Source organism: Phoenix dactylifera, unplaced genomic scaffold (assembly GCF_009389715.1).
Source record: "Phoenix dactylifera cultivar Barhee BC4 unplaced genomic scaffold, palm_55x_up_171113_PBpolish2nd_filt_p 000528F, whole genome shotgun sequence".
Taxonomy (NCBI): Eukaryota; Viridiplantae; Streptophyta; class Magnoliopsida; order Arecales; family Arecaceae; genus Phoenix; species Phoenix dactylifera.
Genome location: NW_024067938.1, coordinates 274,487 through 345,598, shown reverse-complemented (window position 1 = coordinate 345,598; position 71,112 = coordinate 274,487). Strand labels below are relative to the sequence as shown.

The 71,112-nt window shown below is 39.2% G+C and overlaps 5 protein-coding genes across 7 annotated transcripts; 2 read left to right on the top strand and 3 right to left on the bottom strand.

The window, feature by feature from the left end:
- The first annotated feature begins 2,253 nt into the window (after positions 1-2,253).
- LOC103702661 (bifunctional aspartate aminotransferase and glutamate/aspartate-prephenate aminotransferase-like) lies at positions 2,254-7,245 on the top strand. Its single transcript, XM_008785179.4, has 9 exons — positions 2,254-2,799; positions 2,886-2,979; positions 3,062-3,165; positions 3,733-3,981; positions 4,098-4,211; positions 4,518-4,601; positions 6,393-6,563; positions 6,656-6,769; positions 6,853-7,245. Exons 1-9 carry the CDS (start codon positions 2,398-2,400, stop codon positions 6,994-6,996), a joined length of 1,476 nt encoding a protein of 491 aa, XP_008783401.2. The 5' UTR covers positions 2,254-2,397; the 3' UTR covers positions 6,997-7,245.
- Positions 7,246-9,278: 2,033 nt separating this feature from the next.
- On the bottom strand, positions 9,279-9,899 carry LOC103702660. The gene has a single exon (XM_008785178.1). The coding sequence runs from the start codon at positions 9,867-9,869 to the stop codon at positions 9,570-9,572; it is 300 nt and encodes a 99-aa protein (XP_008783400.1). The 5' UTR covers positions 9,870-9,899; the 3' UTR covers positions 9,279-9,569.
- Positions 9,900-18,112: 8,213 nt separating this feature from the next.
- LOC103702659 (probable alkaline/neutral invertase D) lies at positions 18,113-25,922 on the bottom strand. The gene is made up of 5 exons (XM_008785176.3): positions 25,794-25,922; positions 25,030-25,435; positions 23,746-24,177; positions 19,209-19,767; positions 18,113-18,780 (listed from the first exon to the last, which is right to left on the bottom strand). Exons 2-5 carry the CDS (start codon positions 25,408-25,410, stop codon positions 18,485-18,487), a joined length of 1,668 nt encoding a protein of 555 aa, XP_008783398.2. The 5' UTR covers positions 25,411-25,435; positions 25,794-25,922; the 3' UTR covers positions 18,113-18,484.
- Positions 25,923-39,585: 13,663 nt separating this feature from the next.
- On the top strand, positions 39,586-45,589 carry LOC103702658 (protein NRT1/ PTR FAMILY 5.10-like). Of its 2 annotated transcripts, XR_003384794.2 has the most exons (5): positions 39,586-39,759; positions 39,855-40,072; positions 43,690-44,210; positions 44,319-45,343; positions 45,450-45,589. XR_003384794.2 is itself a non-coding variant. In XM_008785173.4 (4 exons), exons 1-4 carry the CDS (start codon positions 39,642-39,644, stop codon positions 45,136-45,138), a joined length of 1,677 nt encoding a protein of 558 aa, XP_008783395.2. In that variant the 5' UTR covers positions 39,586-39,641; the 3' UTR covers positions 45,139-45,571. The 2 variants fall into 2 exon arrangements, 1 of the variants encoding a protein (XP_008783395.2); XM_008785173.4 differs by having other exon boundaries at positions 44,319-45,571.
- Positions 45,590-49,522: 3,933 nt separating this feature from the next.
- On the bottom strand, positions 49,523-60,847 carry LOC103702739 (3-phosphoinositide-dependent protein kinase 2-like). Of its 2 annotated transcripts, XM_039119321.1 has the most exons (12): positions 60,191-60,343; positions 56,965-57,193; positions 55,510-55,690; positions 55,305-55,357; positions 55,127-55,228; positions 54,897-55,002; positions 54,736-54,814; positions 53,089-53,254; positions 51,149-51,283; positions 50,879-51,051; positions 50,118-50,340; positions 49,523-50,033 (listed from the first exon to the last, which is right to left on the bottom strand). In XM_039119321.1, exons 2-12 carry the CDS (start codon positions 56,992-56,994, stop codon positions 49,950-49,952), a joined length of 1,332 nt encoding a protein of 443 aa, XP_038975249.1. In that variant the 5' UTR covers positions 56,995-57,193; positions 60,191-60,343; the 3' UTR covers positions 49,523-49,949. The 2 variants fall into 2 exon arrangements, with proteins under 2 accessions (XP_038975249.1, XP_038975248.1); XM_039119320.1 differs by lacking the exon at positions 56,965-57,193 and having other exon boundaries at positions 60,191-60,847.
- Positions 60,848-71,112: the final 10,265 nt, after the last annotated feature.

Below are 71,112 nucleotides of genomic sequence, written 5' to 3'. Positions count from 1 at the left end.
TAAGCTGTTAGAGCTTCTATTTTATTCAGCTTATTAGTTCTTGCAGTTAGCATTACCAGATCACGGCGGCATGCTTCGCCAATGTACTCGCCAGGAGTTTGCTGTCTACTCTGAGAACCTTGGAAAGGCAATGCTTCAGCAGTGTACTCACCATGGAGTTGGCTTGGATGGTAGACTAGATAATTGTCTGCTGTATTACTGTCTTGTAATGCCTATATGCTACTTGAGAACCTCTGTGATGGCCACAGATAACCATGATCATTTTCCCTGACTGATTATCTCGAGAACTTATGGTGATAATCATCTAGAGTATTATAAGCCATATTGGTCAGTATGTAATGCAAACTTTGGAGGTAGAGCTTTGTTGTCCTCCCCATTTTCCTTTTTAACTCCACCCTGTTCATTTATACCAAAAAGAAGAAACAGAAAAGGGAAAAAAATCTTGCCTTCTTGTGGAACACACTATTGATAAAGCAAACAAACAATTCATTCCACCAACTTCGAACCTTTTCGCCTATCAACTGACGATCGGGCAGGCTATTCATTTAATAATACAATTAGCCTAATTTGTGAATGTCGGTGAAGTAAAGAAATGCAGGATGACCGAAAAGGAGCTTATGGAAATTTTATCATATATAAATCAAAATGAACTTTTGATCAACCATGTCAGATATAACAAAACTAGCATCATTTCTTGCTTTTTTTTCTTATAAGTAAGGCTAAAGTCAAGCAAAAATAATTGAATGAAAAAAAAAAAGAAGAACACCCCTCTTCCGGACTAGCACTCCTATCTTTCCTCTTTTTGAAGTAGATTTATCAGCTCCATGAGTCATTAGAAAGAAGGTGAAAGGCCCACCACTTCCACTTTTTCATTCATGGCCTATTTATTTGATTGATCTCCCTTCGTATTCATTTGATCTGAGGCTGAAAAGAAAGCATTCATAAAAAGAAAGGTTCTTTTATGCAATGCATAACGGGCGGGCCTTCTGTGGATTCTTGTGGCATTTGTCTTCTTTTATATATTTCATTTTTTTTTTTAATAAATGCATCTCTATGGGTTTGTTTGGTTAGGGTAGGAAATCATTAGAAAAATGATTGTGAAAGAAAAAAAAAATAATCATGTTTAGTTGGTGGAAAAATTATTTAAAAAAATGGCATCAAAAAAAGATAATTATGATTGATTACAGGTAATCTTATATGGAAATACTGCTAAATTTTTAACATGTCTTTAAATAAATAATTTAGATAATAACACTTTATTCAGTCCATTCGGTAGTCATTTATGGTCCATTTATATAAATACTATCAATATCAGTCATTTTGAATATTGAAATATATTTAGATAAGCTAATAAATATTTTTAAATTAATTAAACATATATTAGAAAATATGTTTCTTCTTACAAATAAATATATTAATTATTAATAAATCACATGTTAGATTTATTGATAATCAATAAATATTTGTCAAATTTTGTTAATAATTAATATTTTTAATAAATATCAATATATTTTTATTTATAAATATTATTAATCAATATTAATATATTTATAATATATTAATATTATATTAATATAGATATTAATATGATTAATATAATATAGATGAGTGTATTTTTGTCAAGATATGAGATTGTTAGATTACCACCACTTAATAATCCAGCGAATCTATTTATTTTTTAGATTTTTTTGCATGAATACCCTTCCAAATATCAAATTTTGCATTAATACCCTCTCGAGATTAATATTTATATGAATACTCGTAAAACATTTGTTTTGCTATTTTATCCTTTTTTTATATATGTTTTTGCACATGTATCCACGTCATCTAATGCAGTTAAAAAATTAAAGATTTCAAATTAAAATAACTAAAATAGTCTTAATAGGTAGATGTGTAAAATATATATATATATATAAGGCGATCGCAATGGAGGACAAAAAAGTAATTTCAAAATTTTATTTTATTAAAATAAATATAGTTTTTATTAATGGTGTTAGAAGAATCGTTATATTATGAGCATTTGTGCAAAAACAGTATTTTATGAGAATAGATAAATAAATATAAATTTTGAGAAAGTATTCAAATTTTTAGAAAGAATGTTTTTTTTTTCTTTTTCTTTTTCTTTTTTTTGTGTGAGAGACTCAGTTCATGCAAAGATTTGGTACAGCTAACGGCGGGGGATTGTCGGCTCCTCCGGACTCCCAACTTCTCTTCCAAATCACAATGGGGTTTGGTTTGGACTTTGGCGGACTCGCGAGACGTGCCTTCCCTTTCTAAACAATTTCGCGGGGTTGGTGGGGTTTGGTGGCTTCAGGGTTGGTGGGAGAGAATAAGAACTCGGACATTGGGAAGAATTCGGCAGAACTCGCGTGTTCCCCCATACTCAGCTACCCCCACATGGAGGCCTCTCACTCCTTGCTCTCCTCCTCTTCTTCTTGCCTTCCCCTCCCCTCTCGATCCCGAATTCCCCTCCGATCCCTTCCGGGCTCCAATCTTTCGAAAGCCCTGTCCTTCTCCAGATCCGTCGAGTTCTCCTCCTCTGCTTCCATTCGCTTCGGAGACTCCTGGGACCGGAGGGGGGGACGCCTTCCATCGGTCAAAGCTAGCGCAAGATCGGCGCTTTCCGCGGATCCGATGGCGTCCGTTGATCCCACGGTGAGCCCGAGGGTGAGCTCCGTGAAACCCTCGAAGACCATGGCCATCACCGACCAGGCGACCGCCCTCGTCCAGTCCGGCGTGCCCGTCATTGGGCTGGCGGCCGGGGAGCCGGATTTCGATACCCCCGCCGCCATTTCTGAGGTGAATCTCTTGGAACTGTTTGGTGATCTTGATCTGGATTGAGGAAGGTTTGGATCTTTTTGAATCGGTCTTGTTGGGTCGTTCAGGCTGGAATCAATGCTATTCGACAAGGTTACACGAGGTACACGCCGAATGCCGGAACTTTGGAGCTGAGGAAGGCGATTTGCCACAAATTCCAGGGTTGGTGGATTTGAGCTTAACTTAAAAGCTGGTTATTTGAAAGTTTGGATACTTATTGATGCTTCTTTTTGGGTGGTGGCAGAGGAGAATGGTTTATCATACACGCCCGATCAGATTTTGGTGAGCAATGGAGCCAAGCAGTCTATCATGCAAGCCGTGCTTGCAGTTTGTTCGCCAGGGGATGAGGTGAAGTCTTGGTTTCATTTCAGTTGTGTGAATGATGTGTTTCGGTGCTTCATTGTTACTCATGTTGTTGGGGGATTTTTAAGCTTTTGCCTTGCTTTCTCCTTTGGTTCTATTAACTGAGTATTAGTGAGACTAATGAAAATTGAAACCTTTTCTATTATTTTAGAATTATGAAAATGAGTTGTTTCCCTTTCAAAAGTTCCTTGTTTGCTTGTTTGGCCATGATTGGGAACAAACAAGCAACCTCTTTGTCCTTATGTTCAACTTACAGCAATATATGATATCAGTTGAAAGGATAAAGTTGTACATAATCGGCATTGACTTGACAATATGATTAGACTACTTGCAAATGTTACTTGTAGTTCTCATGCTGATGGAGTTCTCTGGAGGAAGAATATGTTGAAGTTTGTCTACTGTTTAATTTTATATTTATAGTGTGCATCATGTCATATGAAACAACATAACCTTAATCTGAACCTTATTCTTAAATGTTATAGATGCTTCATAGAAATGTTTGTTGCTTTTTGCCTGTTCTCTCACATCATTTTCCACTATTTTCTTATCCAGGTCATAATTCCGGCTCCATATTGGGTCAGCTATCCTGAGATGGCTAGGTTGGCTGATGCAGCACCAGTAATTATTTCCACAAACATATCAGATAATTTTCTTCTTAAACCAGAGGCCCTTGCTTCAAAGCTCAATGAGAAATCAAGGTTGCTGATTCTGTGTTCTCCATCTAATCCTACCGGCTCTGTTTATCCAAAGGAGCTGCTTGAGGAGATAGCTGATATAGTAAGGAAGCATCCAAGGCTCCTGGTAAGCTTTTCAGAGAGGGCTTGCACATATGTATATACTAGAACAACAAAGTTCACAAGAAATCCGTATCATATTATAGATACTGAGCTTAGTGTTTACTACAATTTGCCTTTCAGGTATTATCTGATGAGATATATGAGCATATTATTTACCCACCAGCAAAACACACAAGCTTTGCTTCATTGCCTGGAATGTGGGAAAGAACTTTGACTGTGAACGGATTTTCTAAGGTAATCAATTGTTTATGTGGATTTCTTCGATTGGTTTAGCACAGTCAAAATGTATGGAGTACCAAGCCAAGGGTTCATTCCTTCAAGCTCTTGGCTGTGACATTTTAATGAAACCATAGCTTCATACACCTTATAGTCCATGTGGGATTTTAACATGCTTTCATTCTTAGCTTAATTTCTACCCAGCAGGCACTAAATCCAATCATACACAGCTTTTACTATAGCACAAACATATGCTTCTTCAGGCTTGAAAGTTTATAATATTTGTACAAATTGTCAGCTGAAGTCTGATGTGCATGTCTGTAGGCTTTTGCGATGACTGGTTGGCGACTTGGATACCTTGCTTGTCCTAAACACTTTGTAGCTGCATGTGGAAAGATCCAAAGCCAGGTAAATTGTTTCCCCACTCACCTGTTATCGTTCTTCTTATAAAGTCCTGCTAAATAGGCTATTCATAAGTTAGTCAATATCTCTGAATGTTCCTGATAACTCACATGCTACGTTTCTGTCGTAGATCTAATTTAAAAATGGCATAGCTAACAAGCCTTGTCACGACCACATGGGTTGGCTTGGCAAGTGTCATGTTGCTGTGCTTTTCTATTAATAATCACCAACCATGATGATGAACAGCAAACCTTGTTTGGCGGTGGTATTTTTGTGGAGGGTTTTGGCAGGAGGGGAATAGAAGTTGTGTAAAGGTGAAGCAGTTTAGTATGCAACAGAGTGTAAAGTTTGACAAAACTAATTTGTAAATATCTTGTTTCTCTATTATAAAATATGCGTTCCTTAATTATATTTCTAGCACAAGCAAAGGACCCGAGAGATGCATGGGAATAATTTATCATGTATCGGAATTATAAAAGTTTAATAGGGGTGCACATGAGGTTGAATTTGGAAGTTAAGTCAGGTAAAAGCTTTTGTTTCACATGCAAGCGAATGAAAATTAACATATGCATTTTGATTGGGATGTAGAACTGTGAGAGTCAAACCAAACCATCTAAAAGATAATGTAATTAATGGTGGTACAAAAAATGTTGTTCAAACAGTTTATTGGGACAATATAAATTAGATTTCTATAGTAGCTCAATTGGCTGACTTGTAGAGGAATTTAAAAAACATTGAGGGATAGTCTCAAATGTTTGTCGATTGCTATAGAGGAGAAAGCATACTTCCAAACTTCTCTATTTCTTCAGTAAAGTTGCATTTTGAATTTTCCAGTGTTGGTGTACAAAAGATTGAAGAAAGTATGAATATGTTGTAGAAGGCATAATTGTTGAAGCAATTTTCTCATGATGAAAATTACCTGAAGAGTCCGAGTCTAGCTAGATCACAGTCTAAATTAAATTTCAAGGTATGGGTTGAATACTAAATGAAAGACAAAATAACAAAAGAAAGTTCTAATCCTTACTTGACATGACTTGAACCCAAGGGCATATGTTTTATAACCGAGTATAAATAAAGATTTGGCCTCAAATTTGCTCCAAGATAGATCTCATCTAATCAAATCCCATCAATTGGTTTTAAATGGACGAAATTTTGTGTGATTAAAGTTTGCTCAAGAGTTCGAGTCTAGCTAGCTCATACCGCCTAATTGAAACCTCAAAGTAGAACAGGAACCATCTAAATCCACTAAATGATGGGTCAAATATAATTCTAAATTTTACTTGGTCCAACATGACTCGACCAACCTAATCAAATTTGAAATTTTGAATTAGGATTGGGTTAACAATTTAGTTGCATAGGTTAATTAATGGGTTGGATCGAGTTAAAGGTTAGGGATTTTGTTGGTTGGGCTGGGCTTGGTTGGTCTTTAGCTTAAACCAACTGCAGATTGCATCCCAGTAGGAAGAGATGCAGGTTTGAGTCTGAGGAACAGACGAACAGTGGATTTTTCCCCTTTAGCTTTTCTCCGAGATTTGAGAGGGGGTGTTTTCTCACTCTTATCCGTTTTATATGTATGTGGAGATCTACCCTGCTAAATAAAACCTTGTCAAGTTCAAATATACTTGCTTACTCGCACCATCTTTTTATTGTAGCAACTAATAAGTTCATATATCTTAAGTCTGATTTTTATGACGGGTTTATAGTGATCGCAAAGGTCGAAATTTGTTTATATATCTGTTCTACTTTCACTATCTATACATCAGTGGCTAATACCAAAGACGTGTGGGATTATTGCAGTCTACCTCAGGTGCTAGTAGCATTTCTCAGAAAGCAGGCCTTGCTGCTTTAGGCTTGGGTTATGCTGGTGGTGAAGCAGTCTCCACCATGGTGAGAGCATTCCAAGAGCGCCGAGACTTCCTTGTTAAAAGCTTTAGAGAACTGGAGGGCGTCAAGATATCAGAGCCCCAGGTAAACCAGCATAATTCTGGTTAACATAGTTCAATTAAAGCTCCTGCTTTAAGAAATTAATTTAAGCTTCAATAACAATTAATTTATTGCAGGGTGCTTTTTATTTGTTCGTGGACTTCAGCTCCTACTACGGAGCTGAAGTTGAAGGGTTTGGCATTATCAAGGACTCTGAATCCCTTTGCCGGTTCCTCTTGGACAAGGCACAAGTATGTTCAGTTAGAATTAGTGTAGTTTCTGAGCTGAGTAATAGTAGAATGTCCTATGACATAATTGTGGTTTGTATTGGCAGGTTGCACTCGTCCCGGGTGATGCATTTGGAGATGATAAGTGCATCCGAATATCCTATGCTGCATCCCTATCGACGCTACAAGCAGCAGTGGGAAAAATAAAAGAAGCCATGATTCTTCTCAAGCCCCCTATCCCTGTTTCGTAATCAGAATGGTTAAAGGGCATGCTCTTCGTTGTTGTAGCTTTATGATAAAATGTCTGAAATTATTAATTTAATTTCTGACTTTAGCTTCAGGAAATTACATGGCAAGAATGCATAATAAATTGTTTGTGTTACAAATTTGATGCATTATTATTCTTATATTTTGAAAATCTGTAACCATTTCGAGGTTTCAGTGGACAAAGGAATTCTCCAGTTTGTTTCTCAATATGAACTTATCATTCATCATGAAAATTATTTGCAAAATAATTTTCTTTCTTTTAATATATGATATGTTTATGAGGTTTAGATTAAAGATCTAAATTATTGATCCTACAGTTAAAATGTTTGTGCTGCCTTTCATAAATCTACCTTTGTTGTTTTTACCATCTTCCACGAGAGATGTATTTATTTATTTATTACTCTCGGTAAACAAGCAATGCCATGCCACACCATTAAATTCTAGCTCCATTCTTGTCCTTTGTGGTAGTGGCAGTGGAAATTGGAACAAAAATTTTCTGGTGCGTGCACCAAAGATCGTATGGAATGGCCTGCCTTTTTTTTTTTCTATGTATCCTATTACGTCCATTTTAAAGTGAAAATTGAAAAATCAAAGTGGGATGGGACTCCTACTTTAATGGGGTTCATCTGTCTTGTGGCTTAATATATATATATATATATATATATATATATATATATATATATATATATATATATATATATATATATATATATATATATATATATGCGAAGCGACATCCGCAAGGCCATCCATATGTTTCGTTCTTTTTTTTTTGTTTGTTTGTCAAGCTGTCCTTTTTTAGATATGGGTGGACAGTCTCATACTTTAAGATATACGGACTCTATCAATAGGAGAAATTTTATTCTATTTTGACCTTTTGGTTTTTACTTTAAGATGGATGCTATAGAATACGTGGCAAAAATGAAAAATCGCTCTACATGTCTCCTCTGATGCATGCACGGGAGAAATTTTATTGGATGCCATGTCAATTATATAACATAGGATGGAGGCAATGGAGGAATTTGGTGTAGAGCATAGTATTTTTTTTAATCTACATTCGTTCCATCCCAAATGTCAATAAATTTGAGCAACAAAAAGGATAGTTCTACATTTTATAAAGATTGTTTAACAAGAAGAATATGAAGCAGGTATTATTGACTGTTGTAGCTATCATGAAACATTGTGGAGTTCTAGCCGTATCATGAAGCTTTGATCTTCAGCTGATCGCAATCCCCATGAACCAGTTCTAGTGGCAATATCACAATCATCTATTTCTGAAAATAAATCATGTTAAAGTATCACTATTTTTTTCAAAGAACTGGTTGCCAAGCTAGTTGGAGGTGGCGGAGGTGGGTCCAGCGGAGGAGGCCAAAGAAGAGGCCATGATGGTGTCGGCAATCTCCTCAACGTGGGGTGAAGGCCGAGGTTGGCGGCAGGGGGGGAGTCAATGGCCCGATTGGCGGAGCCGAGATGTAGATGACTATTATTATTATTATTATTATTTACTAGAACGGATGATTCATTTTAGTACGGACACGTCCAAAAAGATCAAAATACAATATCTTTCGAAGCACACTAGACAGCTTCCTCTTCCTAACCCCTAAGGCATCTCCAGAGTGATTGACTACACACGAGGCTATCCAGTCTACATCTCCATTAGCTTCTCTGTATACATGTTTAGCCTGGACAACCATGTTACCATTACCCATAGTCCGAATATCTTGAAGCAGGAGGTGACACCCACATACACCGTCTATGCATCTCTAGATTCAGCCGATCATCGTAGCCGAGTCACCCTAAAGCATGACTACTCTGGCCTGCAGCACATGTTGAGCATAGCCCAACCTAGCCCAACAATATTATTGCTCTTCTCTATCCAAAAAGGAAGACATTAATGCAATTCCATGAGCGAGGCCAGCTAAATTTGAATACCGATCACGTTAGCTGTGCTTGCATCTAAGCACAACGTGAATGTAGCTCATTAAACGACTTAACGCGCGTGAAGTACTCACTTGAGTTTGGCATGCAGTCAGATCGAATCACATGGAGGCAGTCCCCAGTTCGCAAGTCGTAGCAAATAAATACTTCATGCAAATAAGTTTGTACATAACGCCAGTCCACCACTTCATCCTCAATTAATACAACCCCTTTACGTGCTCGACTTTTGTCTAATGATAGATACTAGTTCGGATGATGCAGTATAAGATCCGCTTTAGTGGTGACTGTTTTTGGCAAAATAAACTGCAATCTATAATTAAACACTACATACACAAAAGTATAGATTATTCATCGAGTAAATGAGATTCAAAGAGTTCCCTGTTCTTGGACAAATGGCCATGCACTACTAAATTTAACACAAATAGCAAAAAACATTCTATGATTGAGTCCCTGCTGTCAGGGCATGTACAGTTTCTAAGAGTACCAGCACTCAGTCTGTCGATCATAACCAGAGAAACACATAAAAGCCAGCAGGAGAATGGTAGAAAATATACACAAAAATCTTATAGGAATCACAACCCAATGCCCTAGAAAGAGACTTCTGCTCGCATTGACTTTCCTATCTCCCAACAAGAACTTCATCAAAATTCCAGTCTCTAACAAGGTCCCTTGTCACAGCACGGCTCCGCTGAAGGCGAGGTGCTTGTGCCATACCTTGACCGCTTGCCATTACAGGGAATGGAGCCACCTTAGATGTTGCGGTGCTGTCGCCATGCCCAGCAGCGATGGTTACCTTCTGCGTCAAGCAGCCGACTACTGCAGAGCAACGCCCCTCACCCTCTGAACTTGAGATGGAGTGACTTCTGAAAGATTGTGACGGACTACCCCCGCTATGACAGACAAGACATGCTAAACTCATGATTCAGGTTTCAGATGAGCGCAAGAATAACTGCATGCATGGAACTATAGGTTAGCGAATTTACATCCTAATTAAAAATTGCCATATCGGTAAAAGGTAGCAGCAACACTAATTTTCAGCTTGTTCACGTCTTTTGTAAGACAATAAACTTGCATTTATATTCAAGAATTGCATCAATTTGTCTGGTATGAGATATGGAAGAAAGGATGAAGCCACTTCAACCGAGAATGTAAGCTACATATACTGCTCGAGCTGCACTAAGAAAGCTCGTAGGTGCAGTGCAGTGGGAGGCTATAGGATTTAAAAGAGCTCAGTGGGACTTCACCTAATGGCCCCACCTGAATGCCTCCGTCCCCAGCTTAGTGGAATCACGTATAAGCTATATGCGAAGAAAGACCGGCATAATATACTTCTTGATCATACCTGTTAATTCCCCAGGCAACTGGCATCAACAATTTAAACCAATAATAGCAGCAAAATCTAAGATAAATGCAACCATGCTACAACAATGATAGAGAAGCTGAAGAAAAGCCACCTAGGGAAGGATAACGTCAGTATAAACAGTGTCTTTGCTCGCTTAGAGAATGTTATGCACGAGTGCAGACATGAATTTGTTTCATACCGAGTCCATTTGAAAGCAGAGTTAACTATAGTTTACAGGCATTTGATGTTGTTTAGTAGCTAATTGTACAGTTTCCATGGGGATCAACCAACTTATACTGCTTCAGATCCAAAACTAAAGATTGAAAATAACTATGGGATGAAGACACCAGAACTTATGCAACAATGGTTCCTCACAAACTACCAGCATGTAATTAGATGATCACTCAATCACATGCCTCCAAGTCTCTGGCTTATCTAATACCTCAAACTTGTCTAAAAAGCAATCACTAAGCACTGTCTTGTCATTTCCATCTTTAGAATTCAAACAAATGTTCTGATAATACTAGATATTGGTTTCGGTACCCTCAGTAATCTGGAAATAAGTCTGCTTACCAGCTAACCTTAAAACAGGATGAAAAAGAAAAGAGGTATTTTCAAAGCTCTAGCCCATATACCTCTGCCTTCTCAAGCTCTCTATACAAATGAGTTGTACCGCCTACCAACTTGAATATGTGTAATTGAAGCTATAGTAGGCAAATAGCTTTAGGTGGTCTCAAGTTATGGACCCTCCAATAGCCAGGCAACAATCCAGGAGAGTGGGGCCCCTTGTATAGCCTAGGCAACAACCTAGACACCCAGGTGAACACCCATGACAATTAAGACAGAAGCTTGATCAAATAAGACAGAAGATCCGCATATTATATTTTTTCCCCTTTTTTTGTGGGGCATTTTGTTTTTGTTGTTGGTTTTTTTTTTTTTTTTTTTTTGGGGGGGGGGGGGGGGGGGGCATTTGCACTAAATTGTTTATAAGACGGTGCAGAAACCAATTTGTTTTGGAGGATGTTTGGAAACTGCAGGGACAGAAGAAATTAAATAAGCACCGTACTATCCTCGGAGACTGTTTAGAGGAAGACCTGGAGTTTGGTCAAGCACCTCATTTACCAGACAGCCTGGTTAAACTAATCCTATGGCCTTGGTACTAGATTATTAAAGTGGTGGCTCAAGTGGTGAGGTATACAACTGAACTTACACGAGGCCCTTGTGATGAGCAAATAAAGAAGCTAACCAACTTTTCGTCCTTTTTTCCATGGTAATTCTTAATAGCAGTACTTTGACAACTCTGAAAGTTTCTACAGATTTAAGTGATAAGGTACCTATTTTTGCTAGAAAGACGTTTGAAACACCTAGAAAAGGTCTCATCAAGTGATTTTTGATCCCCTAACTATTTAAATAAAACTGTTAGCTTGGAATCTGAACGAGAAACTAGACAAATATATGGAGCAATTTCAAAAATCTCTAAATAATATCAAAGTTAGCCCTCATAGAAAATGCTTGGCAAGTGAGAACTCCTCAAGCCAACATCAAGTTCTTCGGGCAAGGTTATCGATCCAACATGCAATAGTTGGTGCAAGGCTCAATAGTTACAGCTGGCTATATCGAAAATTTTCATGATATGGTGGGAAGTTTGAAAAGCAAGTACTGAAAGATCTTTTAAGTAGCAAAATGAGTCTCAAATGCCTTTGGACAAGGAGAAGGCTGCGTTTTTTAGCTCAAAGAGTTATTTTATGTATCTTTACTTCTAAGGGCCATCCCTCTCCATATATCTTCTGACCTTTTGTGAACCTTGCAGGTCATGGGAAGAAATCAAATTTGCTGTCTACATCCTTGGAGTTCATGCTATTTCATTTTAGGAGGCTCTTCCATTGTCATCTCAATGGCACTCCATTCACATATATCAGCCCGACTTTGGCCTGAAAATTTCAAAAGACAAGGGTTCCTCTTCAAGACCTCCCATACATATAGGGAAGGTAGTCAACTGGCTCACTAGTTTGTCAACATCGGGGCAGCAAGAGGCAAAGCTATTTTCTGGATGTCATGCCTTCAACAAAAAAATCATGAATTTAGCTTAGATGGATGCCATTAAGAATATGTTATTGGTCCTGACCCCATTTCCTTACACCAACTCCCCCTGCCAAACAAAAGGGGGAAAAGGAAAAGGAGTGGTATTACATAAAGAATGCTTAGAGTTTTGTAGCTTGACTATTTGTTTGTTGTTTCTGATTCTTTGGTCATCCTCTCCTTTACTTTTTAAATGGCTAATGATTTTGATCGAGGTTCTAGAAGTTGGTTCGGTCACAGTCTCTTGGATAGAGTTTAAGTTTCAGCAAACTTGCTACGTATTTCAGAATTTCAGTCAAAAAAAAAAATCAAAAGTAGAAAAAGAAAGAAAAATAAAATGAATTAGGACATGTTATCTCACAGCATTTTGTTGTGTTTTAAGTTATCTAGATCACAGTGTATGTAGTTAAGGTAGCCATGGGATGAAATTAAACTTTGCTGAAGCTTAATGAATTAAATGTACTACATTAATTTAGTAAACTATTGAGGAAATACACCAAATATCACTCGATCAAGCATAAATAATTACACATCACTCTCCAAAATAATGAAAGCTCCAAATATGCACATATATTTTTAGCTCCATATACTGTAGTGTTGTTTATGACTTGACCAACACCCTAAGTTGCATCTTGCCCATCAAAATAACAATCTTAGAAGAAAAATAATCAGATCACTAGAGCCTTAGATAAATGTGTGGTTTAATTTTATTGATGAACTTCAGAAAACATTCAGGTTTTGAGTGCAGGCACTAGGAACCTTATGGCACCTTATCAACATTGAGTATAATGATATGAAACAATATCATACCAACACATGGTCTGCCTCTTGATGCCAACATAGCAAATAAAGGAGATGTACCATTTGTGGTTTGGGTTGGTATCAAGAGGCATCCTATTACCAGTACCATACTATTACGATAAAGCCAATGCACAAACCGGTGCTTAAATCCTTACATAAAACGTGCTTACTTGTTTAAAAATAAAAATAAAAAAGAAGGCAGAAGTTTTGGTCAGTTTCAGTTAAAACAGAATGAAACTGGCTGCATACAAAAACTTCAGTCAGGTTCAGATTACTCTCAGAAACAAATCCATTTTCTGGCCAAAGGGGATGGGTTTTGCCAAAAACTTTAAACCCTCGGCGTCAAACAGGTTATAAAAAGAAAATTCTCAATATATCATAATATTGTATACTTGAGCCAATTTTCTAGTGAACGAGGAAAGTGTATTTTAATAAAGGCATGCAATACAAACCATGTAGGTTATTTCATGCATTTTAAAGATAATAATTGTCTCACCACTATCTTACTTTTACAACTAATCTAGAAAAATGAAAGCCAATTTGTAACTAATCTAGAAAAATGAAATATCATAATCTACACTTTTGACCACATTCCAAGATCAATGAAAGCATCAGCATTTTACAAGCATTACATTACCACAATATACACATTAAACAAATAATAATCACCGAAATGTTTAAAAATTAGAATGACATCTTGAATTAGTAAATTACTAAAAGCATGGTCTGCCGAACTATCCCAAACCGGATGGCTCAAGGGCAATGAACTGAACTAGCCAGGAACCAAGACGGTTCAGCCACCTAAAACAAAAAAGGATTAGAACTGGTCCAAACCAGGCTGCTCTAATTGGCTCCACCCAATTTTAGACAATTCTGACCTGGTTCACAAAAATAAAATCGGGCCCTTATATCCCAAAATGAAACCCCAAGACCCCATGTTCAATCTCTCTCTCTCTCCTCTCCTCTCCTCTTTGAAACCCTAGTAGTCACATTCTCTCTCGCCCTCTCTCTTCTTTGATCCCTCCGTCTCACCCTCCTCCTAATCCCCTCCTTATCTTCCAGTAATGACACCATGAGAGATCTTGCCAATGTCTTCGACCCTAATCGACAACCTCCAAGTCTAGATTGACGTGCTCCAGCCCCAATAGACGACCTCTAGCCCCCTTTTTCCCCTTTAGCCTTGATCGACAAGCTCCAACCCCCGATTCACCTCCTCTTCTATGGTAGGTCCTTCCTCCCCTGCTCTCCCTCCAACTTCTTTGTTTCTCACTTGTTTGCTCGTCGACACCTGATCGGCATCGACGTGCATATCGTGCATCAATATGGTACAGTATCAACCCAATACCTAACCAGTACAAGTCATAGCACCAACTTTGTGAACCTGGACTAAAAGGTTAGAACTTGACAAAAAAGAATTATTTTATTAATTTAATATAGATGAAGCACCTCAACAAATATTATAATTCAATATTTTTATATTCTCTACCATTTTAATATCAATAGGAAGTATGCTAAGTTGAAACTATTATCCTACCTTCTCCTCACAAATTTTTTCCTCTTTTCTAGTGGACATGCATCAAAATCTTACTCTCACTATGTGTCCATGCAATGTTGGTTACAAAATATATGTGTTAGTCCATAGAAAATAAGATGAATCCATGTAAAAGTTCTTAAAATAACATCATTATCACTTACTATATATGAATATCCAAATAAATTGCATATACACAGACCACTAATAGAGCCAAAATATTTATTCACATGCAAATCTTTGATCAGGATCAGTACAAAGACACCTCAAATGAAACAGACATTGGATGTGTACAACAATTGAAAAAGTGATTGATAATTGGATGACCGAAGTAGCCTGTTTAGAAATTTTGCAGAATACCAGCATACATGATCACCTTCCTATTATTTAGCAATAGAAAAGGCAAGAAGTCGTATGATTCCAGACTGTAGATCAAAAAAGGAAAGGGAAAATCAATAAATTTCTTACTGGACATATCAGCAATCATATCTGCCCCTTGAGAAGGCAATTTAATAAATGAAACTTAGTTGTAGCACTTATGTCCTCTGTAACTCGAATATCTTGAGTTGCAAATCATTAAATCATCGACGTGCATCTAATATTCAGCCATGAAAATGCTATATAAATAATCAATACACGAGACGTCCCATTATTATTAATTTTGGCAAACATATGAGGAGGGCAACAAATTCCAATACCTCCAAATTATAAACTTTACCCTGATAGGATAATAAGCACAGGAAAAAGTAATTTTCCCTCAAATCCCATCGAAATCCAAGCATATGCAGATCGCATCAATCATCGGGATATCAAAACATAGCAATCCAATATCACCAAAGGCCCAAAGAATAAAACCAATTGAAACCATACAGAGCAAGTCACGAACAAATTCTTCCAATCCACAGATCCAAAAGGAGAGAAAAACATGTAATGCTCATCAAATCAAACGAATTCATCCAAAGGAGCAAACGACATCAAACCCTAGCCGACCAATCAATCGATCTAACAAAAACCTAAAATCGCCTAAATATTCTCGCAGCAATCAAAAGAAACCATAATCTACATAGCAAGAACGATCATCCATATAAAAAATCTGCCGCTATTATTGACCCAATTAGAGAGAGGGAAAGAGAGAGGGAAAGAAAGTGCTGACCTTTTCCTTCGAGTGAAAGGCTTTGGGACCGAGCGGTAGGCGGTGAGGAGGTAGGAAGGAGATGGCCTTTTTTTTCCATTTAATTTTTTATACGAAGCGCAATAACATAATTATTAAAACACCCTTGAAAGAGACGGGCGGGCATTTTTTTCTTTTTTATTGATTTAACGAAGTATAGTTTTGCAGCCAATCTAACGCAGTGTGGTTAAATGTAGAGGGAGAGGTTTTTCTTTTCTCAGACTCTTCGACGTTAAAAACCAAACATCGTTGGGGTCTGCCCTCGTAGAATGGAATATTAATGGCTGTACAAAACCACTTGCCAGTTTGCCCAACGAGCCAAACTACCCTCTCAAATGGTGGTCCAAGAGAAGGAACTTATTCCAACATGTCTAGTGCAGTTAAGACTCCATGCTGACTAGGATGGACCGTGCATGCTGCCAATCATAGTCGTTCGTTTCTATATGATCATGCATGCTGCCACTCTGGAGGCATCATGTAGGCTGGAAAGGCGGAGCTACCTGAAGCACTCCGAAACTTGTTGTTTTTTTATTTTATTGAGCCATGGAATAATAATAATAATAAAGCCCATAGGAATGAGCAACTTTGATTGACGATATGCACTACCATGTGGTGCACACTGTATAAGATATAATTTCTTCCTTGCGAAGGATCCAAAATTTCTGGATAACCAAGGATGCACTGTCATGTAAGCAATAGGGTTTTCCGAGATCTCAGTTTGTATGATGTATATATTGATCTTGATCCTTATTAATTTGGTCACCATAAACCCATAATCACAAAATAACGGGTAGTTTGCAAATAAGTTTCACAATTTTAAATAAATATTTTAATTATTAATTAATCTAATAAGCAACATTTCAACATTATGATAGTACTGGTTTTACGAAATAAGATGAAATTTCATGATCTTGGTTATAAAATATTGGTTGAGATCATAATAATTACTCCATATCCTGATAAATCAATTTATGCATACATGGTTATCTTGGTTATTTTATGGAAAAGGACAGAGGTAAGCCCATAGAACATGGTGCAGTTGACTAATGGCGGCCATACAATTGGGAACCTATGGGAAATACTGCCTGTTTACATGGTATAGGCATGTAGCTAATAGGCAAACTGGATGCAGGCCATTTGAAACAAAAATGTTCTGAGATCTCACGGACCGGAAAAAAAAAATGGCCCCTTTGCATTGATAATATTGCTGTTCTAACTTTCAGGTATTTGGTGGTCCTCCCGGTTGATTCTAACACATGTTTTTGTCATGTTGTGAGCAGCAGATTTCATCAATCAATTGTTTTAAATAGAACTAGCTCGATTCTTATATTAAAAAGTTAGGAGATGGTTGATATCTTACCAAATTTTCATCAGCATGATATCATATTCATAAGAAAGTGTAAGTCCCTTAAATCTATCCCTCCTCTGGATTTTGCTAGCATTGCAGTGGCATGCGAATAAGAGATGTGGCATGGTGGTATACACATCCAATACTTCACAAGCTGGGTCTGTATGTAGCTTAGAGCATGAATGAGAAGTATGGATTGATATTATTAGCACTCACAAAACTTTCAGCAAAAGGGTGAATAGGTAGCATAAAAGTGTGTTATGGCTTGGGAAAATCACTAGTGCCAATTATTTCAAGCCTGTGTCTACGGATATGAATCACCTTCGATGCAGAAATCCAGCCATCCGACCCCGTTTGTGGAAAGAAAATTACTCTGTGCCTTTTACTAGTGGCCTCTGTTTTTTTTAAGTTCTTTGTTTTTTTGGCACAGAAACATTGCCACCTTTCCATCCGTGAGGCACTTTATACAAATTCTCTTCTTTAATAGCGACTACATTCATAAAATCAATCTCCTTGTCCTTCAGAAGCTAAGTACACAAGTGGGAAAATGGAAGTATAACCAAAACAACATAATGGGTTTCATTGATGACTAAATGATGCACATAAGAGCAAGCATGAATAGATGTGAACCAGTTGATTGCCACGTTTCTAATCTGATCACTCTATTCTCACGTTGAGGTGATGTGCTTTTGTTGTCTCTCTCTTAAAGCAAAAGGTGAACTAATCAGAAGGTATTTTAATTAAAATAAGGTATGTATAAAAATCAGACAGGCGACAGAATTATGCCACAGAAAAAAAAAATTTAAACATTAGCTTTATGGATAATCTCCATAAGCACTGGATAAGCTAATCTGATGCAGTTTTCTTGCATAGAGCACAGTCGAGGAAAATGGCATAAAATTTCATCATATGTGGTTTCAGATTGCAGCTGACTAGCTGAGTACATTGCATCATCACTTCGCAGCTGAAGCAGCCAAGGGCATAATGATTATGATGATTGGAGCACTCATCTCACAAGCTGAGGCCAATTTAAGTCGAGTCTGCATTGAGATCAAACATTACTTTGTAAATAAGAGTTTCTTCTTTATTACAAAGTGATCCAATTGTTTGTGCTAACAACACTCGCCTTTATTGGGAACTTGAACAATGATGATTGACTATATTGTACAGACCCAAGCCTCTTCAAGGGCAAGAAAGATATGAAAACCATGGAACCAGTGCAAAGAATGGCGCAGGAAATTCCTTTCCTGAGGAGGCTCTCATCAGCAGGTCCACGAGGTAGATCTCTTCATCAGTGGCTTCATTGCCTTGTCCTCTTCCAAAGATATCATACCAAGATGGGAGGGGTCTTCCAGCATCATCTTAGCCACCAAATAACCAGAAATGGACCAAGTCTGGAATTTCCTGGCCTGTTTGCCAACATACCTTCCAAACTTGCCATCATAATATTCTGGCCAGCCGTCCTTCAACAGCCGGCTTTCTGCAAGCTCTATTGCTCGTCTGGCAATCTGTGGTCGACCTGTCTTAATACAGGCTGCAGTGAGCAGCCACAGAAGCACTGCACGAATAGCAGAAAAGGAGAGTGAAGCAAAACTATGATTTTTTAAGAGCTTTTGGCATTTGTTTAGGACAACCTACACTAAAATCCTTGTTTTAAAGGACATCACGAGAAACCTTGGCAAATATGATGACGTTCATAAAGGAAAATATTGATTTAAAAAGTACTTGTTGATCTTATACCATGGCAAAAATTCGAAACAGAGCATGCCCAGAATTTAGAAAGGAAAGGACAATCGTAAGGTCATTTCAAGACCTTATAGCATTGTAGAGAACAGCAGGGCAATCTACAGTAAAATCCTTGTCTTAAATTGGCTTGAAGACAAATTCATAGTTGATGAAGGTTGGAAAGGAAAAGATTTTTTTTTTTTTTTTTGAGTTACCAGACTGATCACAGCAGAAGAATTATTTGCTTACAGATGCACTAACCTGGCCAAGATCCTCCATTGTGGTAACTCCATCTGGTATTCTTGGGGTCGCAACCAGTTATAATCCGCCATTCATGGCTCTCAATGGCTGGATAAGCTACCTTCAGAGGCATTTCTCCAACTAGCTCTTGCCAGCGTTCTTCAATGAGTTCCATTATAGCCACAGATTGCTCTGGGGTAGCAAGAGATGATAGGATCGCAACACAGTTACCTAATGCAAACCATCGGAAGTCCATTCTTGCAGGACTGACATTTCCAATAAAGTAGCCACCACGGCAAGGCATAAATTCAAAAACCCAATCAGGAATAGAGTCAGGAATAACATTAAATTTGTTAACTGCTGTGTGAGAATACTCCTCTGTTTTATAGCGATAGATGTCATTTAATTGCTGGAAGTCGAGCCAAAAATAGCTTCTCATGTGATAACTCAAAGCATGCAAACGTTTCACTATTCGCTCTACAAACTCCTTCCCTTCCGCATCATGTTTAAGCATTGGAAGAGCACTTCTCAATGCCATAAAGAAAAGAGCTTGGATTTCTATAGGGTAACCATATATACCCTGAAATTAATATGTCAAGAGAACAAGTAAATGAGGATGCAAACCAAAAGATAAAATTGTGTGTAATATCTCTAATAGATATACATAAATTATTGTGTACAGCAATTGGAAAATCATGAAACTAGTAACTAAAATACATTTAAATACATTTCCTAGTCTCCAAGAAACTCAGGATGGATGCATTTATAAGAAGTTAAGAACATCAATGAAAGAACAAAACTGAGATGCAGTACGAGGAATGCTGGATCTTGGAAGCGATAGTTTACCAAGAAACCTATCAGGCAATATTTGTTTTCTGGTTCAGATGCTCAGTGCAGAACAATATATTCACATTTAGTGCAATCAGAATATCTATGCAATTTTGTTTAAATCAACAATTATCAATTTTTTTTAAGAAATTTAGAACATTCAAGACATGAAGCAGATGAGAGGCAATGCTCTGATTTCTTTAACCAGCAATTTATAATGATTTAGCACATTGTTGGAAGCATGAAACTAATTAGAAAGTAAAAGGCTCATGTTATTTCACTTGACTAAGCATGGTGATTTTAACATTACCAAGCACATTGATTGGCTGCCTCTAGCACTACATGATAATTTTCTAAATCCAAATTATCTAACAGTGAGGTTGATTGATACTATTGAGATCCTCAACACATATGGAGTCTTAGAAAAGATCATTCTTACCCCATATAAGGTAATAAATTGACAACTTGTCATTTCTCAGATGGAAGAATATTTCTGCATTCCTGTTTATAAAGGACATTTAGAAAAATACGATGGGCATCTAATGAACCTTTGATTGCAAAGAATTCAACTTTACCATCTTAGAATTCCTCTGTTTTCTTACACAGGAAAAAGAAGGAAAATCCATCATGAAGTTTTCCTGGTCATTGAGTTTTACACTTAGCTGCCAGAATCAAGAGTGGATGTGAGAGCGGGTTTAGGGAACCAAATACTTTAGAAACACTTTTAGTAAGAAAGCGTTTCAGAAGCAAGTGCCGATTCGAGATTCTGAAGATTCTTGAGCAAGTGCATTGCCTTAAGTAGAAGATTCCAGCTACCAAGGTTTCGTAGCCAAGCAGTAGCCACTAGGACATCCAATATATTGTGAAAATTATCCATTTTTAAGGACCTAAAAAGGCCCATTTCATTTCTAAAAATTGAGATCTGGATACACAAATTTCCTTTAAATTGATAGAATCCATAGAATAGCTATTGCAATCAGACCACTATTAAAGTTAGCTTTCTTATAGACTCCAGGAATTATAAGGTGCAAACTTAAGCAGCTATGATGACTGGATTGTTTACACCCTTAGGTAAGAGTTAATTTAGATCAACTAGCTTTTGAAGTGCAATGTGAATTGAAGCTTGTCCCAATGGTCACACCCCTCTGCTTAGCAACCAGAGATTTTGAGTGCATCTCCAAGTATTTGCGCTTGGGTGGTTAAATTGTGGGTGGGTCTCCCTCCATTTCTTAAAAATAAAACGAAGTGTGATGATTAGTGAGCCTGAAGATACAATTTTACTGGACAGCACTAAGGTTGGTAATTTTGTTATTGTTTTTGTAGAAAAGTGAAGCACAAATCCTAGAGGAAAAACATCTTCTTATATATTGTGACTAAACTTTCAGAAATAAAAAATATAGTTTTTATTGAAGGATGATATAAAGACAAGGCAACAATAAAGTGATGAAAATCTTTAATCTTCAAGAAAAGCTGTCATGCATAGAATATTTGGTTAAGAAACAGAATACATTGCAATACAAGATAACGTAGCCCCTCGTAGATATAACTAGACATGAATGGAAAAGTAACCTTCATAAGGCCTACCAAAATAGTGGAGATAAGCTCTATTGACAGCCACGGTTCAGAATAATGAGAATTACTTGTCTATTTGATAAGCTTCAGCATTCAAGTACCAGATATCCAGAGACAAGCCTCATTTCAGGCTTTTAGTATGAACAATTCATACTAGGTGACACCAAAGCTCAGAACTGCTTGCCTTTAGAATATGTAGGACTCCATTTAAAGAATTGATAACTAAATGTTTATAAGTTGGTAAAGCGAGGATAATCTGCTTCTAGGAGAAAAGGTATCAAGGCATGGTGAGACCTAGTCATTTGAGTCATCTATGTAAAATTTTTGCAAACAATCTTTCCACACACCACAAAAAAGAATTATGTGCATCTTGTTGAAAAAGAGAAACCTACTTCTGGAGTTCTGATAAAGAATATCACATCTATGTTTCCTATGTACCAGGGCTAGTAACTAGTAAGTCAAGATTGGATGCAGCTCCTCTATCTCCTCCCCTGATATAGAACTTCGTGTAGTTATTTGAAAGACCATACATTACACCGTTGTTCAAGCCATTTGCTCAGTATTGCTCATTTGTACCAAGTCATACCAACTCATGCCAAACTAACACCTGTTAATACAGGGAAACACAGGTCAATACCCTGCCATGTGCAAGGTGTCATGGCACATATGCATGCTGCCCACAACAGCCTCAGAAGATATGGCACACAGCAGCATGCACCATCAATTGAACCCTTGTCATTCCTGTTCCCCCTTTAATGCCCATCTTTGACATTTGATAAGACAAATTTTGGTGCAAGAAGCATTCACATGCCAGACTCTAAGAAGTCAAGAATATAGTCTCTCAGCAAAGACTTGCTGTAAAAACAAATCGTATCTACTACACTAGAACTGTTTCTCTCTCTCTCTCTCTTTTGTTGGTGGGGAGGGGGAGGTGAGGGGATTGGCTGCAACTTTCTGCCCAGCTAATTTAAGAAGCAACCTTGTGTTTCAGGAAAATGAAGCAATGTAGACACATGTAGAAGCATGCATGAAACTCGTATTCAAGAAATCTAAGATATGATGATTCAGATTTTTTTTTAATAACAACGAGGCAAGCCTAATCACTTTCATTAAGCAAATGAATGCAGTAAATGATACATTCAGTATATGCCCAATAAGATATGATGATTGACAGTATATTCAAAATAGGCAACAAGGATCCGTGATGCCCAACATATTCAGCCATTCTTATAACATTGCAAGTGGTCTACAAGGACAAGCTGTGGGAAAAGAAAACAAACATCCTCTACTTATTACTTGTTTAATAAATTATTGGTAATTAGAAAACAGCAACTGCCTTGATGACATATAAACAACAGGCCAAAAATTAATGTCTTTATTTTTAACTGTGATCATCCTTGATGACATATAAACAACAGGCCAAAAATTAATGTCTTTATTTTTAACTGTGATCATTCATAACTTATTGATGGCTCAATAAAAATCTCGTGAACACATTGATAGATCAAGAACATGAGAAATAGAATATAGCTTTTTGTGATCCAGCATAAAATATATATGTAAATTATACTTTTGGCAGCAAGCCGTAAATGGTTGAATTTGCTTTGTAAAAGCTAGAACTTGATATATGCATCATGGCATTACATCAGGCAGCACCGCAGCACTAAATAGGAATGCTGACGAATGGGGATCCATAAAGCCAAATTGCTGGGAGAAGGTTTGGTGGTTATGGTTATGGCATCATAGAATTATATTAATGGGAGAAAGAGGGCATATATATTATGAAAATTCAAAATTGGGAACAGGAACCCTTCAGAGTTCAGATAGGAATCGACACAGATATAATGTTGTAGCAGATTATAAAGAATATAAATTCAGGAAAATATCCTGACCAAGATTGTGGAAATCATACTGCTTGTACAATATTTTAAAAATAATCTGAAATAGTTATAATGATGTTACAGATCATAAAGAATATGTATGTAGAAAAATATCATTTTGGAGATGATACTTCTTGTGCAATTTTTAAAAATAATAATGCTATCCAATGGATAAATCTATGACGTTAGTCTAGAGAGAGAAAAAATCAATTAGTCTGGCAACAATGTTCAAGTTGCTTAAACATTTTCATTACTCAAAAAGCTGTGCATGATCTTACCATTCTCCGATCAATCATTGAGCATCCGTCAGCACAGAGCAGGGTTGGAAATGTGTCAAAGCCCTCAGACAGACATAAAGCTAATATAAGCCTCATCCCCTTCTGACAATCAGGTGTTTCTGCAAGAGATAAATCCCCAGTAGACTTTGTATAGGCACGCAGAAGAATTATCCACCAGAATCCTGAGTCAACAGGTGCGACTCTTCCAATTGCACTCTCACCAAAATCTGCAATCAGAGTATCAGTTTTCCTAACAGGATCATGGAGGACTTTGAAGCTGGCTGGCATCACACCCTCGCCAAGCTTGAAACGATCTATCTTCTTTTCCCATCCTTGAAGGTGGAGAGTTTTTAGGAGAAAATTTTTAACTATATCGTGTTCCCCGTTCATTAGAAAGGCCAGTGCACTTGGTACAAAGTCACGGACAAACACCTATATACAAGATAAAAGCAGTGATCAGAACAACTAGTTTTTCAGCTATCAGAAGCAAACTACTCAAGCAATAATTGACCCCTTTTCTCAATGATTCCTCCAATAAATCTGCCAAAACCATAAGAAGCTTTGCGGAAGCCTCAGGCAGATAGCTACCTAACAAATCCATGAGCATTTATGGAACCCTCGAGACAAGACCTATTTTAATTGGACCCTGCTAAGATTTTTTTCCCCCTCTCTACTAAAATTTCACTAAAAGGACAAATTTAAGCAATCTAAATAGGTAACAAATCCAAGATTAATGCTTAAAGACTTCAAACAGTCACAAAGCATCTATATCATGAAAGCTATGCAAGCGTATAGTTAGAATAACAATGAGCAAAATGATGATTGGAGGAAAAAAGGGAAAAGATATCAGCTTAAAAAAAAACAGCATTTTTGATATTATTCTTTCAGCAAGACTTAATTTCCAGAGTTATGACAAGATGCTATTTCTTGGGGTCACATTATGTCGCGCCCCCGCCTCTGCGGGGCACGTGCGGCACCCAGTGCCCACGTGGAGGCCCCATGAGGAGAGAACACAGGGCTCTCCTGCCACATATTGTCCGGTTTTGGGGCCCGTACGCACGCCGCACGCACCGCTCAGGCCCCTTCCCGATTTTGTTTTCGCTTTCGTGGGGCACGTGCGGCACCCAATGCTCTAAAACGAGTCTTTCTGATGTGGGACTATTGGACCCCACACATTACCAATGAGATTTTCATCTTCAATAGAACTGTTTGAGCTAATAGGCTACCCAAAAAAGCATGAAAAAAAAATGAAAAAAAAAAAAAAGCACGGGCGCTATACTATACCTGATCATAGTTCAGCACCTCCTCTGATGCATGATCATAAGCGGCGATCGTCCCCACCGGCTGCCCCCGGAAATACACCAAGGACCTCCGGAGAGCCTCCCAGGCCTCGGCGACCATCGGGTGCGGCTCGAACGAGTTCCGGGCCGACGAGGCCGGCGTGTCGAACCCCGACCTAAATCCAGGGGAATACGTGCTCTCATAATTATCAAGGGCTCTCACGTTGATGGAAAGCTCACTGAGCGACCTCTCATCAAACGATCTCTGCCGCTCGATATTGAGCTTGGGCTTGTCGAGAAGCCGCGACAGATCGAAGTCGTCGGCCTCCGCCATGGAGCAATGCGATTCCACCTTCCGAAGCCCCGGCTCCCGAATGCCGTCCATTCCTAAAGGTCCTTCTTCTTACGATCTGCATCAAAGTTTTCATTTTTAAGCAATAAAACCAAGGAAAAGACAGAAGTATACTCAGAAAACGAACTTGAGCTCAGATTTATATCAAACGAGCTACGTGTATCTAATTCGGACAAATCAGCACTCAAAAGAACACGAATCCACGAATCTCGGACCAAGATCCAGGTCAGAGAATCCAAAAGAAACCTAGATTCCCCCTAAATCTTGAACTTTACAAGAAGAAAAATCTCCACTTGATCAACTTGGTTCCAACTCACCTATGAACTAATCAAGATCCTAAAAAAGACCATAAATCCACAGAAAAAAGCGGAAAAACTCGAGAAATATGTCAGGGGGAAGAGCGAGGGGACACAAACCAAGAGACCCGAAACGGAGGGAGAGGAGCCGAGGGAGATCGGAAGGGGAACGAAGCGAAGTAAACCACCGCAAAGAAGGCAAGAAGGGTAGGGAGAGAGGAAAAAAGAAGTAGGCATGGGGCGATTGGAATTTAAAGACGGAGGTGGGGTTGGGGGGGGGGGGGGGGGAGCGGGGGCGAAGAGTGGACGTACGGTCGCTCCTCAGCGTATCCGTTGTGAGGAAAAATTCCACGGCGCCTAACTATACTACCCAGTTTGCAAGCCCTTGGAGAAAGGCACCAAGGAATTGGTCCAACTCACCGTATTTGGTGTACGTTACCAGTTATATTATGACGCGTGGCAGGGAATATGTTTTGGTACTGTTGCTCGGCTCCCAATAGTTTTTGGTTGGGAGCTGGAGGGCTCAAAGTTTTCTGTGTTCCGAGAGGTGACCGGAAGTAGCCGGTCAGACCACTTGCGGTGCTGACGTGGACTTAACGACAGAGGAACGGCGGCCGTTCGTCTTCTCTGTCGTCGGCTCCAAGTCGGCGGCTGTCGCCGGGCGAGAAGGCGCAGGAATTTCCGCGGGCGTCGGGGGCGTGAAAGTTGGTGTGTTTGGTGCCGGTCTCTCTTGATACCGGAGTGAGTGTTAACGCAATCGGAAGCAGGGAGGGGAAACGTCACAATCTCTAAAAATTTAATTGTTTTAATATTTAAATTTTATTTTAATTTTGACCGTAAAGTTCGGAGAATACGACCATTTCAATTCATTCCGATTTCAAATCAAATATATCAATAATTTATTTAAATATTAAAATAGTTATCATGCTTTTCCATTCATCAAATGGATGTTATTTTTTAATTTATTGTATATGTCAGCCCCATTTCCATTCATTCCGATTTCAAACCAAATACATTAATAATTTATTTAAATATTAAAATAAATATCGTGATTTTCCATTCATCAGATGGATGTTATTTTATTAGTTCATTTTATATGTCAGTCCATTTGCTATTAGAGTAACACCTGGCTCCCATCTAGGAATCCGAGCTTCTGTAAAACGCTCCCACGACCCGTCTCTTGAGCATCTGAAATTTTCAAAATTTCCCAAAAAAAACCCCTCTAAAATCTTCAATATCCTAAAATTTTTGTATCTTGTCTAGCCTACTATTTTTTTTTTTTTTTTCTGAAGCAGACATATCATACATCGCGAGTACGGATACACCCAGTAGAATCCGCAAACAAAAGGTCTTCGAATGCATCAGGCATGTCATTCTTCCCAATCCATAGGATGTCTCCTGAGTGGTTAGCTACATATGCTGCCACTCAGTCCGCCGCCCCGTTAGCATCACGATACACATGCATAGTCTGAAATGTAACATCCTCCCTCACCATCAACCACATATCACGGAGCAAGGGGTGAACTCTTCCATCACTGCTCGGGCCTCTCCGGATCCAGCTGATCACCGTGGCCGACTCACCCCCCAAGAGAATAGAGTCCGTCTGAAGCACATGCCGCACATAACGCAATCCCATCTAAGCCGTACGTAACTCTGCTCCTGGAGCCTACTCGTTCTTTCACCCCCTCCCTCCACCCACTCCTTCCATGACATAGAACGTGGCAGTGATGAGATGCTGTGATCAGATCGACATTTCGGGCTAATATGGATGGTGCACATGAAGCAGCCTTGCAACCCACCACGAGCAAATAGAGGCAAGATCTAGGCTTGGATCACCCGGATGTAGCTTGAGGACCATCAGCTTCCCCATCCACCCTGTCCTCATCTCATCCTTCCTCTCTCTCACCATTGCCACTTTCCCCTGCTCCCTAACGACCCCTTGAAACCCCAACTACATTGATGAAGATCCACTCCATTGATGGTGAGAGTTTGCGCCCTCAACCCTTAGCTTCGGCTCCTACCCTTGTTGATGGCTCCATCGCCACCAACATCATCACTGTTGGGGGAAAAAGAATCGCCCCGAAGCACGTGAGCACATCGCCAGCACATGATTGAAGGCGCAGTGTTGGGCGAAAAAGAATCGCTCCGAAGCACGTGAGCACATCGCCAGTACGTGGTTGAAGGCGCTCGACCTGAGGGCGCCCAATCTGGAGGCGCCCGACCTGGAGACATCCGATCCAGGCACCCAGCCTAGAAGCATTCGACTTCAAGACGCCCAGCCGGAAGCCCGACCTCAGGGCTCTCGACCGGGCACCCGGCCAGGTGCCCGACTCCGAGACGCCCGACCCGGGCATCCGACCTCAGCATCCTTGACCTCGGAAGCCCGACCTCACTGACCACCTGCTGCGGTCACATCCTTCTGCAGCTCGACTGAGAACCATGCCCTGCTACCGCTGTCAACAGTTAATGCGCATGGCCTCCGCAGATCTCCGGTTCACTCAACAATCAATGCGCATGACGTCCGTTGATCTCCGGCTCATTCAACAATCAATGCGCACGCTGTCTACGGATCTCCAGCCCTCCACGGCAAACAGTTGACCCACTCAGCTACGTCTGATCAGCCACGACAACTTACTGGCTCCGGCCTGATTTTCCACGACAATGCATTAATTCACACCATTGTGCATTAACTCAGACGATCATGCTCAATCATGACGGTAACCCGTTCGCCCCGTCACACCACAGGTACACCTGTACCCCTCTATAAAAGGAAAACCCCTTTCCTCTTAGAGGGGGCTGACTCAAAAACTCTGGAATATGTTTTCTCTCCCTCCACACATTTGCCTCTTCTGATTTAAGCATCGGATGACCGGTGTCGGAAACTCCGGCCACTGGCTTTTTGCAGGTCCCCCGGAGGACGCCGCCCACCGACGGACCCCCACCCGCCATCTCACGCCAGAGCTCCTCCTTTTCAGCCGCTGGTCACCTCTGGGTCCAAATTCCAGCGACAATCACCACCATCGACAATATCATCACGGACATTGCACTTTGAGGAACCCCACCTCGACTTCCATGCCCACATATATACTTATGTGTTTTATATAAATCGTAGTGGTCTAGGATTTTCGATGGTTTATCGCAACGCATGCTCTTTTTCATGTTATGCATCTCACTAGATTAATAATTAATAGCTTGATAAAAAAAACTATGACAGCAACAACCATATTTTCTTTTGACATGTAGGCTTTTAATTTTGGTACAATACTGATGTGCGTTGAAACTGACGACACCTCATATAAGGGGCTGGAGAACCAAAGCTCGTCATGGAGCCAGCTTCTAAGCGATCTTTGAAGCCACGCCAACTAAACAGAAAATGTGTGATTTGTGTACGAAACTTCTACGGACCCTGCCAGTTCTAGCTGGCCGCCCATGTCTCCTTAAATAGGGCACGTCTATGAATTGTGTCAGTCTCAATGGTGTGCGTGGCCGTCGGAACGATTGAGTTTAAATTTCAAAAGTTTCTTATAGTTAGCAATACCCTAGTTAAGATTCTAAGCGGTCCTTGAAGCCACGCCAACGAAACAGAAAATGCGTGATTTGTGTACGAAACTTCTGCCGAGCCTACCAATTCTAGCTGGCCAAGTATACTATTTCAACAAAGATGCATGAATGTAACAAAGATAGATAAGAAGCCTCTTCAATTTAATGTAATTCTTAAATGGAAGCACGGAAATGTAATTACTCTAAAAGAAGGCCCATAAAACTAATTAAATAACTGCGATAATGCTTGACAATAATGTTTACCATGTCAAACAAGAGCAGAATAGTAGAAGGTTATCCCATGGCACTTCGTGGTTAGGGTAAAAGAAAGAATTTGTCCAGAAAGGGATAAATTTACTCCATCTATAAGAGAAGGTAGGGGCACTATAAGAAATTCACTCCATCTAATTAATAAAAGTCCCATCCCACCATCTCCCTTTCGAGTACCCAAGCACCAACTGCAACTGCAGGCCAGGAAACTCTCCACCTCCCTTCCATCAAGAGGGAAGACTCGTAGCCAGCTCCAGTTCCCGTTTTATATGAGGCCTTTGCTTCTTTTTGGTCACAGTCAGACACAGAAAATAGGGCAAGGAACCTCCCTACCCCCCTCTCTCTCTCTCCTCTCCTCTCTTTATTTCATCGCAAGTCGGTGCCTTTTTGCCTTCTCCCTTCCTTCTGTGGTTATCTTCTCTTTACCTCCCGGAAGCCTTCCTTTGGGCGGAGGCCTTCCTTTTTTATAGATCATTTCTCCTGCGCTCGCTAAAAAGGAGAGCGGAGAGATGGAAGAGGTAACGACTCAAGCGTAAAAAATAGGTTGAGTGGTATTTTTGTCTTTAATTTTTAACCAGGATCACTGTCCTGGGATAATCTTGGATTTCTGACCTCAAGGACGGATATCCCATCATCAGGTTAGGAAGTGATTTGAGAAGTGGGGGTGATTTAGGATCACCGCCATGTAGAATTACCGTGGTGCAACCAAACGCGGTGATCTCATCAGCTCCACCCACATCATCCTTGATCCTGGGACGATCATCCCATACCAAACGCCCCCTAAATAGGGCACGTCTATGAATTGTGTCAATCACAGTGGTGTGCATGGCCCTAAATAGGGACTTGCAGCAGATGAGGAGCTGTATAATGCACAACACAAAACCAGACAGATTTAAGATCATATTTATCAAAATATTAAAATTGTGAGTAAATTTTAGCAACTAAGAGTTTTATATGTTTAAAACCTGCTAAACTTAGCAACTCTTTAACATAGAACACTAGAGAGAGAGAGAATGCGTGTACATCTATATATTTAATATAAAGAACTCTATGTAAAGTATGTTCAATGGAGGAAATTGTTTTCTAAACGTTATAGTAACATTATAGAGGAAAACATTAAACAGCTGGTTAATTAGCATTTTTCTCTGAAAATAGAGAATTTCCTTGTTCAAAAAATCTTATGGTGCCCAGCGCCCACCATATTATTTTAAAAAATAAAATGAAATAAAACAGTCATGAAATAATATTATAGAGAAAAAAGTTTTTTTTGCATTAATACTCTTCCATAATTAATATTTGTATATATACCTTCATAAAATACCTGTTTTGCTATTCTACTTTTTTTTTATTTATTTTTTTACATATGTACCTACGTCATCTAATACCGTTAAAAAATTAACGATTTCAAATTAAAATGTCTAAAATATACTTAATAAGTAAATGTGCAAAAAAAGCATTTATAAGACGTTCGTAATGGAGGATAAAAAAATAATTTCAAATTTTTATTTTATTTTTAATTAAAATAAATATAGTTTTTATCATCGTTATGGAGGCATTTATGTAAAAATAATATTTTATAAAAATATAAAATAAATATAAATTTTAAGGCGGTATGTATATAATTTTAAATTTTAGAAGGGTGTGGAGAAAAATATGTTGAACGTGTCCACCTAACCGCTTCTAATCAGGTTGAGAAGACAATGGTGATTCACGAGGTCTTGACCAAGCAAGACGTGTGACATGAGTAGTTGTAGCTTATCTAATAGGTGATCCTTTACATGCACTCTCCCTTTACGTTGGGTGCACTCCATTTGTTAACATCACGACGGTGGAAGGAGTGTTATTGGGGACCGCACTCCAGAGTGGTGGCAGCAGATGGCTGTCAGTTGTTCGGCACGTCGATTTTCGGGGCAGAATTACGAGCTGTCTGGGCGGATCTTTGATATACGATGCAGGTTTTGCAGGCTGGCTCGATTGTTTTGGAGGGCGACTCGGCCACAGTTATCAGTTGGATCCAGAAGGGGTTGAGGGGCGAGAGCACAGACCACCCCTTGGTTCGGAATATAGGGATGATGTGTGGGGTTGGAGTGGCCGTTCAGGCCAAGCATGTATTTAGAGAAGCCAATGAAGCAGCCGATTGGGTGGCTGACTTCGCGGCTCATTATTCAGAATACACCCTTTGGGTGGGGGAAGGGAGCTGCCACTGGCTCTCCGTGAGTTAGTATTTTTTGACTTTATTGTGTGTATTCGCACACATATTGTATGAAAATTCGTTTTTATCAAAAAAAAAAAAAAAAAAATATTGGGCAGTTAGCGTGGGAGAATATCTGATAGGTTGAAGACCGTATCTTTTCCTTTGGGGCAGGTGCGATTTTTTCTTTTTCTTTGTGTTTCTTTTAGATGGAAGAGGGACGACCGAATCGACGGATGGCCGGTCCTCCATTTGACCGTTGGATTTCAATAACTCAGACCCGGCGGTTTTATTTGAGTGGCGGTACGCGATCGGTCCCATTTACCCCCGGTGCCAATTGTAAGTACTAACAGGTCCCTCCGTTACCGTTGTTAGAATCCAACACGTATATAGAAATTATGAAAAACAGCCAAAAAATTATTTTAATAAAATATTATTTTTTAATGTAAATTTATTTTAACAAATTTGGAAGTCAACTGGCCGCAGGCATCGTAAGATTGGGGTTGTTTGGATGTGGAAGTAACTTTATGCTGGTAACTCAAGCATCTGACAAGACAAAGGATGATGATAAGTCCCATCTGAGGAAGAAAGTACTTGTTGGAGTTTTAATTTATAAAAAAAGTAAATTTTACAAATAAACACAACTTTATTTCCTATTTGTTAGTTATTTCAAAGTTTTTACAATTTTTTTTTTTTAGTTTCACATCAAATATAAGCAGGGTAAATAAAAATTCTTTTCTAGAAAGTCCAAGTCGAGCTTTCGAGGAAACTAGGTTGGTGACCAGTCCCGTGCATGTCCTCGGCTCAGCTATGCATGTGGTGAAGGTACGTTCATAAGGCGTATGGTAAATCTTTTTGCCGAACATGAGACAATCAAATATTGTCGTGTCTCACTTATTAGTGCTCTATCTCCCAAGAAACTTAGGATAATCAAATACTATTCGATCTCTCACTCATTACTTGTGTTTTGTCTCTCGAAAGATTCTTCTTCTGCACTCTAAGACAGAGACTCCATCTCTATTCGATCTCTCACTCACTTATTGGTACTCTATCTCCCAAGAGACTCAGAAAAATCAAACACTATTTGATCTCTCACTTATTGGTGCTCTATCTTCCGAGAAACTCTTTAGACGAAGACTCTATCTCTCTTCTTTTTCACTTTCTACTTTTTTTTTTTTTTGAATATTTGAAGATGATCGTGTTTTTTAAAGAAGGATGAGATTGCCACGGACCGCACATAGGGGATGAGTCATGTTCATTGGGCAATGTTCTCGGACGCCTCGGTCCAGACAAGCTTTTCAACCAATTGATTTTCAAGACTTTGTAGTTATAAAGTTCTATTTCAATTTATTATTTCAAAGTATAATAGCAAATTCCAGATGTTAAATTTCAAGCAATTCTTAACTCCTAAAGTTTAGAGACAATGCAAAACTTCTTTCCATTGGAGTCTAATATCCCAAGATCTCATGATAATACGCTCCAAAACTTTCTCCCACTGCAAAATTTTCCTCCACATTCTGCTTCATCACCAAATCCTTTCTGCCAGCAAGCCAAGTTGTCAGCAGGTAACTTAAGCCTAACATCCAAACAAAGGCTAGAGTTGAGTCGTTCTTAGAAAGGATGCACATATGACCTAGAAGACACTGCAGCACATATTTATTGAGATTGACCATGAACAGATCGTGGTGCTTGTGATTAAATTTGAATGTATTTGGACCTTTAGTCTGATGAGGATATTAGGACTTAAACGGAGGGAGTATGTATGGATTCGTGCGGAAGTGTGTTTAGTCCTACATCGATTATTCACTGAGAAGATCTTAGATACTCAAAACTAAGGAATCTAAAAATACCTTTCGACTAGTTTTTTTGGATAAAATTCTGTGTTGTACAATTATTTCAAGCGTAGATATTTCTGTGCCCCACGCAACACTCCGTGATGAAATATGAAATTGACTTTCATCGTTATTGGCATCATCATCAATAATCATTATGTCAATATTCAAGCTAATAAATCTCAACATCATCATCATCATGATGTCAATATTCAACATATATAATAAAACTTCGATCCGTATATGATTCAACTAGGCATAAAATTTGAAAACAGATAATGCAACGAATAGTTTAAGATTTCTTCCAGCTTGGTCCCAAAATTATTCCCCTCTCCTTGCAGATATGCTTCATTGCACCGGTGGTCTCTGATGTCTAAATGCTTCTGGATGGAACCAAACAAATGGTTATGTGTACATATCACCTACCGACCCCTTATTTTTTTGCAGATCCATTGTCTACCCTTGAGGAATGATAGGAATGGCCTAAAAGTATGTGATAGAACCCAACGAACAGCCGTGAGAGATCTATGACTGAAACTTCCAAAGTTATATAAGCAAGACAGATGTAGATTGTCACAAGGTATTCATGATTGCCAACATAAATAGACGTGACAAGCAGTCCATAAGAGACTAAAGAAGTATATACAAGATAATAATAATTACAATAATAATACCACCAAGTGTTAGCTCCGATTGTACCATCTCACCTGTGATATGAGATATTAAGTGTTCCATTTAACTGATACAATGATGACAATATCAAATTTGTTGGAGACCTATCTAAGATTTGTGATGCCTACTAAAGCCAACTTGTTCTCATAACAATTTTACTCGTACTGTCATGATTGGACTAAACCATATCTCAACTATGCAAGTGCTAATCTATCCCTGTTTCTTGCACCAATCTTCAATTGCCATATAGGATTATTTATTAGGCCAATGATCCCCCATAATTTTTCTTTTTTTTTTTAAGTACATTGGCTTCTCATGCTAATCTCGCATGGGCACCACTAGCAAAATCAAGAGAATGAAGACGACGCAATGATGGAGAGACAGATGCATGCCGAGTTCAAAAAATTTCTCTAAAATATTGGACAGAAAAAAAGAACCTCCATAATTTATAAGTTGCTGCATAGTAAGTAAATCGTCCGGTCCTTTAACTTTTTAAAAGATAAATCTAATGAAACGGTAATGTCATAAACGTTTGAAGAAAAAAAAGATTACAATGAAAGAATGATGTGATTTTTATGACAGTAAGATTTCCTAATCAAGTAGTAATATGATGATTATAACTACATTTCCCCTCGAGCACCAGTATCTTAAGCATGGGATGAACTGACGTGTAAGTGGTAAAAGCAGTCGTAATTGAATGATATTTTGAAGTCAAAAAGCTATAGTTTTTTTTTTAAAAAAAAAACTAAATAAGAAATCTTGAAGAACAATTCTTGCTGCGATGACCAGCTTCGATCATCCTATTTAAATATAATATGCTGATGTGGAGATAACATCCAGAATTCCAGCAAGGCAGAGACAAAAGCCCCTTTTTACCGGGCAATAGTAGTCAAAATTAGGTGCTTGTATCGTCAAGTTCTACCTCTCGTGATCTTTTCCTTGGACCAAACTCAATTTAACATCCGAATTAAAAACTAAAAGATGTTTATCCTTTAGCTCAAGTGTTGTGGAGTCTAATAGGATGTTTTCCCTTGCTGGAAAACCGAAACCAAATTTTGGGAGTTTGGTCAGCATTTTGATAGGTCAATTATGCAAAGCTAATGATGTTTACTTCTCATGAAAATATAGGTTCTCATCAACCCATGCGTTGACTAGTAGACAGAAAATTCAAAGCTAATGATGTTTCCCTTCTCATCAATTTGACCATTCATTTATGCTCTATAGTGATCTTATTTTTTTAGCAATAGATAACATATAAAATTTGACAATTGCTCCATTCGAAATGCGAGGCCCGATATAGGGGTGGCATAGCTGAACCTATTAAGCCCTATGAACTTAATTCAACATACTGTAGATTAATTAGGTTACCATTTTAATAAAATGATCGGGAGTGAATGTGGATTTTGGACACTCTCAATAAAGAGGTTAGTTTCACTGGCTGATTTTTGATCTATCTTGTATCTAACTTGACCTAATTACCACCCCTAACACGAGGGTATTATTTTAGCCGGGGCTAGGCTTAACTATATTGTTATTTGCGAGCACTACTACTACTGCCTATCACCAACTAATGATCGGTGCTGAATTCACCCTGGATGGTGCAATCAAGAATTAGTGCTGAACCTAGTGAGATTGGTGGTGTCAACTGAGATCATCTTCTTAGCTTAGTTTCTTGAATCTAATATTATCTGCGTAAACATTACTTCTGTTATTTCACTAGAATCATCTGCATATTTTTACAATCCCACCTGTGTTCTGAGTGACTCTGACAGATTCCATGTCATTTAGACACTCTTAAGTACTACATTCTTTTCACCTAGACAATTTTAACACTTCATAACACTCCTGACTCTGGATAGCATCAAAATTATGATAATGGCACCTCTTATTCTAACATAATAATCAAAAACCACTTTTTATCATATTCCATGGATTTAAGAAGAATAGGACTAGCTCATTATCTATGATATCAAAATTTGGATACATTCCATACAAAATATGAAAATGTTACCATGTCTGATTTTCTAAAAAGTTCAATGTCAGATTTTTCTGAACACTTGACAACACCCAGTCCAACCAAGCTTGGGCAAAGCTAGACATTTGCTGATTTGCAGCCACGCTTAGTAGTATCTTGTTTACCGGGGCAACCCCTTGGCCCTAATTTTATACAGCTCACAGAAGAATGGCAGACAAATGTCATTCCATTAAGACTGGAATGAGCTGTATCACCTCTTAACTCAGTTTAAGAATCCTTTTAGTATCATTCTCCAGTTACTACAAGTGGATTATTATTCTCCATGCCACTAACGGTGAAGTTTGAATTCCTGTAACAAAATTACTGTGTACATTCATGATTCACTGCCTTGTAGTCCCAAACAACAGTTGAGCAATAGCTATAATTCTTTATCTTCATGAAAATTGCACAAGTTACTTGAATTTCCTTAAATATAACCCCAATCCTGGTGGAAACAATGAGACCAACGCATGCAAGTTTGGTTAACTTTGTTTTCAGGGAAAATATATATAAAAAAAAAACAATATGTCAGCATGGTGAAAAATTCGTTCCCACAAGGAATGTTGAAATCCATGCAGGCGAAACCTCAGACTGGATGCATCAAAGCTTTAAAATTTCAGGACCAACTGGAGACTCGAAACTGCTAGAGATTATAGTCTGGTTGATCAGCCGGAGGCAACAATTTCCCTGAGCTTATGGTGGTTTCCTCAGTTTGTTTTGTTTAGGATTGCAGGCGTGTTCACTGTGGTTGGCCTGCAAGAATTTTCTTATGATCAGGTTCCTGATGCAGTGATGTTTTGAGAAGCCATGGGCATGCTCTACACCAGAGCATCCTCGGTCACCAGAATATTATCTGAAAACACTCTTTCCCTTCACAAATGCCCTATGCTCAGGGCTAATCAAGAAACCCTCACTAACAACGAATCGATGCACCAGTGTATAACCCTTATTAGCAGGGTATCGAAATATAGTCCGACTATGAATCAAAATCCAAAATATATCAAAGCTCTTTTTATAGAATAATATAGGTTATATTTCAACAAAAATATGCATATTCTATATAGGATCAATAAACAACATGCATAATTATTAATAAATGACATATAGAATATTCCATAACAAAAATATTTCTTCTAAATTTATTTAATAGCAAAAACTTATATTAATTAATCAAAATATCTAGAAAAGATGGATCATTACTTACCTTATGAAAATAATTAATATATAAATTAAACTAATTCAAAAAATTTCCTTCAGAACCTCATATTCAAAATTATATTTTATCAAAATATAGCCATGATAAATTTTAAAATAAAGTCCTAAGTCTCGACGTCCCTACATAGGATTAAGCTCATTAATTAGAGAATATTGTGATGGAAACCAGGGTGATAGTGGATAAATATGAGAAAAAGGTGGAGGAAGAACAAGGCCAACTAGGTGTTATAAATGAGAATCAAAATAGTATATAGGTAACATAACAAGCATCGATGATGATAGAGTTCAATGGTGTATGATAAGGGTCGGATGGGGGCCAATACATTGCCCGGCCACTGAGGGATTCAGGACCCTTTACTAGGGCCGATCAAAGTCATAGAGGAGAGACCCTTTGGAGTCCACTCAACATCAAATAGAAAAAGAGAGAGAGAAAAAGAGAAGAGATGGCGGAATAGGGAATTGTTGCCGCCTCTCTCATGAAGAGGAGAGACGACCACGGTGGCAAATAGTGGCACCAGTGGCCACAGCATGTTGTCTGGTGATATGGCAGTGAAAGCTAGAAAAGATGAAAAAACAAAAGAGAAAATGGGGGAATAGGGCTTGATTGAAATCCAAGCCTCGGAACAATGGAGCAAGAAAGATTGAGCATTGAACAGAGAAGGGTTTTGGTCACCATTTTTTTGTGGAAATTAGGCTAACAACATGCTAAACGAAGCTGGAAGGGGAGAGTGAATCGGGGAGAAGAGAAAGGTGAGCTCCGTTATCTCGTCTCCAACGAGAATTGGTTGCGATAATGGTGAGCACAGTAACATGCACTGCTGCAAAAATTGGAAGAAAAAAAGAAAAAGAGAGGAGAAGAACGAGAGAGAGAGAGAGAGAAACTGGTGCAGCCTCATAAAGAGTAGAGGGGGAGTTTATATAGCTTGCAGAGTCCCATGCAGCAACTCGTAGGAGTTTTGAGGAGGAGGTGGAGTCCCAGTCCATCTTGAACAAAGGCTCTACCCCGATCGATATTAGGATCCGACCATTCTGGGCCTCACTCAACACTAGGCCATGGGCCAATCCACCTCCAAGTTCATCAACGAATCAAGCCTATGCTAGGTTGGGCTGGCCAATGGATCGGGCCTTACATCTTAGCGATTCATCTTTGGCCATAGACTGATGATGCTCTCTCGTGGGTCTTAGGTTGGGTGCGTTCAAATCTAGGAGGCTACCTAACATAACTACAACTGAACACTATATGAATTGATTCTTTTTAAACTAAAACAAGCTTTAGGAAACTTGGACAAAGTTGAGCGAGTGAGAATATTATTTCTTTTCCCCTTTTTTTTTTGAATGTCAAGTTTAATATTTACTTGTGAGAGCTATTCATTGTTTTAGTATTTCTTTGCATTATTTTTAATTGAACAATTATTATGTTTGCCATTGCATTGTCGCAAATGAAGCTTTTTATTTGTTTGTTATCCTCCAAAGAAAAAAAATCCCTCAAAAGTGACTTCTAAGGCTTTTTTGCCCGATCATCAATTATATTTTCATGGCACTTTAATTGAAGATATCAAGCAAATATTTCAAGGCACTTGTCCTCCTGCACCATTACCAATCTTCAATCCCCATCATTCTACCATCCCATACGGTAGTCAGGGTGCAATACCTGAAAGGATAGATAGTCTCAACTATAATTTGTATGAGCTCCAGCCATTCCTAGAGCAACGTCAAAACTTATACAAAAGCATGAAATGGAGAAGGGAGCCTTGGTGGGGTGGTCTTTTTCTCTTTTTTTTTCCTCCCCTCTTAAGTGAAACTTAGGCACTTCCTTGGTGGCTACTATTATGTTAAAATCTTTATTTATTGTATCAGTTTATCCTTGAATGTATTTTGATGTATCCGTTTTATGAATTCGAAATAATTTTTTATAAATTGTAGGGTAAACATTATTTAAGGTAGAGAGATTTTTTCTTCTCTCATGTTTCTCGCTTTTTTTTTTTTCTTTTTTTCTTGTCATGATACGTCACCACGACGGCGTGGAGCCCGGCCCTTCGCCGCACACGAACAAACTACTACGTCACCATTCTCTACCCCACCGACCAAACCAAATGCACGACGGTCACAGCCAAGGCAAGCCGACGTCACCAATAGGACAACAAAACTGACAGCGCCATCTCCAATTATTTTAGAATCCTTGCTTCCTACCCTCCGTTGAATTCTGATCGCCGAGGAGGAAAGCGCGAGCGAGGATGGACCCGGAGCCCCTCCTCCGGCAATCCGCCACCGTAGCCGGCGCCGTCGACTACCGCGGCCGCCCCGTCTCCAGGTCCTCCTCCGGCGGCTGGTCTTCTGCCCTATTCATTATAGGTACTACGCAGTTCCCCACCCCCAAACCACCAATCATCGATTTTCAGCCGTCTGATCTCGATCTAATCCATCATCATATGGATTATGGGCTGCAGGAGTGGAGATCGCGGAGCGATTTGCGTTCTACGGCATCTCCTCGAATCTGATCACCTACCTCACCGGTCCCCTCGGGGAGTCGACCGCCGCCGCCGCCGCCGCCGTGAACACATGGTCCGGCGTAGCCTCTATGCTGCCGCTCGTCGGGGCCTTCGTCGCCGACTCCTATCTCGGCCGATTCCGGACAATCATCCTCGCATCCCTCCTCTACATCATGGTTCGCTCTCCCCTTTCTCCCCTCTTCCCCGCCGTGTTTTATGATCTTGCAATGTTTTGTGGTCCCCTTTATTGGAAAGTTGGAGCGTCCGCTTCGCCGTGTGCGACCCATCGGCTGTTGTGTTCCGAACAGAGAGGAAGTTGTTCAGACCGTCAATCTACTGTACAACGGTCATGATTGAGCCGCTGTAATCTATAAGCCCTCTCCCCTCACTCGAGTCAGCATCATTTTAGATCACCTGCACACGTTCTCTTCGAATCCATGTATAACCCGAACCCAACCCAAAAAAATTGAATCCGATTCGGGTTCGAGTCTGGTCCGATTCAGATCAACCCATCCATGGCTTCAGATGTTGTTTGCACCTTCATGGGCTGCGGTCCGCAAATCCAAATAATTTTACAGATTCAGATTGGATCAGATTGTAGAATTGAAAACCTAAAATTACCCAAAATTTCAAATAGGTTGCATCAGGTCTAAATTCAGTAAACTCAGATCTGACTCGAAAAATAGAATGAGTCCAATTTTAGGATCCAACCTAGCCCCACGAGTCCTCCAAAACGGATCGGGTCGAGTTATCGGTCAATCCGACTCATTTGCAACCCTAATACTATGCGGTGCATCATTTGCATGATAGGGAGACAGTGCATGCACGAATAGTATTGAGACCATTGTATTGAAATATCACGTAGAAAGTTACCAGTTGCAAGATCCATCGCGGAGGCAATTAAGAGATGCCTGTGGTGCCAAAGATGCACCGCAGAGGATCCTGCTTTAGGCTGTGGATCAATTAAAGAAAGCTATTACGCTCCATGGTAGCTGAAGCACAAAAATGAATCCTCTTGTTAGTGTTATTAGGATGGGACGATCCACGGTCTCTGGATCGTATGATGTGGATCAAAAACGCTCAAATGATCCAAACTGGGTATTTGGATCATTTTCTTTGTTTTTTTGTTTCCCTTCAAGATGTGGGATTATCCAATCATGGATTGTAAGATCCTAATCATGGAACGCCGGATTCATTGAATAGCCTGACCCCTATTAAATGAGCCCTTCGATGCACTACTTAGGCCCTGTTTGGAGGAGCTGTTGGCAATAGAGCTGTTGGAAGTAGAGCTGTTCGAAGTAGGGCTGTTGGAAGTAGCGCTTTTATAAAAAGCTATTTGTTGTTTGGTAACTACATTTCTAAAGTGCTGTGGCGCTTTAACATTTGTTTGGTAAACAAATTGAGAAAGTACTTTTGTATGACAAAATGACCATAAAGGACATTACTAGTATTATACAATAGTGCATAATAAAATATAATATATATTAATACATAAATATATGATATAGTATAATATTAATGTAATATAATATTATATTATTATAATATAGTACTATAACGTTGTATACTATAGGATAATAATTTAATATAATATTAAATTATTTAACATAACATAATATTATATTATATTATATTTATAGTATAATACAATAATAAATGTATAAAATATTATAATTATTAGTATAAATTAATTTGTCACTCTTTTGATGACCATTTATTTCTCTAACAAATTTTCTAGCTAGATGAAAAAATTAGTTAAATAATTACTAATATTTTTATTTATTTATTTATTCTTTCATTTATATACATATTTATTTATTTTTTTTCCTTTTTTTTCTTCCCTTTTTTTTCTTTCCTTTTTCTTCTTTTTCTTTCCCTTTCTTTTTTCTTCTCTTCTTATCCTTCCTTCCTCTTTTTCCCTCTTCTCCTTTCTTCTCCCGCGAGGCCGGTGGCGCCGGAAGAGGGCCGGGCCGCGGCGGCCGCGGGAGGAGGCCCGGAAGGGGAGTGGGACGGCGGGCCGCGGGGGGAGGGGGGCTCGGGAGGAGGCCGGGACGGCGGGCCACGGCGACCGCAGGGGGAGGGGGGCTCGGGAGGAGGCCGGGACGGCGGGCCGCGGCGACCGCGAGGGGAGGGGGGGCTCGGGAGGGGGCCGGGACGGCGGGCCGCGGCGCCTGCCGGGGAGGCGGCGGCCATGGCCGCTCCTTCCTCTTTTTTTTGTTCTGGTGGGTCGCAGCGGTAGCTGGGGAGCACGGCCACGGGTGGCTGGGCGGCCACGGGTGGCTGTGCAGCCACGGGCTGCCTCCCAAAACAAAAAAAAAAAAGAAAAAAAAAGGAGGGCCGGCGGCATTGAGGAGAAGAAGGAGATAGAGAGGGGGAGAGAGAGAGGGGGGATGGTGAGAGAGGAAGAGGCGGTGGGATGGAGATTTTTGGGAGGAAAAATGAACTTTTAAATGGGGGTATTTTGGTCAAAAATACAGCTTCCCGACAAAGCTGAAAATAGCGTTTTCGGAAAGCTCCAAAATGGAGCTTCTGCCAAAAAGCTGTTTTCAGCTTCCCGCAAAAGCTGAAATAGCTTTTCCAAAATTTTACCAAACACTCTTTTTTACCTAAAAGTACTTTTGGAGGGTCAGAAAGTGCTTTTTGGCCCTCCAAAAGCTCCCCCAAACAGGGCCTTACTCACTTTTAGTTTGTTTTTTTTTTTGTTGCTTTCTTTTGTAGATGGAGATTTTCTAGGTTGCAATTACTGATGATTTGATTGGAAGCCTAGAGGTTCTCGATCTATTTCCTTTCCAGGAGTTCTATTTGAAACCAAATTAGAGGTGTAAATTATTTATTTTCCTTTTCTTGGTAGATAATTATTTATTTTCCTTTTTAAAAGACACCTATTTGAACTCAAGTTGATTCCCAATATCTACCAGTCCAGTATCCAGATCGGTCAACCTCAAGCAAGTATTCATTGACTGAATATGCAATGCCTAAAAGTTGTTATCGTTATTTCTGTTTTTGGTGACAAAGAAGGATATAAATGAATATTATTTAATAGTATATATATATATACACACCAAAAAAATAATATCTATATAATATTATTGTTTTGCATAATGTAAATTATGTTTGTATGGAATATAGTAAATATTTCAAATTATGGAAATGTATCATGATCTTGCCTCTCAGAAGACTTAAAAAAGGTAAGAGAGAGAATTTGACATAATGATTTTTTTCTTCCTAAGAAAGTTGAACCTAGTATTTAGTTCCTCTAGTGATCGTATGTAAATGGCTACTTCAATTGCATTAGCCTAAAAAATTCACTTGGATTTACTCCAAACAGAATACTGACATGCTATTGAAATTGTTAATATAATTTTAGGGATCACGTAACAACCTGTATCAGTCCATATTATTTTTCTTTGTTAGCATGATTTGGTATCGTTAGTATTATTTTTCTTTGTCAACATGATTTTGTTAGAGTAATATTAGGGATCACATAACAGCTTATATCAGTGAGTATTATTTTTCTTTGTTAGCATGATCCCATATCAATTTATATTATTATTTTTATATAAGGTCTGTACATGAGTATATATAACCTCTAAAATGTACCGAATATGATGGAATAGAAAAATAAAATTATTTTTTTCTCTTTTTTTTCTTGTTTTTTTTTTTGTTCTGCAAATATTTTAACAAAAATCGAATCAGGATGTACTAAAACGCTCTAGTTTTTCTCAAAGACTTGTTGCCGAATTAAAGGCAAAATCCTGACTCTTACTCCGTTGATTGGATTGGAGAACCACAGGGCTTGGGCATGCTCACCCTCTCATCGGTGCTGCCATCCATTCATGCACCCAAATGTGGTGACACAACGGATCTCACAGCCTGCAGACCATCTCCTGCCCAAGTGGCCTTCTTCTACTTCTCCCTCTATCTCGTGGCATTTGCCCAGGGAGGCCACAAGCCTTGTGTTCAAGCCTTTGGCGCTGATCAATTCGACCAAAATGACCCCAAGGAATGCATGGATAAGAGCTCCTTCTTCAACTGGTGGTACTTCGGGTTGTGTGGTGGCACTGTAGTTACACTGGTGATCGTAAGCTATATCCAAGATAACATTAGTTGGGGCCTTGGATTTGGAATTCCATGCATTGCAATGCTGTTTGCTCTCATTGTTTTCTTGCTTGGGACCAAGACTTATCGCTTCTATGTCCTAGAAGATGAGAGTCCATTTCTTCGAGTAAGCAAAACACTTGGGGCATTGGTAAGACGTAGGCAAGCAAGATTTCCCATTACATCTGAAGAAACAGGAGAAGCACTACAATACAAGTAAGAGTACTTTTTGACATCTGTTTATGAGATCATTTGTTTAGTAGACCTAGTAATATAATGATTATATATTAACCTGTAAGGCTCTTTTATGTTTGTCAATTATAGGCCATCTGGTGGTCCAAATTGTTCGTCGTCGAGCAAGGAAATTGATAGTCTAGACAATGTGGATCATGTAAATGAAGCAAAGGGGATACTTCGATTGTTTCCCATATGGGCAACCTGCTTAATATATGCTGTTGTTTTTGCCCAGTCTTCAACCTTCTTTACTAAGCAAGGAAGCACCTTGGATAGAAGGATAGGTTCAAACCTTGAAGTCTCGCCTGCAGCACTACAAAGCTTCATCAGTGCCTCCATTGTAGCTTTCATCCCCATCTACGATCGTATCCTTGTGCCCATAGCCAGAAAATTCACCAAAAAGCCTGCAGGCTTCACCATGCTTCAGAGGATTGGCACTGGAATGGTCATTTCTTTGATTTCCATGGTTGTAGCAGCTCTAGTGGAGCTGAAGAGACTTGAGACTGCCAGAGACTTCGGCCTGGTCGATCAGCCCACAGCAACCATTCCCATGAGCTTGTGGTGGTTGGTTCCCCAGTATGTTCTGTATGGGATTGCAGATGTATTCACGATGGTTGGCCTGCAGGAATTTTTCTATGATCAGATCCCTGATGCATTGAGGAGCCTTGGACTTGCTCTCTACTTGAGCATCTTCGGCATTGGGAGCTTCATCAGTAGCTTTCTTGTGTCTATGATTGACAAAGCAACTGCAGAGAGTGGCGAGAGTTGGTTTTCCAACAATCTAAACCGTGCTCATCTTGATTACTTCTATTGGCTTCTTGCTGGACTCAGTGCTGTAGAACTCGTCATCTACTTGTACCTTGCACAGGTTTATGCATACAAGAAAAAAGGAAGCAGTGCAGTTGTGTAACATGACTGGTAGGCTGATATGGCTCAGGTCATAAGAGGCCACCTAGTAGTTGGAATCTTTATTTGCCAAATTAGACTTACGTTATTCAAGTTGCAAACGTTAATGCAACTCCATAAGGTTTGTTCAAATAAGTAAAGCCCTTTCTATGTCATTCGCAAGGTGTCCTCATTACATCTGAAGAAGTGAGAGAAACACAGGAGTTCAGGTAAGACCACTGTGACATCTGCTGGTGGAATATTTGTTTAGTAGATTTACTGCTGTTATGTTTTCATCTTAATCAGACTGGCTCTCTCATGTTCCTCCTTACGTAGGCCTTGTGATGTTGCTCATTGTACATCTTTAAGGAGACTGATGGTGTAGACAATGTGGATCATGTAGAAGAAGCAAGGGAGGTGCTTCAATTATTTTCAATACAGGCAACCTGCTTATTATATGATGGTGTTTTTGCTGCTCCGTTGTAGCCTTCATCCCTATCTACGACTCTGTCCTCGTTCCATAGACAGAATTTTTTTTTTTCCAATAATGTTCTGGCATAGCAATGCTTCAATGGATAGGCATTGTGATGGTCCTTGATTTCAATTGTAGTAGCAGCTCTGGTGGAGATAGAGTGGCTCGAAACTGCTAGAGATTATAGTCTGGTTGATCAGCCTGAGGCTAAAAAAAAAACAGAAGTCTATTTGGACTTGCTAATAGAATTAGACTGAAAATTCTATAGCATTCGTGGATTGGGGCAGCACAACCAACACGATCACAGGCCAGATATTGGGCTTGATTTATATTTATAAGAAAGATCTACTGAGGTTTTTCTTTTCTTGCTATTGGATTCGGTTCAGCCCATTCTGAAGGTATTTTTAGATATTTTATCTAGCCCAGACTGTAGCATGTGATCTTGCTAGTTGTACTGGGCAAATCTACAGAATTTTCATTCTAATCCGGTAGGAAAATCTAAACATACCCTTAGATTTGATGAGAAACTATTAATTCGGTGTTAGATAAATCTTATGTGCACGCGCGCGCGCAGCATGTGATCTATCAATAAGGAAGATCACCATTCTAACGCATACTAAAAATTGTCAAAAAAATTAATTGGTTTTCTCTATACTGAAAGTTTTAATTTTCTAACAAATGCCATTTTGTATTTAATTTAAAAACAAGAATTATGACAAGTTCCTGAATTGCTATTTTCTAGACAAATTCTCTTAACTCTTGTCAGATTTCAACTCCTATGCTTAATTCTTCAAACAACCTGCTCACCTCTAAATTAAATAAATGCAGGTAGAAGACAGATGACGATATTGCAGTGGTTTAAAATGTCCGCTGGAATTATCTTTTAAATGAACTTAACTAGAATAACAATCATCGGCGCTAAGTGGTCTAGACGAAGTGACCTGAGAGGATCCATCAGTTCTCTCGACATCCTCCCATTGAAAAATGGAAGGTCCAGCAACCTCTGTGGAAAAAATAAGAAATGTGGTGTCAGAATCAGGACATCAAAACTCAGGTACAGACATGATTTTGAGAATCATGCAACTAAGATCTAGGTAGGAGATTTATTAGTTAAATCCAAATACAGCAGGAAACCAATATCTGTCATTCGATTAACTTTCATTCTCCTAGTCAAGGCAAGGACTATTGATGCGTTGGCCCTCAGAGGGGTTCTGGAGGACTACTGCAAGGCATGAGAATGAATCTCGACAAGTCTACCATTTGTTTTAGTCCGATGACGATGATGATAGAAATTTTAGTTATGTAGCAAATACTTGCATTTGATGGATGGGATATGGATTTATCATCTATTAATTAAATTTTTAACCATTTGCCATCGATGTTGTAAATAACTTTTTAAATGAAAAATATGGAAATGAGTCAAAAAAAAAATGGTAACAAAAAAGGAACTTGACACGCACGCGCGCGCAGAGAGAGAGAGAGAGAGAGAGGCTTTTATGATTCAAGAACTTGATGGCCTTTGACAGAAATTATAAAAAAGTAGTTAAAAATAGAACCATGAATAGTTCATCAAGGCTTCAGGGTTATCGTTTAAGAAAAGCAGGAACAAATGGTCTAATAAAAACGAAAAGCAGACCAGCGTACTGCAAATTTGTTCCCCGATGCATTCCTCACATAAGCCATCCTGCATATATTAGAATTATTGCAAGTGTTTCCTTTTGCCCAAGAATAATATTTGATGGTTGAAGCCAACAATGTAAAACTCTAAAACGTGGACACCGAATCAAAAAAAAAAAAAAAAAAATCAGATTCAGACACTTATCCAAGCATCTGAATTTGCAAAAAGAAAAAATATATATATAAAGATGAGTAGGAAATTAACAAGCTTGGCTACATCATGCATTCATGTTTTTAAATACCGTTAGAACTTTTAAAACATGTTATTCTTTAATAAGGCCTTTCAATCTACATGTTTCTCATCCAAATTTTCAATTCTAAAAAAGATTTTTTTGCATGAATACCTTTCTAAAAATTCAAATTTGCATGAATACCCTCTTAAATTTATATTTATTTCTTCACCCTCATAAAACACTATTTTTACATAAATATTCCTAATACAACAGTTATTCTAACACCATCAATAAAAACCATATTTATTTTAATTAAAAATAAAATTTTTTGAAAGTATTGTTTTATCTCCCATTGTGATTGTTTTATAAATATTTTTTTGCACATATACCCATTAATAATATTTTAATTATTTTAATTTGAAACTATTATTTTTTTATCGGCATTGAATGGTGTGGATACATATGCAAAAATAAGAAAAAAAAAAAAGTAGAATAGCAAAATAAGGGTTTTACGAGCTTGTACATGCAAATATCAATTTTCGTAGGGTATTCATGCAAAATTCGATATCTTAGGACATAATCATGCAAAAAAGAAAAAACTCACATTTCACAAAATCATTTTAGTTCCTGTATCCTTGACCAACATCTACATAGAACAAAAGTTCACATTAAAGCCATTATGGCCGACCGAGTAGCTGTTGGAAGAATCCAATACTTTCCAAGAATCTTAAATAGTTGAAAACAGTGAATTTGACAAGTAGCTGTTGGAAGAATCCAATACTTTCCAAGAATCTTAAATAGTTGAAAACAGTGAATTTGACAAGAACCCCAGTGCCTGGAACATCCAACCTGGATATGTTTCTAACAGAGAATCTTGGAGATGGACATTAGTGTCCAGTTAACTTATAGAATGTAGAAAAACCTACAGCAATGGCCTCTCAGTCAAAATTCAAATCCAAATTTGCCAAGTCGAAGACAATCTGATGGACCCTGATAGCAGGATACATGCACAGGAAATATGCCTGAATGGGACTGTTTGGACCTCCACCAAGCAGGCGATTGTATTTCTCTATGTTTTCCGTAAAGTATTGGATTCGAGTGATAACATCATCCACCAAACAATATTGCATTCGAGTACTAACATCATCCCTAATACGAAGCTGTACAAGTTAAAACAATATGATATCATTATTATCATTATTATACTATAACAATATAGTGTTATTATACTTAATAATATTATAATATATTACTTTTATAGTATATTAAAATAATGATATCATATTGTTATATAAAAATATTATGATATAATAAAATTTAAAAATATTATTTATTATATTATTAAGGGTAAATATTAGAAGTTTTTGATAGTACAAATAATTAGATAATTAAAAACACTATGCAGTATCCTCTATTATCATTTCTGATACTAAAAGTATTTTTTTCAATTTAATTACTAAATAAATGTTAATCCAGTTATGCAGGAGCTCAATTGGGCCCCAAGCAAGTTCTTGCACACTCTCCTATGGGCATCCAAACGCTTCGATGATTCATTCTTTTTATAAATATTTTAAGGATATCTACTTTGCTTGTACGTGTATGAATGTATATATATAGCAGGAGAGAGAATTTCACATGCCAATATCTCAGCCAACATAGTCAAATCGAGATTAGCAACTACCATTAGCCGTTCTTCACAGCTGTCAAACAACACAAATTACAAAACCACAAAGATTTGATTTGAAAGGGACTTAAAAACCATAGTAAGATAGATAAATAGGGTTAGGAATACTTCTGATGTTTACAATCCATTGCTGTTGTCCACTTTCTCATTGGCAGATTCAGTTCAGCTGTGCTCCATGCGATCCATCAAACTGTGAAGCGAGCACTGACTGGTTGGCTAGGTATGCTGCCTCTCATGCAGGCTTTTAGAAACTGTGCATATATATTTTACACAAAAGCTTGTTAATCCTGATAAAGACTGGACCATCGACCCCATTGGTTTTTTTTCGGCATGCCATTGGTTACTGATTTGTAGTTCTGAAACATCATATAACTATAAGTAGAGCCAAGGTGACAGGATAATGAGATGCCATGACAAAAAGAACAGCTTCCTTAACAATACAAAGATAAAAAAAACTCATCAAGAAGATCAAAAAAAACATTGACAAGTTCAAACAATACAAAGATACTAGCCTACCCCTTTTTCATGTCTCTCTCTCTCTCTCTCTCTCTGGCCCCTGAACAAACATTTCGCTCATCCAGCCACAAGATTAGCTGCAAATATCTAATAATCTATGATACAATGCAATCAACATGAAAAAAATTCTGTTAGTGACAATGAATCAGTACTTTTTCAAGTGACCCAGCATAAGAGACCCCCCTTCAGAGCATTGGAGGCTGCTGAGAATGGAACTGCTGCTCTCCTCTTTCTATAATAATTCTCCTCTGAAGCAAGCCTACATAAATGAACTGATGCAGTATTATAGGAGAGTGAGATCGAATTAATTGAATCTAGCGCTGCTGTAGACCTTCAATTGCCTTCTTCCATTGCCATGCTCGCTGCTTCACATCCTCAAATGACATCACCTTCTTTGGCTGTAAATTAAATCGGTACATAGTTCGGTGAATGAATACATGCATTTTAGAAAAGGATAATTCAAGTTTGAACGAATGACATACTGTGCATATCTTGAAATGCGAAGAATTTGATACTTGGACACTGAGGTCGGCGGGGTTATTAGACCAAATAATGTTCTTTTTAACCATCATCTTGGAAGGATCTACACATATCAATTTGGGTTTATCTGTGAGAATGAGTTGTATTTTCTTGTTTGATAGCTTCTGAAGTTTCTTCAACTTTGAAATCATAACAATGTTCTCTCCAGGCTCCAGAAACTCTTGCCTGCCATTTAAACAAATTGGAACAGCATCATGCAAAATATGTAGAGCTTGCTGTCACTTCTAAAGCGTTAAAAGGATAACTGAAAGAATTGGGGAAGAAAAAAAATCATCAATTACAAAATAAATAACACGAAAGTCAAATTTATATGAAATTTATGCAAAATAATCAATTATTATATCAGAGTTGTCAAAGAAATGCGTCATCCGTGTGGAGATGGGGAAACAAATATTTGATCAATCAATTTAAGGTTTGTGTCCAAGAAAGCAAGAAAATGTAGTCCTAAAAAGGCTTGGTAATATATACACCATAAATGATGTCAAAAATTAGATCAAATATGCTTCAGGGCGCTCTTTATGGGCACAAGAAAGATTCCTCAGGCCCATTAATTCAGGTTTGGCAACACAATATCCAAGCACCACCTATATTCCACCAATCATGTGTTGCACAAATCCCTCATGCCACATTTTAGAACTTTTTGTGTGCATGGGGGGATGCCCTAGCATTACTAAAATTAGATACATGAGGTTTTTATACATACCATCTGGAGTCAAAAGAGTCAATTGAAGCAATCCTAGACATATGAGAATGTGTTTCAGATGATGATGATGTGGCCCCATTATTCCCATCAGGGATGGCATGTTGACGTGTCGAACCACCTCCAACATGTGCGAGGTTCCATGTAGAATCCTGAGTATCATCATCCTCATCCACCTGAAAGTAAAATCATTAGCTACTTGGGACAGTGAAAATTATTCTAGGAAAGTGTCTTTAAATAAAAATTACAAACAAGTATATGATGTGGCAGTACATTCAACTCCACAGCAAGCTTTGGTGCTGGTGTCTTTCGTAAATTCTTCCAGTCGATTCCCTTGAAGAAAGGATGCATCTTGAGGGCGGCGTAACCATCAGGCCCAGCACCTGGTCTTTTGCTAGGATCTGTATCCTGCAATAAAATTGGGATAAGATAAGTAGCTAGTGGGGTTCTCTTGTTTTTTTCTTAAAAAGAAAAGTACAAGATAATCTTTCTACCGTTGTTTTGGTTGCAGAATAAGCTAATCCAGAGTAAATGGGTTAGCTTACTCTTAACAGTCTTTAGTCCAGAGTGAACTACTCCACCCCATAGGGTGGAACAGTTACCTCCAGGTTAGATAGAAAGGTAGCTTTACATTTTTTTTAAAATGTCCATTTTGCGCCAGAATAAATTGGTTGCTTTTCTAGTGTTTGGTGGGTTAAAGTGAAAAAGAAAAAGGAGCTCTATGCCATTTAACCCTCCTTTAATGCAAAACCAAACATGACCTACATGACTATGATGATTATCAGACAATTTGTATATAAAGAGGCACGATTTGTTGAGTACTATAAAAAGAAGCAAGTAAAAGATCAAATACATTTTACACAATAAAAAATAATAATACATAACAATCCATATAGAAATACTTCGATTGGCAATTCTCTGCTCATCCCACTTCAGCCATCAGTTGGCAACTTGGCATCGTATGCATTGGGCCCAAGCTGCCCTTACTACCCTATATAAATATAGGCTTCGTAATGGGTGCATAGGCAACCTCCATAAGCTCAGTCACTTGAATATGTGTGTAGCCCAGGCAGACATGGGTCACAAAAGACAGGACACTTGTTGACCAAGAAGACAGCCAGGGCTTGAGCAATTTGGCATATGGTAATATAAAGCCTCTGACCGCACTCTGAAAGCTGAGGGTAGAAATGCTAACACCCTAACCTCATATTGGGGCTGACAGAGGCTGATGGCAATGGGTAGTCCCAGGTGGCAAATGGGCAGTGGAGGGATCCAGTGGGTAGCAGATAAGAGAGGCAATGGCAGACTTTATCCAGTTAATTTTGGTTTTCCTTCCAATCCTCTAACTTTTGCCTCCTCCATCAGCTTCCCTCCTTGGCCATCACCTCCCCCGCCCTTTCTCAACATCCTCCGCCACTCACTTAATTTTTGTTTTTTTTTTGGGGGGAAATATGCCCTGATTTATTTCTATTTTTCTACTGTTGTATCTTTTTTTTTAATCTTATTTTTTAATACCCAACCGCCTAGGCGATGTGCAGTACCCTGACATCCTGCATACTGCCTCCACTTAATAGAACCCTGTGTACGGCCAAACAATGCTGATAAAGACCTATCCTATAGAATTAGTCTTCATTAATTCCAGGAAAACAATAAATCAACTAAAATCTGCGAGCTGAAGGGACAGAGTCCCACCATGCAAATCAACTAAAACAAGTTTTCAGTCTAAAACTCTTAAAATTTGTTTTAATAAAAATTCAATTGGCAAACTATGAGTATATTTAACCTTGATAAACAGAAGCATATTCAATTAAAAAAAAGAAGAAAAAGCAAAGAAAAGACATGAGGAAAGACATGCTACCAGAGATACATGAGTGGTTTTGATTGTAATATAACATGCCTTGTAATGCTGTCATTGCCTAGGGTTTGATCATGCAAGTGACACGGATCATTTTTAGCAACTGCATGCTTCCAGCACTAAAATTAATTAAAATTCAAGATATAGGACTGTAATTTAACATTTACAATAACGTCAGTTTTTGCAAATGATGCAAGGGAGTTTCCCTAAATGCAATTATAAAGTCCAAAATTCCACTTTATTTCAGATATTTTTGGATCAAAACATAAAGTGCAAGGTTATAAACATATGTAATGTAGACAGAAAATTCTAAGATAATTAGATGCATAGGTGTTGAGATTGCAAGATTGTTTCTTACCAACAACTTATCAATAAGGTCCCTTGCTTCATCTGAAAAATAATCAGGGAACTTGAGATCCCTGGCAATAATTCTTTGAAAAATAAGCCATTCACTAGCGTCTTTAAAGGGGGCAGAACCAGAAAGCATCTGATATATGGTGCACCCAAGGGCCCATAGGTCATTTCTGATAGAGGAGACAAACATTATGTCAGAAAATATTTCAACCGAAATTGCATTTGTAAAACAGAACATTCAAAGCTAATATTCATTATCTAAGATACAATTATTCCGTTTTGATAGAGGTACAAAAGGTCAGAAAATTGAACTGCACCAAGCTTTCGCTAAAGCCAACCGGCTTACAAAAACTGATCGTCAAGACTGGCCGGACACTATTTAGCTTCTACAAAGCCTGTGTGTGATTGGCTAAATCTGAATTAAGTAGGAACTGAAGATAACTCTAAATAGTCTAAACTTTCACTAAACTGACACAATAATTGCATGCAAAGTTTCTTATTCACATTGCGGTAGTCATTTTCTACCAAAATTTGCAGCTAAAGTATTTTTATAAAAAAAAGGAAAAAAAAACAATGTCTGGGATCCAACAACTAGTGCACTGTCAGCCATCCAAACATAAAAAGTAATTCAGATTGCTTGCTTGCATTTGAGCTACAAGAAAGAGAAAAGAGAAAAGGTGGACAGCTTAGCAGTTATACTTCCATCTCACTAATAAGCAAATTATCTGCAGAAAGCAGGAAACATAAGGCCTCATAATCAGAAGCCGTATTCGAGGGCCCCCTTAGTATACAAGAAATAAGAGGATGCATCCCCGCATCAATTGTTTTGTATCTTTGATACCATCAGCAGCATCTTTTTATGCACCTTAGCACCCATTTTAATATAATCTTCTAGTTACCAGTTCAATTACAATGTTTCTTCTATTTTAGGAAATAATCGACAGCAAATTGGAAATAACTTACAGCACCATAGCTACTACACATTATCACTGCATCATGCTCCATCATAGAATGCCAAAATAACCCTTGACATAGGCATGCCTAAAGCAAAATCACGCAATTCTGACCAGCAAAGAGTTCATGATGTGCATGAACTTCCTTTACAATGATAAAATCATCTACAAAAAAAACATCCCAGGAAGAATGAAGACATATCTTCTGTTTCTTCCATCATTCATGAAATTAAACTTGGAATTCTATATCCACTATAATGTATGAAAATAAGATCCAAAATACATCCTTTGTAACAGTGGCATAAAGAAAGATATGCTTCTCATGGTCTAGATATCTAGTTGACATTAGAGAGGTTGAACTGTAGCTTATATCACAGACACAGCAAAAGGACCTCTATAGGGATGGTAGTGATGTACTATAAAGGGTCTGCAAGGTGAAGAAAACAAGGAGGACAAAAATAAATATAATAGGACTCATTAAAACTGAGGATAGAAAGAAATTTGACTCGATAGGGAAAACTCTCGCAAAACAAAATTCGCAGGATCAATACAATGAATCAAATTATTACAGTCTCCATAAAAGACAAGCACCACAAAAGTATGCTATTCAAGTAATTTATATTATCATAGGGATCCTTTAACAGATCTAAGGATCTAAGAGCGTTGAATATGCGATAGCAAAAGAGTTATTCCCTTACCCAAAGGTTGCTGGAGACGAGTTGAGAACTTCTGGAGGAATGTATGCAGCTGTCCCCACAAAAGTGCATGCCTTTTCATCTGAATTAGGAATAAAAAGAGATATTATCTGTTGCTTGATAATTTGAGCATAAGTACTTTTCAGCATATGTTATAACCTTACTTGTTGCATTTGGAAGGACTGTGATTCGGCTGTCCTTAGTTGGCTTCACGCTACCAAAGTCAGCAATTTTAATGTGTCCATCAGAAGCGAGCAATAAGTTCTCTGGCTGGCGTTATAAGATATTTACCATGAGTCATTCGGGGGAGAAATTGTTGTTTTGGGGGGGGGGGGGGGGGGGGGGGGGGGTTGTGGAGATATGGGAGGGGCTATATTTGCATCCCTATATGTACCTTAATATCCCGGTGAATTAATCCTAGGCCATGTAAATATTCCAAGGCATCAATAACTTCTGCTGCATAAAAGCGGGCCTCATCCTCAGAAAGATGCTTTTTCTGCAACAAGGTGCATAAGCTTGGTATATAAAGTAGAAGGAGCAGTTTGTACAAAGTACTAAGTAGTAAGAATTACCCTGGTAATTTGGTCAAACAGCTCTCCTCCTTCACAAGACTCAAGTGCCATGTCTCCAATGCAACAAAAAAGACAACATCAGGTCATAGATTGGATAGGCTGATTTAACTTTCACACGATTATTTGTAACATTTCCACAAAGAAAATGACAACTAGCACAACTTGGATGACAACATGAAACACCAGTCAAATTATAAAGACTTACAAAGGGAGTAAGCATCTTGAAATGTGAAAAACAATCTGACTATGCCAGGATGTTCTAACTGATCAAGCACAATACGCTCCAGCTTTACATAAGATATTTTGTTCTCTTTCATGATGAATTTCTTGTCCATGATCTTTAAAGCATATACATTTCCCGAATCCTTTTTCTTTGCTCTCACTACCTGATATAGAAGAATCAGATTTGAAACCACTTGTTGAATGCAATGAGATTTGTAAAGAACAAAGAAGGAAAATATTATGGTAAGAATCAACTATGCAGTTCTAACATTAGATTACCAGAAATATAATTAAACAGAAAGTTCTGATAAGCCAGGCTAAAAACAGCTCTTAGATATTATTTGCCTACTGAATCCCATGCTCATCATATATGTCCACAACCATACATGTGGGTGGGATATGTATCCTTTTAAAGACCAGCCACAAGAACCAGGATAAGGAATTTAATCTTTTTAATTTTGCTAGTTTTGCGACTTAAAGATGCACACAGGTACCAAGATCTCTTTTGGGAAGAGCATTATTAGATGGGTTAGGATGTATTTATGAACATACTGCAAAGGAGCTTTTGAAGTTGCATGAGTAATCAAGTATAAGGAAGAGAGAGGCTGGGGATCATACAAGAAAATAAAGTATCTATATTCCCCAACCTATAGATAATCATTCACTTCAAAAAGAAGTTACATTTTGAAGGATGCAGAATAGTTGATATGTTTCATTTAGAATTAAATAAAATAGTTCCACCAAAGTTCGTTGTCTCGGTACCAGACCCCATATTGGTGCCACACTGGCATTGTGTTGGTATGATATGGGATCTTTTCGGCGTACCGACGCTGGGTACGCCACTCACATTGGATACCAGTACTGAACCAGCATGGTACGGTATGCCTTGTACCGCCCGGTTCTGGCTAGTACGGCAAACCATGAGTTCCACTACAAGTTTGATATCAACTCGCACAGACAATTCCAAAGATATATGAATTTGTGTCAGCTTTGATGCTAAAAACTGCCTTTGCCACTTTGATAGCAGAAACAAAAAGCAGAAGATAACCAAACAATTCATTTAAGTGCTCATCTTCCATCTCCTCATGATAATCAAGGGCATTTGACTTCGCATGTTTGTGATACTATCTGATACATATAGATAGGCTTATGGAGATTCCAGGCCTAAAGCAAAGCTAGGAATTTATACAACAGCACCTACATGGGAAGGATAAGCATAGATTAGGATGCCAACATGAAGGAGTAAACACAGTTCAAAAGGATGGGAGGAAGGAAAAAGCATAAGGACAGAGAGGTTCTTTCTACCATTGGAGCATACTTGCAGAGGAATCACAATTGCAGATCTAGAAGAAAGTTCGACAAGTTTCGCATTGGACATAATACGAAGTTTGCAAATCATGCAAGCTCCATCAATTCCAGATATAGAATTAGGACTCACCTCCATGGTTGGAATAAGGGCTATCAGCATCAAGAGAACTGTTCTCCATCATGATAAGGTGAGCTCAAGTGTCTCATTCCTCCTTGCAGTTAAAACTACTCTCTTTGGATTCCCCCTCATTCTTTCTCTTGTGAGAAAGTATCTTAGATTCATCACACCAAACTTATGCCATTTCACATTGCCATCTTCTCTGTAACACACCATTTTAACAAACTTTTGCAACTAGAATCTAACACCATTGGGCAGAAGTCAGTGTGATGCAGATAGACCAAATAAAAACAATTTGAAGACAAGAGAACAGAGGAGGAAGACAGTGAGAAGAATGTGGTTATGGTGGTGGAGATTATTTATTCTACTAAGATGGATATTTGGAATTTACTACAAATTTTAAGAACTAACTCTGATATAATTCAATAATCATCTCTAGAAACCCCTATCCTTGCTCTTTATACAAGAAGGCCTTCAAGAAGAAAACTCAGGGCCTATAGTAATGACATTTTGCAAAGGATAATAGAATCTATGCTTCGAATTAAAAAAATGACAAACTTTAGATACATCAGTTAATCATATAATCAACTCTAAAAATTATAGATTGCAGTAAATAATGCTAACATATCATTAGGAAACAAAGTATGCCCATCACTTATTGGAAATAGGAAGCATTTTCTTTGACACATGGTCAATATAATAACCTAATATTTCTCAAGAGAACTCAAGAATAAGTTATCACAAAAAAGTAGAAAAAATCTTTTAAGGCTTTAGTATAAGATACTAGCATGGGGCACATGCTGTGCAGATGGAAAAGCATGGATGAACATGGTGTGTAATACAGTTCATCATCCGAGAGAGAGAGAGAGAGAGAGAGAGAGAGAGAGAGAGAGAGAGAGACCGCGTCCATCTCCGCTCCCCCTCCCCATCTATGTGTGTATGTGTATCACCTTGAGAACATAGAAGTTTGCGACAATAGAATGTCATAATTGGGTGTCCAACAGGTGAATGGCAGGAGTTCATGCTATACATTAGTAAAGATGGAAGAGATACCATGGATGGTTGAAATTGCCTAATTTGATTTTTTTTTTTTAATCAAGTAACCCAAGTTTGGGAGGTGCCCCTCAAAACTGAACTATGTAGGATATATTTATTTAAAATTGTAGTTGTCATAGAAGGTGGAGATGGATGACCACACATCCAGAGCCTCCCAAAACAAAGGTGTTTCAGTGTTCAGGTTATAGATCTTTCTAAGTCCAACAGCTATTAAAATCTTTGGATAGTGATTTCACCGAAGCTACACAGTTCTTGGTCTGTCATAACATCTTGGTTCTATCTCTGTGTTTTTTGAGTATATCAGCCACAATTAAGCAGCCATGAACATTTACAGGCAATATTAGGAAGTTGAAAATTGATGATTGACAAATTTAGCATCAGTTGTCGAAAATCATTCAAGAGTTAGAATGCTACATGAATGTCCATGTCCATGTAATAAATTCAAAAAATCAAATAGGATCTTTCATGCGAAGGATCCTATAAGGAGTTTCTTGAAGGTCAGAATATTCCCACTTTTGTTTTTATTTCAACTTGACTATATCACCATTTTACAATTTTATAGGTATTTATTCAATAGTCTGGCAAAATGACTCACAACCAGATATGCAAAAGGATGACACGGGAATAACATCCATAACATCTTTTATGCCTAGTAATAGGGATTGTGATCCTGAAGTATGAACAGGTCATATATCAACAAAGTGGGCTTTAAGAAATGTCAGATTAGGCACCAACTTGAAGAAAAAAAAGAGAACAAATAGTAGTATGTTGCGGCACCTATACCATCAGCCAGTATAAAGCAAAAACAGGAAGAAGAAAAAAATCCCTCAATATCGTGGAGCATGACCATCAACTTTATGCTAACAATTGATTGCCTATATATTTTTTACCTAGATTTGACAGATCATAAAGGTATTAAGAACCACGAAAACATCATGAACATGATATAAAACAGAAGCTATTATGCATGCTAGAATGACCAGCTTGCTCAATAAAAGTTTACTTTTAATTAGAGCTGTGCAAGGTACATAGCAATGAGACATGAAAATCGAAGATTGGGAACCTCGTTCTCAGTCAAGATGGCTTAGGGAGCTGTATGTCATGTTATTAACTTTCCAAACAAGCAGCAACTACACTTTGAGAGAAAATAGTACCAGGACTGCAACGGTCACTTTAGCTCAGAAGATGAGCCATCTTCCTCTAGGCATGCAAACCAAGATGTTGGCCAACTCAGATCTAAATTGTTCTCTCAATTTGTTTTGTTCTTTACCAGCTTATGAAAACTTGCCTTATATTAAGCAACTACAGAAATAAGAAAACTTATATAACCATAAAAAATAGTTAAGTCTTCTCCCAACAATTTATCTGCTACTTGACTTTATCAAGTGGAATTCTTCTCTACCCATAGAAATTGTTCAAATGCTGTGTTGACGGTCCTTCTCTCCTCTATCCTGATCCTTCACCACAAACATGAGCAGTCCAAACCAGGGTGTCCATACATCTTCACTGGATATGCCCATGTCATCTCATTTGGATATCCATCATTTTATAAAATGGTGAAAAAATGAAAGCAAATTTCTGATAAGTCGCATATGGATTTTACAATGCAATGCTATTTATATCAGGACAGGAAATCAAGTAGAACAAAATTTACTATCAGGCCTATGAATGCGAAACTCAAGCTTGTCCTTTGTGCATCTTAAGGCTCCACTTAGCATTGTATTCCACCCATCTTGTAGACACGAGAGTAGATTTCCTTCAATCCCCATCTCAACTTCTCATTTGATAAGTTAAGCCCTAAACTTAACAAACCACACCACAATTTCTTCACTTCCCTTTTAAATTTAAACCTCTACGAACCATACATCACATTACCCTGTTCGTTTTGGTGCTTCCATTATACACAAACCCCATGATTTACACCATAAATTCTTAGGAAAAAAAATTCACAGCCAATTACTGCCATTTTCTTTACGAGCATTTCTTCCTTTTTTCTCTTATCCATCTTTTTCCTCCCGGCTTCCTAGTGCCTACGCGAACCCAGCAACAAAAGATACACCAGATCCTAAACATATGCTAAATGCCATAAATTGGGACAGAAATAGCAAGCAACATGAAGAGAAATGTAAGAAACCAGAGAACCAACAAACAAAATCACCATAAAACCTAAGAAAGCTCAAACCTTTGAGTAGGAACCGACGCCATAGATCTTGCCAAGCTCGAAATCATTGACGGTGAATTGTTCCTGCGGCGCCCTGAAGGTAATGCTGTTGTTGCGTTGCACCTTCGGGGACGGCGACGGCGACTGCTGCTGCAACCGGAGCTTCGCCTCGAAATCCTTCTCCATCTCCTCCCCTCCCCCACCCACCGCCATCACTCCCAAACCCTACCTACCGTCCTATCTACTGATTCCCGTCTCCACCTCTCGACACGAGCGACGAGGGCCCTTCACGGCCTCCAACGGCGCGGGCGGTCAACGGGGCCCCGCGCCCCGCGAATCATCGGATTCCCCTCCTCCCTCTCTCTCTCTCTCTCTCTTTCTCTCTTTGGCCTTTGCCCCTCCCTTCCTCTGATAAAAGCGGGAGCCAAAAGCGGAAAAAGGCGAGGGTTTCCGCCTGCCACCGTCCCAGCCTTAAATCGAATCTTCCGGAGCCCCAAGGGGGCGAATTATGATGAAAAATACTTCTTTTTGCCCGCTTTTTCTCGTGGATTTTAGCTAAGAATGAAGGATTCGGGGAGGGAGAAGAGAGAAGAGAAGGGATTGCGATTGAGGACGGAGATAGGGAGTTAGAGATTGGCGGTGGGGGATGGGGATCGAGGGAAGAGAGAGCACATGGCGTGTAATGATGGTGGGGCTCCACTAATATTTTTGGGTCCCCAATAAAGCGGCAGCCCACGTATGATTGGCGAGACCTCTCTAACGGCTTCATTTAAGAAGAAGTAAATATCTGCGCCATGTTTCCTTATCAATCTTTTTAAAATCTTAATTTACAAAATTAATATTAATTATTTTGTAGGAATTTTTTACATTTGAATAAGGTTTTTTTTTACTACGACTGACCTAAAAGCTTCAGGGCTCCTTTGGTTCGCAGAAAGTATTTTTTTTATAAAAATATAATTTTTAAAAAATAAATTTTTAAAAAAAGCATGTCTAGAAAAATACTTTTGGCATGTTTGGTTGACCATGGGAAAGTGACAAATTTCCAAAGTGTTTATATTTGGTTGGCCATCTACTTTTCTGAAAAAGTTATGTATAATTCCTATTATACTTTTTATAAAAATTAGATTTTTAATACCTCTTTAATGCTTCTTTAATGCTGAAGGGTTATTTTGAGAAAAAATAAAAATGGGGTGATTTCCGTCTCATAGGAAAGTAACTTTCCCATGTTTCTCATGAGAAAGACTTTCCCATGAAATGTGGGAATCATATTTCCATGGAAATACAACTTTTCCGTCTCTCTCCTTTGAAAACTCCAACCAAACAAGAGGCATCTCATTACTTTTCCGTTGACCACATTTCTCCCTTCTTTTCCCGCGAACCAAACGAGCCCTTAAGGTTTGGAAACAAGATATGGGACGGGATGAGACATCCTACTTTATCCAAAGAAGAAATCAAGTTTAAAAAATGATATATCATTGAGTACGGATTCGATTACTGGTGATGTTTGGCTCTTACTTCAAGTTCCGATTAACAAAATACCAGTTTCACAAGCCCTGACTTGTTCTACTTGGAGGTTTAAGCTTCAATCCAAGAGCCTATTTGAAAAAGCCAGCAAAATTCGGCTGAATTTTTTAACTACCAGGCCAATGAAGAGAAAAACAAATTCACGAATCTTTTTTTCTTTCATAAAATTTGGAAGACCGGTCTTTGTACAGGTTAGAGCGTATTCTATTCTCATCCTTTATGGTTATTTAATTAATGTTAGTTTTTATCATTAAATTCTATAATATTAATTTATATATGAATAATATCCAATTTTTATATATATTTAGATAGAAAAATATGGATAAAACTACTTCGTAACTCGTATCCGTACCTCTTTAAAATAAATGTTGGTGTGTTTAATATCCAATTTATATAATGCATCTTTTTAGAATAATTTATCTATGTTCATTTTTCTTTGAAAAATGAATGTGAAGAAGTAATACTGAGGATAGCTATCCAGAAGAGTCCTCTGTATTATAATCTCCTGGGGTAAAATCTTGAGAGACAACATCCAAACTCGTACCCAAGAATACCATTTATAAGCTGATTGGTTTGTCCATTGAAGGTCAGGTAGCACAAGCACTTTATTTTCTTACTTCTCCACCTTTTGAATTCCTATTATCTCGCATTATAAGAATCAAGGCTTTAAGATCTTTTTTTTTCCCTTGGGGGCCTAAACCAAGGCTTTGCAACGTCCCAAAGACACCATAAGCTTCTAAATGAAGCTGAGAGGGGACTCTACACTCCAATGGCATATTTATCGCTTGTACTACCGAGTGTTGGGAGATCTTCAGAAGGCATCACCGTATCCAGAGAGGTTGCTACGATTAGTTTTCAAGAAAACTGATCCTCTAAGCAAAAAAACAAGCAAATATGATCAACTAGATCTAAAGGTTGATGCCAAATATTTTATTTCAAATATCTCACCATCAAAACCATATCACATCCAGTGCCCATCAATTAACCATATGCAATAATGCATATGCTGAGTACTCTTTTTTTTGTTTGTTTCTTTGTTCCAGATTGCTCAGTACTGGTTTCAATGGTTAACTACTGCTTGTGGTATCAAACTAAGATTAAAATTTAATCTATCGTTTATGTTCAGGCGCAAATCTAAGCCATCTCCAAGGTTACCAATGGCTTAATCAGACTAATTTGCTTGAAGGAAAGAAGGCTGACAAAGCTTGTAAGCTTTGCGGACAGAGATTGCTTTAAGCAGTCAAACCGCTTACCTGACCTGAAAAACATGCAGGAACATCAAGAAAGGAAAACAGAAAGGAGCAAAGAAAGAAGAGACGATAAATTTTAAGAGCTACAGCAGCATCAACTTTATCACAGTTTTACTCCTGTTCGCATGCAGTGGTAAAAAGAGACCAATGCGTTGCAAAGAGAAAGGTAGCAGGGTGTGCTGAACTATGAATTTTTTTTCATGTGTATGGTAATTCGATATGCATTCATTCAGTATCTTGCCAACTTGGATGTGCACTACAAATGCTGCACACAAATTTATAATTCCAAATGCCCTTCAGGGAAATTGCACCTTCAGTTTAGTGTACAAGCTTTAACATTGGCTGTTTGTACTATATGTATTAATTTCCCATTCATGAGATCAGCAATACCAGTTCGATTGGACCTCTCCCAACTGGAAAGAGATGCCAAACAGCCAACGAATTAAGCTAGGTTGGCAGTGTGAGGACCTATGCGGACATATGTTTAGTCATATATCGGTTATTCGCTGAGGAGATCTTGGGTACTCATACAGAACTAAAAAACTCAAAAAATAACTTTTGACTATCTATTTTGGATGAAATTTTGGATTGTTACTGTTGGGGTATGTGGAGACCATTGGTGATGAAGAGAATTGAAGGAGAATCAATTCTGCATAATTCTGTCTGGCGGACTGTCGGAGTCGACTCGAGCTACAGTCGAGTCGACTCGGGAACAGTCGAGTCGACTCGGGAACAGTCGAGTCGACCCGGGAGGAGAAAGGCCAGAAGACCGAGAAAACCATGTTTCTGTCTCGACTGTCAGAGTCGACTCGAGATACAGTCGAGTCGACTCGAAGCATCGTCGAGTCGACTCGAGCTACAGTCGAGTCGACTCTAGATCGTGCTAGTTTTGTCCAGACGTGCCAGAGTCGACTCGAACCACAGCCGAGTCGACTCGGGCTCGCGAAAAATCGTACGGACGATTTTCTTTTGGTGTTTTTGGTGGCGTTTCGACGGCTATGATCATCTGAAGGTCTTGAGACTATATATAGGACTCATGAGAGCCCTAGGAGGTGAGATATTCAAGGATATTTTTTGAGAGAGACTCTTGTTTTGTGCGGCTAGGGTTCTAGAGAAGAAGAGAATTGGGATCCTACTTCTTGTGCAAAGGGAATTCTGTGTGAATCTCTTGTAGAGCGATCGCGTGTGATCGTTCGGGTGTGTGCTATCTCTGTAATCTGTTCATCCTAATTGAGATTTGGAGCGGTGGAGGACGTAGGCTACTTGTAGCCGAACCTCGTTACATCTTTGTGTTTGCTTTGCTATTTTCTTTCTATTTCTTCTTCTTTTGGTTTGATAATCCGCTGCGGTGCTCAAGTGTTTTACCCTATTGATACCACGGGGTAATCTTTTGCCCTTCGTAGCGGAAGCGAAGCGGTGATCCTTGAGTCCGGTGTCGAGGGAGCGAGAGAATGCTTATCCGTTTGCTTCTCTCTTTGCTTGTCCGACGTTGGTGGTTGTACCGGTGTGAGTGGGTTCCGGTGCGGGTCGCTGCCAACAATTGGTATCAGAGCTATTGGTATTCTGCAATGGCGGATGAAGGAAAGTTGCGAATTGAGAAGTTCAATGGCACGAACTTCGGATTTTGGAAGATGCAAATAGAGGATTATCTTTACCAGAAGGATCTCTATTTACCTCTTGGAGGTAGAGCGAAGAAACCAGAGAAGATGTCCGATGAAGACTGGGAGGTCCTCGATCGGAAGACGCTCGGCACCATTAGATTGTCACTTGCATCCCAAGTGGCATTCAACATCAAAAACGAGAAGACGACGATGGAGTTGATGGCAACATTGTCACGGATGTACGAGAAACCCTCAGCATCAAACAAGGTATTTCTCATGAAGAGGTTGTTTAATCTTCGTATGAAAAATGGCGGCAGCGTAGCAGAATACTTCAACGAGTTCAACGGACTCACGGCCCAGTTGGAGTCAGTGGAGATTAGTTTTGACGATGAGATTCGGGCATTGCTAATCCTCTCCGGACTGCCTGATAGCTGGGAGGGCCTGGTGATGGCGGTGAGCAACTCTTCGGCGACGGGGAAGTTGATCTTTGATGACGTTGTGGGAGTGCTTCTGAGTGAAGAAGCAAGAAGGAAATCTTCTGGAGCTACGGAGTCGTCTGGAAGTGCACTAAACATCTCTAACCGGGGAAGACAAAAGAAGGACGGTCGATTTCGAAGCGACTCGAAGTCGAGATCCAGCAGGTCTCGAGCACCTCAGAACAAGGGAGCGAAGTGCTGGAACTGCGGGAAGATGGGGCACTTTAGGAGGGACTGCAAATCTCCTAAAGGGAAGCAAGGCGACCACACCGAAGGAGTCAGCAAGGATCTGACAAATCTTGCTGAAAACGGTGACATGGATGCCCTCGTTCTATCTTTATCTACCGGTGACGAGTCTTGGGTGATAGACTCAGGCGCGTCTTTCCATGCTACATCCCAACGGAAGCTTCTTGGAGGATATGAGAAGGGAGACTTCGGCAAAGTCTACTTAGGGGATGGAGTGCCTTGCACCATACAAGGAAGGGGAAGCGCGGAAGTGAAGTTGATTTCTGGATCTTCACTTGAGCTTGAGGACGTACGGCACGTGCCTCAACTGCAGAGGAATCTGATTTCTGTTGGACAGTTGGCGAGCCAGGGGTACAAGACTATTTTCACAGCTGATCAGTGGAAGATATCCAGGGGTTCGTTGATGGTGGCTAGTGGCAAGAAGGTTGGGACACTTTATATCGCCAACGGCACGGAAAACTCTATTGGAGTTGCTGCAGCAGATGTGGACGCCAAGTTATGGCATTGCAGACTTGGGCACATGAGTTATCAGGGACTGGAGGTGATGCACCAGTTGGGAAAGCTGCAGGGTCTCAGGAGTGTTGAGATGGACTTCTGTGAGGATTGTATTCTCGGAAAGCAGAAGCGTGTTTCATTCAACAAAGAAGGTAAACCTCGGAAGCAAGAAAAGCTAGATCTCGTGCACACGGATGTGTGGGGGCCTGCACCGGTTTCTTCCATTGGTGGATCTCAGTACTATGTTACTTTTATTGATGATGCTACCAGGAAGCTTTGGGTGTTCTTCTTGAAGCACAAGTCAGAGGTATTTGGGGTCTTCAGGAGATGGCAGGCAATGGTAGAACTCGAGACAGGAAGGAGGTTAAAATGCCTGAGATCAGACAACGGTGGTGAGTATTGTAGCAGAGAGTTTGAGGACTACTGTGCAGAAGCTGGGATCGTCAGGCAGAGGACAGTTCCAGGGACACCACAACAAAATGGAGTTGCTGAAAGGATGAACAGAACAATTAATGAGCGTGCCAGGAGTATGAGGATACATGCTGGATTGCCACAGCAGTTTTGGGCAGAAGCAGTTAACACTGCTGCCTACTTGATCAACAGAGGGCCATCAAAGAAACTTGAATTTGGAATTCCTGAGGAAGCATGGACAGCGAAGAAGATTGATTTGGCGCACTTACGAGTATTCGGTTGTACCAGTTATGTCCATATTGATTCCAATCAAAGAAGCAAATTAGACGCCAAATCAAAGAAGTGCATTTTCGTTGGATACGGAGGTCAACAGTTTGGGTATCGTTTTTGGGATCCCGAACACAGGAAGATCATTCGTAGTAATGATGTGGTATTTAATGAGAAAATGCAGCAGAGCACTGAATCAGAAACAAAACCTGTTGAGCCGTGTTTTGTGGATCCTGAAGAAGAGTCTACAAATTCTGGTCAGAAGACTCAGTCAGAGCAAGAACCTGAAGTATTGGCACCCTCTCCACAACTAAAAAGGTCCACTCGTAGTACTCATGGGAAGCCTCCTCAAAGGTATGATGGGACTCTTAGTTATTTGCTGCTCACAGATAATGGCGAACCTGAATGCTTCACGGAGGCATTGGAGGTTGATACCAGGAAGGAGTGGGAGTTGGCCATGGATGATGAGATGGAGTCATTGGAGCAGAATCAAACGTGGGATTTGGTGGATCTGCCCAAGGGGAAGAAAGCACTGTCAAACAAATGGGTTTACAGGCTGAAGGAAGAGCAGAATGGGAAGAAACGGTACAAGGCCAGGCTGGTTGTAAAAGGATTTCAGCAGAGAGCAGGTGTCGACTTCACAGAGATCTTTTCTCCTGTAGTCAAGATGAGTTCTATTCGGGCGGTGCTGAGCATGGTGGCAGTAGAGAATCTTCACTTAGAGCAGCTTGATGTGAAGACAGCTTTTCTTCACGGAGATCTCGATGAGAAGATATATATGCAGCAGCCGGAGGGATACATTGCAGCTGGCACGGGTGACTTGGTTTGCAAATTGAAGAAAAGCCTCTATGGTTTGAAACAGGCGCCCAGGCAATGGTATCTCAAGTTCGATAGTTACATGCTTGAGATAGGATACAGGAGATGTCAGGAGGATCACTGTTGCTACTTCCGGGACTTCGGTACATCTTATATTATCTTACTATTATATGTTGATGACATGTTAGTTGCAGGAGCTAGCATGCATGAGATTGCAAAATTGAAGCTGAAGCTGTCAAGAAAATTTGCAATGAAGGATCTAGGAGCAGCGAAACAGATCCTTGGGATGCGGATCAGCAGAGATAGGTCTAAACATATCCTTAGACTATCTCAGGCGGAGTACATCAGCCGAGTACTCAAGAGATTCTGCATGGAGGGTGCCAAACCTGTTGGCACACCACTAGGTGCCCACTTAAAGCTTTCAAAAGGACAAAGTCCGAAGACGCGGGTGGAGGAGCTCAATATGTCAAAAATCCCGTATGCATCGGCGGTGGGGAGCTTGATGTACGCTATGGTCTGTACGAGACCTGACATTGCTCAAGCAATGGGAGTTGTGAGTCGCTTTATGAGCTGCCCAGGCTTGGAGCATTGGCGTGCGGTCAAATGGATACTGAGGTATCTGAGAGGCACGGAGCACATATCAATGTGCTATGGAGGTTCTGAGATCCGGTTACAGGGCTTTGTGGACTCAGACATGGCAGGGGACTTGGACGGCAGGAGGAGCACGACAGGGTACTTGTTCACCCTGGGCAGTGGAGCCGTCAGTTGGATTTCCAGGTTGCAACCAGTTGTTGCACTGTCGACTACGGAGGCGGAGTATGTGGCAGCCACAGAGGCGTGCAAGGAACTAATATGGCTTCAGGGCTTGATGAAGGAGCTTGGGAAGGAGCACAAGGATTGCATGTTATATTCAGATAGTCAAAGTGCAATTCATCTGGCAAAGAATTCAGCTTTCCATTCAAGGACGAAGCATATTGACATACGGTACCACTTTGTGAGGTCATTGCTCGAGCAGGGACTCGTCAAGTTGGAGAAGATTCATACAAGTCAGAATCCTGCAGATATGTTGACGAAGGTCGTCACGGTGGAGAAGCTGAGGAGTTGTTCAGCTTCTGCTTGTCTTCATGCTTGAAGACGTTGAGGAAGCATCGTACCTATCTCACTAGGATGATTCAGTTTCAGTGGGAGCACAGAGGAGAGCCAAGTAACAAGAGGATATACCCAAGGTCTCCAAGTGGGAGATTGTTGGGGTATGTGGAGACCATTGGTGATGAAGAGAATTGAAGGAGAATCAATTCTGCATAATTCTGTCCGGCGGACTGTCGGAGTCGACTCGAGCTACAGTCGAGTCGACTCGGGAACAGTCGAGTCGACTCGGGAACAGTCGAGTCGACCCGGGAGGAGAAAGGCCAGAAGACTGAGAAAACCATGTTTCTGTCTCGACTGTCAGAGTCGACTCGAGATACAGTCGAGTCGACTCGAAGCATCGTCGAGTCGACTCGAGCTACAGTCGAGTCGACTCTAGATCGTGCCAGTTTTGTCCAGACGTGCCAGAGTTGACTCGAACCACAGCCGAGTCGACTCGGGCTCGCGAAAAATCGTACGGACGATTTTCTTTTGGTGTTTTTGGTGGCGTTTCGACGGCTATGATCATCTGAAGGTCTTGAGACTATATATAGGACTCATGAGAGCCCTAGGAGGTGAGATATTCAAGGATATTTTTTGAGAGAGACTCTTGTTTTGTGCGGCTAGGGTTCTAGAGAAGAAGAGGATTGGGATCCTACTTCTTGTGCAAAGGGAATTCTGTGTGAATCTCTTGTAGAGCGATCGCGTGTGATCGTTCGGGTGTGTGCTATCTCTGTAATCTGTTCATCCTAATTGAGATTTGGAGCGGTGGAGGACGTAGGCTACTTGTAGCCGAACCTCGTTACATCTTTGTGTTTGCTTTGCTATTTTCTTCCTATTTCTTCTTCTTTTGGTTTGATAATCCGCTGCGGTGCTCAAGTGTTTTACCCTATTGATACCACGGGGTAATCTTTTGCCCTTCGTAGCGGAAGCGAAGCGGTGATCCTTGAGTCCGGTGTCGAGGGAGCGAGAGAGTGCTTATCCGTTTGCTTCTCTCTTTGCTTGTCTGACGTTGGTGGTTGTACCGGTGTGAGTGGGTTCTGGTGCGGGTCGCTGCCAACAGTTACAAATGTTATCAAAGCAAACTCGGCCCATAGCCTATGTGGACTATGGGATGTTGTAGCACGGATTCATTGAGGCTAACCACGGAGCAATTGTGGTACTTGTGATTAAATTTGATTGGATTTGAACTGAACCCTTTTGTCTGACGAGGACATAAGGGCTTAAACAAAGAAGTAAATGAGGACCGTGGGTGTGTGTTTAGTCACATATTATACTTTACATATAAAGCATAAATGATTAAACAATAACTCTCGCATCTCTTCTACCAGTTTTTGGCCTTATAACCGGCTCCTATCATCAGCCAGTCCCATCATTGTCGGAGACACATGAATAAGAGATCTTGGCAATTAAAAAGCCCCACGCCAACTCGAGCTCCAAGAATTTAACAAGTTGATGAAACATTCTCTCTTTTTTTTTCAGAAAAAAAAAAGGAACTAACTGCAGAATAACTAGATTGGTCCCATGGTCTCTGAATTAAGCTATTATGGGAGAAAAGAGGTATGATGATAATAGTAATAATGCAATTTAAGCATATGAAAACAAATTTGCAATCCCTGTTTAGAAGAGCACAGAAATTCTGATAAGCTTTGGGGCTCCAAAAAGCTCTGCTTACGAGGCTTTATCATTTGCGGGGGCGTCAGGTTGAAATCAGTTTCCACAGCTGGCAATGATCCTTCATCATTCAACTATTCAGAACCTCACTCAAAAATTATTCAACTATTCAGAAGGATGATAGTGTACAATGGTTGAATATAAAACTCAAGAAGGATGATTGCAACTATTCAGAACCTCACTCAAAAATTATTCAAAAATTATTATTTAAATTTTTTTGATTCTATAAATATCCAATATCTATCCAGCGAATAATTAATATAAGACTAAATACATACCCATTAGGATTCTTGCATACTCTCTCTTTATTTAAATCCTGATGTCCTTATCAAGCTAAAAGTCCAAATCCATTCAAATCTAATCATAAGCACCACGATCGACCCGTAGTCAGCCTCAAAGAACCAGTGCTACAGTATCCCCTAATCCACATGAGCCATAGGCCGGATCCGCTCTAATACCATTTGTAACAGCCTAGGACATCGCTCATAAAAGCTACCTGAAAGTTACTATTTGGGTTTTTTGATCCTATATAAGTATCCAAGATCTATCCAGTGAATAACTGATGTAGAACTAAACACACGCCGGCACAGGTCCTCACAATAATATTGTTATAATCAAATATAAAGCATATGGAAAAAAATTCAACTGGGAAGCGAAATTCAAATTATTTTTAAGAAACAAGAGAAAAATTCATTTGCTGCCCAACAAGAATTCCACAAAATCAAAGTTGGTTTTTAAGTTGTAAAAAGTGTTAAAACCTGTATTATTATACATCAAACTTATGTGATTCAATTACGATAAACATCATGAGCAGAAAATCTTCAGGAATCTAATCAGTAAGTCAAATATTCTTGTGACTAGTCCATGATATATTTATGAATTACTAGATAACTTCTACGTCATTAAGGTAATAAGAACATGTAAGAATATATACAAGAATTTATGGGAGCCAAAGAGCAGACACCTTTAACTATAGTAAGATGAGTAAATTTAGTCTCAATTTAATCTAATTTAGCCTAACCTATTCCGAATCCAATCTAATCTGGCGTAATCCAGTC

Excerpts from the sequence above, each read along its gene's own strand:
- LOC103702739 (XM_039119320.1), bottom strand. The coding sequence starts at position 60,382 with ATGGCGGTGGGTGGGGGAGGGGAGGAGATGGAGAAGGATTTCGAGGCG. Across the intron at positions 55,229-55,304 it reads TGTTTGACCAAATTACCAGG|AAAAAGCATCTTTCTGAGGA; the intron begins GTAATTCTTACT and ends ACCTTGTTGCAG. Across the intron at positions 54,815-54,896 it reads AGTCCTTCCAAATGCAACAA|ATGAAAAGGCATGCACTTTT; the intron begins GTAAGGTTATAA and ends TTCCTAATTCAG.
- LOC103702658 (XM_008785173.4), top strand. The coding sequence starts at position 39,642 with ATGGACCCGGAGCCCCTCCTCCGGCAATCCGCCACCGTAGCCGGCGCC. Across the intron at positions 39,760-39,854 it reads TTCTGCCCTATTCATTATAG|GAGTGGAGATCGCGGAGCGA; the intron begins GTACTACGCAGT and ends TATGGGCTGCAG. Across the intron at positions 40,073-43,689 it reads CATCCCTCCTCTACATCATG|GGCTTGGGCATGCTCACCCT; the intron begins GTTCGCTCTCCC and ends GGAGAACCACAG.
- LOC103702660 (XM_008785178.1), bottom strand. The coding sequence starts at position 9,869 with ATGAGTTTAGCATGTCTTGTCTGTCATAGCGGGGGTAGTCCGTCACAA.
- LOC103702659 (XM_008785176.3), bottom strand. The coding sequence starts at position 25,410 with ATGGACGGCATTCGGGAGCCGGGGCTTCGGAAGGTGGAATCGCATTGC. Across the intron at positions 24,178-25,029 it reads AGGTGCTGAACTATGATCAG|GTGTTTGTCCGTGACTTTGT; the intron begins GTATAGTATAGC and ends TCTTGTATATAG. Across the intron at positions 19,768-23,745 it reads CAATGATTGATCGGAGAATG|GGTATATATGGTTACCCTAT; the intron begins GTAAGATCATGC and ends TATTAATTTCAG.
- LOC103702661 (XM_008785179.4), top strand. The coding sequence starts at position 2,398 with ATGGAGGCCTCTCACTCCTTGCTCTCCTCCTCTTCTTCTTGCCTTCCC. Across the intron at positions 2,800-2,885 it reads CCCCCGCCGCCATTTCTGAG|GCTGGAATCAATGCTATTCG; the intron begins GTGAATCTCTTG and ends TGGGTCGTTCAG. Across the intron at positions 2,980-3,061 it reads GATTTGCCACAAATTCCAGG|AGGAGAATGGTTTATCATAC; the intron begins GTTGGTGGATTT and ends GGGTGGTGGCAG.